This window comes from Aptenodytes patagonicus, chromosome 1 (assembly GCF_965638725.1).
Source record: "Aptenodytes patagonicus chromosome 1, bAptPat1.pri.cur, whole genome shotgun sequence".
Lineage (NCBI taxonomy): Eukaryota > Metazoa > Chordata > Aves > Sphenisciformes > Spheniscidae > Aptenodytes > Aptenodytes patagonicus.
Genome location: NC_134949.1, coordinates 99,825,725 through 99,879,914, shown reverse-complemented (window position 1 = coordinate 99,879,914; position 54,190 = coordinate 99,825,725). Strand labels below are relative to the sequence as shown.

Below are 54,190 nucleotides of genomic sequence, written 5' to 3'. Positions count from 1 at the left end.
CTAATTGACCTATATAATCAAAGTATGTATGAACTTAATGTAATACGTATATGTTAAGAATGTATTTTCACTTAATACAACCAGAATCTATCTCCTTCCATAAATCTGCATTTTCCTTTCCAAGGAAGGGAACAAAGGCATTTTGCTTTTAGAGCTTTGGTATTGAACAACCTTAAAAAAAGCGCAATTTCAGTAACAGGTTTTCACAAAGCACTCCTGACCTAGGACTCCTCACGCTCAAGGCGGAACATGGAGGGCAGCTTTGGCGTGCTTTCAACCGTCCTGCAGCTCTGCTCCCCCTTCCTGTACCGCCTAGTACACTTGCCTCTGACGTGGGAGAGACCAGGCCGTGCTATTCAAAGCCATAGGTACAGGTTCATAAACATTTTCTCTTGTAATTAAATTTATATCTTGAATTGAAAGAGGGATTGTTATGTAGGAGCTCCAACATTTTTCATTGGTGACACTACTGGTCTGTATCCCTGCAAGTCTATCTGCTTTAAATCACTACTTTACATTACTTCACCCTCTTTCTCACATTCCCACCATCGCAGCTCGGGACCGCCCAGCGAACCAGTGCATGTGAACTCCTTAAATACCGTTGGCAGCCACGGCTGTTTTACAGCTTAGCTTTCCAGGATGGGAAAGCTTTGCAGCACAGGGGTAGCCGTTTCACCGAGGTTGGTGTGTTTTCAAGGACATCTTTGTGCATTTGGGGCAGTACTTCACTGTGGTCATTGAAACAAAACACTGAAGCTGTAGTCTAGTGCCAAAACTATTAGGGCTGAGTGCTGACACGGTACTTTCAGTGTTCTTGCCAGGCCCCATCGTGCATTTCCTATCTTTCAAATGACATAAAGAAGATGGAGTGTGTACGACAGACAGCAGAGTCTGAAGGGGAGCAGGTAGGGTGTGCTCTGGTGTGGGGAAAGGAGTCTAATTGCCACTACCTTGGGCAGTAGCCTCTACCAGGAGAGTAGGTCTTAGCAGTCCTCTGCCATCAGATCAGCTAGAAAAGAGGGGGGCTAAAGCTGGGGTGGTGAGAGTCTCAAACCCGCTCCCTTCACAGCCTCCCAAAAGTCCCTGGCCCTTTGCCGTCACTTTCTAATAGTACTGGAACATGTGACAGCATCAGGGTACTCATTGCTCCCACAGGACAGCGACTTTCTCACTTGTTCACAGCTAGTTTCAGCATCCCCACGCTATGACGTGCAGCATGAGTACACCCTGGCTCTTGTGGTTAAGATGGTTTCTAGACCTGCAAGCAGCAAAGGACATTTAGACCGTGCGGGACGCCAACAGCTCGAAACCAGAACGATGAGAGAATGAGGAGATGCATCCTTTCAGCACTGCAGGGTGAGACTTCAGTTGTGAGCATCAGATGCGATGCACAGATACTTGTCGGCAGTAACTGCCGACTCCAAAAATCCTTCTCATGCTTTTCTTGAAAAGAAGAGCATTAAATTGCCTGTTCTCTTCCCCAAAACCTCAACCTCTTTCCATCTCCGCAAAACTCTGTAATTTCATTCTGTAATCAGTACCAAACCCTGCAATGATGTACATGAATTGCAACGGCCAGAGGGAACAAATGTGCATTAATAATACAATTTTATTTTCCACAGACTAAACCCACAAATTATCTAGGGTCTTGTCACTTGAGACCGTTCAAATGCTCCACTTCAAGCATGTGTTTAAGTGGCTGCAAAAATGAATGCCTAAGCAGGCAGGAAAAACATCATACTATTGACATTTTTTTAAATTCTATATCAAGGTCAGTAGGTTGTCGTATTTTTCCACGTCTCTGGAGTAGTCACATATGAATCACATTCAGCAGTGAGGATGGCCTGACTAAAACTTTACTATCCATTTTTCCCCACGGATTATATAGCCATATTTATGCCTTATGTGGATTTACTGAAAGAGCTCAGCTATTCCCTTGTGCGTCGGTGCAGAGTACAAGCCAATGTCATGTGCAGCCCAGACAATCTAGCAGCTCAAATCCCATTCCCATACCCCTAACCCTCCTATTTTCAAATACATAGTAAAAAGATTAGCTGTGCGGATCAGGCTGATGCTATTTAAACACTAAGAGGCATATGGGTTTCGCTGTTAGCCAATTCCAAACACACAAATGTGTTTTATTTCAATTTTAACACGTGGTTCTCAGGCTGCCATATACAGAATATAAAGCCAGAACAACGAACTTTTAAAAGTACTTTAAAGCAATTGAAAACAAGTTGATAACATCAAGTGCTACCGGGAGCGTAGCCTCCTTCTCCTTACCACGTTGAATGCCCTAATAACACAGGTCCCGTTATTCAACAGGGCGCATTGCTACTGTTAAAAAGCTTTCAGTTAATGTTTTCAAAATCTTCCATTTCAGTCCAAAATCTACTGTGCCATGTAAATTCCAAATCCTTACATGCAATTTATCAGCAGACAGTAGATCAAATACGTTACTGAAACGCCTTCTGTGTCATGTGCGTATTTTAAAGGTCACTTTGCTACTGATGAGAAGAAAACTGCAGGATTCACTCTCACAGAGAGAAGCTAATTGCTCAACATTTCATGCAAGTATACCCAGACTCTTCCAAGCTGTTCATTACCATTTTTACCCTGACTGTAATGGAATTATTTAACATTTAAAACCATCAGACACACTCAATCACAAAGCTCTGCAGCCATCACTGCGTTTAAAACGCCGCTCCTTCGAGTGCAGTAGACCAAATAGCGGAGTTGATTTCCCATTTTACATCGAGTCAGAAAAACACCGTGACTATCACTGCACTTTTTCCATTTCCTAAGCCCACTGCAAATACTTTGATGTCTATCATATAATATACCCTTTGTCATATTGACTTCCCCCCCTTTCTCTGTCCACTGCTCATAGCCTCGGTGTCAGTTCGTATCAACATATTATTACCTGCTTCTCTCTCTCGCCTTTGTTTGCTCATTTCTTTAAGCCAAGCCCTGGCATCTGCGAGTCGCCTGTTTGACAATAGTGAGCTATTCGATACTTCATTTACACCACATGAGGGTGTTTCAAGCTGCGTAGGATGCCAGAGTCAATTTGGAAGTCCTCCTGTTTGGAAAGGAACCAAGGGGCGAACAGATACATTTTTTTTTCCCACTGATTATAAATCTTACCGGGGCAAGCTGGTACAGGAGACTTTGAAGGGAAAGAGATGAAACATCATACACTAGAAAACAGATGGAAGAGGAGTTTTAAAGACATAATCCGATATTCTCTGAAATCAAATAATCTTTGCTGGGGACCTCCCCGAGCTTTGTCTTGTCCTTAAGGAATCATTTTAAATATAATATGATTTTTTATTATTTCCATTAAAATCTCCTTAGACAGGATTAAGTAATCATCCCCCTGCAGAGCTTTTTAGAAGCTTTCCTTGGCTTACTCCTCAAAGTTAATTGCAGAGTCAGGAAGAATTACCTACTAACATAAACAATAAATAAAACAAAATTTCTCCTTCGTATATGGCTTCTTCTGGAGTTTTAGTGTACACAGATCTTTCTAATGTTTGCCTGCTCTGATAAGTGATGGCTTTAAATCCAACAAAGACTACGTAAGGTAACTAATACCCCGTTCTGGTTAGCAAGTATAATTTCTGTACACAGCTTTTTAAAACAAAAACATACATTAAAATGAAGCCGGAGCACTTCACAAGGCTTTCAACACAGCTGCAATGAGGAAAACATCTCCCGAAAAGAGACAACTCAGTGGGTCCATAATAAGATGGGCTGTTTCCCCAGGAAACCCCAGGTGGCAAAACCTATTATCAGCAACTGTTAACGAACGTGTCCGGCTCTGGGATTGCCAGGCAGCCTGTGCTCTCCCACAGCCTGCTCCCAGGCACCGCCACGCTACCGCCTGCATCGCAGTGACTCGAGCACACCGTGCAAACTATGAGGGTGCTTCTTAAATAAACAAGCCGCACTTAATTAATTTGCAGGACCAAAAGGTGCCTTGTAAGAAAAGCCACTGCAATGCAGTTTAAAAAAAGACGCGTGATTCAGAGCGACGCAGAAGGTAATTCAGGATACAGGTACAGGCACGCCAGAACCAGGGCATCCTCTAAGCTCACAGCTGTCCCCTCTGCTGTCAGAGAGGTGGAAACCAGGCAGAGGCTGAGGACGCCCGCCTGCTCCACACACCCCACGGGCTCCGGGCTGGTGGCCTTTCTCCTGCCCCTGGTTGGGGGGGCCCAGCACCACCTGGACGCAACAGGCAGGAATACAAACTGCGGAGCGCTGGGAAAAGTCACTCGCTCCACTGAAGTCCCCAGGCCCTGCCACTGACTTCACCGGACATGTTAGTAGCTGAAAACAAATTTATTGCTTTTATCCTTTCTTCCCCCCTCCCCCCCCGGACCGTTTGCTCTCTCCTCAGAAGCAGATGAAAACCACTTATACATAAAACCACCTTGCTGCTTAGCTTTCCAGCGTGTTGCTTTTACAGCTGCGTAATGCGCGTGTTAAAGACCATATACAGCAGACCCAGATAAATTCACAGTATTACATTTGTGTTATACGTGACCTCAGATTCTGACTTGGTCTGCTTTACAGGTTTCATTGTGCCATGGTTTTGCATTTAGCAACGTAACACTCAAGCCTCTTTTAAAAGATCTTTTCTATACCCACGCAGCAAGCTTTGAACACCTTACTCTTATAGAAAAGCTTGTACCTGACACTCCCATAGCCATCTTCAAGCACCTGATAACTTAAACTTTACTCTGGGCCAAATTCTTCCAGGGTTGACAGAACCCAGTCCAAGCTGAATGATTTAAGCCCACGTACTGGGGCAGCTGGTGCCAAAACTAATGGCTCGAAAGGGTTTTTTTTCCTCTTTAAATTAAAGCAGGGGACAATTTTGAACCTAATCACAATTCTCGAGCCACTGTATGTTACATGCTTATCGTGGTGAGGAGCAGATGAAGTCAAACAGAAACATAAACTATTCCACGCTCAATTTAGCTGCAGAAAAAATGGCAAGATGGGGGCTGGCAGGTGGGGATTTTCCCTCCCCCTTCCTCCGCCCAGGTCCCACACGGCCACGCCCGGCGGCCGTCGACTGACGTTCCCCCTCTGGAGCTGGCAGGGGCGGGCAGGAACCCTCCCCGTCCCCGCCGGTCAGCCCCGTTCTGCCGGGGCGGGCAGGAGACGCCGCCACCCCCCGGTCCCCCCCCCCACCCCCGCGCCGCCTCCGGCCGGGTCCCCGCCGGGGCGGGAACGGGCCCCGCTCGCCGCCGGCTGCGGTGCTGCGGCGCCACCTGCTGGGAGGCGGCGGGAGCGGGAGCGCGGCTGCGGTGCCCGCCGGTATTCCCCCGTCGGGGGCGGGGGTCTGCGGAAGACCCCCCGGAGAGGCTGAAAGTGCTCCTCAGCCGGGCGGGAGTGGCCTGGAGAGCTTTACATTGCCGATCCAGGTTTGTGGAAGCAGCAGCATCCTTCGGGGATGGGATGGGTCGGGGACCGGGACAAAGCTCCCGGTAGCTCTCCTTGCAGTCCGGCTCCGTTAGCAGGCAGCGGTGGAAATCGCGCCAAGGCTGAACGCTTCTCAAGGCGCCCTGCAAAACCTTAGCGTTGGAGGGAACACCTCTGACATGAAGCAACCGAGGGGATTAAAATATCCGAGACGATAAAATAACCCCTCTTCGGCAGGTATGCTACGGACAGTCATCCTCATCTAATGACAAGGAAGAAAGTCCTGGCTCTCCGCATCCCTTGCAATATGGCTATCCAGCTGGTTTTCTTCTGATTTCTTTTTCTGAAGAACAAAAAGCTGCCTTCTTTTGCAGTGACTGATAGTATGACAATAGTTAAACTACTTTGCTTCTACAAACCCATGCGGACAATAAACGCTCAAATTAATATTGAGCCTTCTGTGCATGCAATGTCCATGTAGTTTTGTGGGAAGGAAAATGTTTTCTGTTGAGGACAGATATTCCCTTGGTGATGGATTTAGAACCGCTTGTGCTATAAGGTGAATAACACTACCAAATACTTTAAAAAGGTCTGTCAAATCATTCTTTCCAGTAAGTCATTCATTCACCTAAAGTCCTGGGAAACAGAGTGCTCTGAACCCTGATACTCATCGACCAGTGTTTAGCAGTAAATAAGGCAAATCCCATTCCTAAATCAGAATACCAATTTTAAGCTTGACATGACTGAATTTTAGTTGATTTGCATTAATTACAGAATACCATTGTGGTAACAATACATTTTCAAACGAGCATGGAGGGACAGTTTCTTGGCTGGCTGAAGGCAATGAAAGACCACACCGCTGCCAAAAGCAGTGCTCCTGCTGCATCTCTTGTGCCTTGCGTTAGTGATCTCGCAGCTGCTGACCTGGCTAAGAACTGTGCAGCGGGCTGAGCTGATCCCACCCTCGGCATGGTCATTTAATCACTAGTGTCACTGCAAAGAAATACGCAGCCCGGGCAGGATAGGGGTAAGTCTGGACCGTCCCTTCCGCAGGCTTAAGCCACCTGGGAAACTACCCCTGAGGTCTTGCAAAATGTGAAGAGAGCAAATGACAGAAGCTCATTAAGAACAAAGGAGAATAAAATTATTATATTCCTTTTTTTCTTCACATGTACCGTAAATATAATTTCAGAAAAGCAGACTCAAAAGTAATTATTATTATTTCAAAGGCACAGCACTTCCAAAAGGACTGGCACTTTCTGTTATCTTTGGGGTCCTTATTCACTTCAGTCCTTAAGTTTCTGGTCCACAGGTGGCTTGTAAATGAGCCCGAAGCTGACTCTTTCTTCTGACTTCACCAACAGCGACTGAGTCTCCTTCACGAACACTTTCACTGGGTTGGCACAGTGCCTTTTCATCTCACCAACCCCTCCCCACAATCCTGTGCTGCAACCCCGGTGATGACAGATGCAGACTATTTTCTTGCCACGTAAGGGGCTGATTATTTTTTGTTTAGTTTCACAGTGATAGGAAATTATATATTGGGTCATATTAGTCAATATTTGTATAGTAAAAAATAATAATTGTAAGAATGGCTCATCTAGGTATCAAAAAACTTGTGTTAAGCCGACGTTTCCCGTGTAATCGAGGTGTCCATACGGCAGAGCTGTGATCTCTATACACTTAGTAAAACAAAAAGCTTCAACACTCTTCAGGCAGGCTGGCGGAGTGATGTGTTAATCTGCTCCCATTAACAAGACAGCAAATTCCCAGTTGATCACCCCGTTCAAATTAAGCACGTGTAATCTCACGGTGACACTCACAATGGTGTTAACATAATGCATACATAGAGATAGACGGGATGAAGTAAATGTCCTCAGGAGTGCTCAGCTTCCAACATCAATGTCATTTAGGCACTCTGAATTTTAATATGGGTCATTAACACCAAACTCCTGTAATCACTGTTTTAAAGACAAAGCCTTGTAACTGTGTCAGCCTTCTGCACACTACAGAAGGGGTGTAGGCAGTTACAGGTTTTCCAGTTCGTGGCAGGATGGGGGAGTCCCATCAGACTCCACCATGGAGGTGTATTTTATCGGAGGTGGCGGTGGCTTGAAAGACGGAGGTCTGTTCATACTGAAACAGAAGAGAAAAAATGCGCTATCACACAAAAGCCGTATAAAAGGCTGTTGTAGAGTGTTCACAGGAGGAGGTAGATGGACACTAAATCATTATAAGAGCACCTGACATTTGCTCTTACATACTGCAACTTCCCTGTTTCTGTTCTACAGCCCCAATGCACCTGCTGGTATTTATTTGGCTTCCTCAGCTCCCACCTCACAATTTTACTTCATTCATGCTTCAGAAAAACAGACCATGGTCCTGGTGAACCATTCAAAACCCTCGCAGAGATCTTTTGCTCCCACGGCTCTCTGAAGGTATATTTAAAGACTCATAACATTTTTCATCACTTTATAGACCAACATGAAGAAAGGTCCCATCCCAAATCAGTGAAAAAAATCAATCCCATTTTTACTTTTGATATACAGGATTTGCAGTCATGTTTCAAAAGGGTTTTCTAGAACCGCAAATGATCACCATGATTTTTCAAACATTTTAGTAACGTTAATAAGATTAAAAATAATTGGCTCTTAGATACTGCTTTCATCAGTAGATCTCCAAGTGCTTTAGTAGGGAATTAAACTTTGGTAATAATTACAAACTCAATGCTTCTTTGACTGGGATTAAGTTTCAGGTAGCCTACTTTTAAATATATTATTCACAACTCAAACAGTCTATATTGCCCTAGAAGTACAATTTCATTAAAACATGTCCTCAAGTAACTATGAAAAATCAGAGAGCAAAAGCAGCTGGCAGGGACGCTAATAGAAGTGGGGGGCTCTGGGGAAAAAAATTGACTTGTATTCTTCCCTCACACCCTGAAGCTGCATCGAAGCTCTTTTTTTAAAGTTTATTTTATAGTTAACCCACAGAACAGATGAAAGGACTAAGAACGCTCCACATGTCATACCTCTGTATGAAAAAACAGCATTAGTGATCCATGTATTTAAAGGTCTTGTGCGCTATGGGTAGTCTCAAATGAAAATGTGTAAATCCAAACAGCTGGGTTAGAGTTTGTGCTGTCCCCTGTGCCACCCCTCCTGCCCCTGCAGTTCCCCTCCCTAGTACTTACATCTCTTTCTGGTACTGACACCATTTCCTGACGCCTAAAACTATTAGAAAACTGCAGAAGAGGAGCAGGACGGCTACCACTGTTGGCCAGGGGAAGTGACTGGCTTTCGTGTTCCTCGCGCCTCCTGGAAGGGACACACAAGACAGAGCTCAGCTCAGCATCCTCGGGGAGGAGGGAAATCCATGCTTGCTGCCTGTGGCTCGCTGCTCCCCCCAGGCACAGTACTGGTACAGTACTAAACAGTACAACAGGCCCAAATCAACAGCGGGGTGCGAGGTTCCCAGGCTGAGGATCCCAAACTCTAAGCATGCAGCTGTAATTTGTGGACTTAAACCACTTTCGTTCTGACTGGGTTTGCAGGCTGATGTCAGCCACCCATCGGTTCACACGACGAGCTTATTCAGGCACAGCCTGGCAAGCATGTCGTCCAAATGCCATTGGTTTTCTCTGTTCCCCCGTGAGCTTCTCTGAGAAGAGGAAGTGTGTCGTGGTGCAGCCTGGGCACAGCTGCCCGCCCCAGCCCTCCTTCCCACGGGCTTGTTTTTCATGCTACTGACACCAAACCCTGCCAAAATGTCTGGCCAAGGGCGCAGCCGCCTTTTGGGGTGGGCTCTCTCTGGTGGCGCAGCATCCCCACCTTTCCACAGCTGCCTCTCCCCACCGCGGTGCTGGGATCCCCCCGCTGCTCCCTCCTGCGCAGCCACCCTCGGGGACTCTGGTGGCTGAAAGAGATGCCCTCGGGGTCCTGGCTACGGGGAGGAAGGAGAGGGGGAGCACGGTCCTCCTTCAGCCGCCGTGGAGGATGCAGCAGTGAGCTGGGTGCCAGAGAGGGCTGGACCACAAATGTCACTAGGCAATACCACCCCAGTGTCACCTCCTGTTGTGCTGGCCTTACAACCCTTTGCAAGGTTGGTCCTACTGGCACGTCACCCAGCCTGGGTCTTAGCCATAGTGGCAGCCAGCACCGCGGCCGGGCACCAAGTCCACCACGCTGCATGAGCCATGAGTGGCCCCTGGGGTGCAGGAGTGTGACCGGCCAAATTTTGCTGCTGGAAGAAAACATGCGCTGGGTTGTTGCTTGCAGAGACAGGGAGAAGGCAGGGATGCCAAAAGCCTGCGACAGCCCGCGGTGTAGCAATGCAGCTGCTGTGACTCCGTCCCTTTTCCTTTTTTTGAAATTCCTTGGCCAAATTTACACGATGCTCCAGGTTTTGTGCTTCTCTGCTTTTCTTGCTTACTGCAACGGCACGCTGAAAGAAGGGGATTTTAGGATGATGTCTCACCAGTAATATTGAGCAGACTGCTGGTAGTGAAGAAATCTTTCCCCTTGGTAACTGAAATTGGCTGGTCTGTGATGCTGAAGGACAGGTTACCTAAAAGGATATGGGCACAGGACATTTTTAGTAACTTATTTGGGTTTTTTTATAATGAAGGTTGTGTTTAGAAGCCACCATTATTCACCCTGCTGAGCACTGGAAATCAAATTCCAGAATCCGGGTGTCAAACTTCACTTGGGGGTATACCTACATTTTTGGTCTACTACCCGGTGTTAGACAAAAAATGTGCTTTTATCAAATTAAAGAATATTAGAAGAAAGAAAGAGTATTAGAAAACATCTATTAAGACACTCCAGCAAGCCAGCATTGAGCTGCACAGTGGTCTGGAAGAATGACAAGCTTTTCACCTCTTTGATGGTAATGAAAAAGCTAAAGATATTAAGTGGCTTAGCAGCAACACAAAGAGTCTGCCTCTGCCGTGACTGAGTGAAACCTCAGTCTCCTCTGTCAAGCACTGTGTCTGAACCACAAAAATCATCTTTCATCTCTTGGTAGACAGATATTTTCCCTTTCCTAATATGGCTCAGCTACCTACGTTTGAGATCAGTGCTGCCTAAGGATACATTCCTGTTTTTTCTAGCCATCTCCATGTTCGCATCTTCCGAAATAATAGCTAAAATATGTAACTAGACAAGGGCACAGCTTTTCCAGAGCTGCCACAGCACTTACGATGCGCCAGGGTTGTATTCTCGGAGGAGCGTGTGGCATTCTTGAGGCTTTGCAGGGATTCAGTGGTGGAATTGTTCAAATCTGGACAAAAAGAAATAATATCCTTCAATTATCTTACAAGCCTGTACATGACTGCTTCATTAGGTTTAACTGTGGCTATTTTATACCCTTCGCTTTTCTCTGCTGCAGACAACAAATGAAATAACAGAGGTACCTGAAAGTCTCTAGTATAATTGCTGATTTATAAATCCAAGGAAAAAAATCCATTGTTCAAAAGATGTAAATGAGTAACTGGACAGAGCCAGGAAAATCTCTTTCTCATGAGATGCTGGTTCTGATTGAAATTAGGCACCCAAGCATGTGCATATATCTATCTATATCTATATCTATATATCTATATCTATATCTATATCTATACCTATATCTATACCTATACCTATATCTCTATGTATGTATTAAAAAGCCCTACCAAAGTCAGTCCAATTTTAGGGCACTCTAAAAATTCACTGAGAGTTTTGGACATTAATTCAATTCAGGTTCTTCTTTTCTCCTTGTTTATTAGGTGTTTGATTTTATGGGGGTAAGCGTGGTAGATCTGGCATTTTAAAAAGTTATATTAAAAAAAAGGACACACACTTAGAGATCCCATAACACTGTGCTCTATACAGCATGCCGACGAGCACTACTTATTATTATCTGCATAATGGCTTGTGTTAGAGCCTCAGAGGATTGACCGGATAGTGGTAATCCCTGTTGTACGAGCCCGGTGGCCCTGGGAGGGCACAGGGAAACACATCGGTATGCCTCAGCAGGCACACCGGTGCCCGTGCGCTCTGAAATTGCCCTCAATTACAGCCGCTGGACTGAGGACCCTTGAAGGCCATGGCTCAGCTGGTGGTCAGGCAGGCACAGCTGTAGGGAAGCCGATGAGTGGTGCAACACACGGTACCTCCTGCAAATCGTAGTGTAATTCAGCACGCTTTTAGCAAAAATTGCAACCAGCAAGCTGTGCAAGAGCAGAATCATGAAGCTTTAGATGTTGTCACAAGGTTTTGGTCTAAATGCGTGGTTGTGGGTTATACGCTGGTAAATAAGCACCAGAGTGCTGCCAAAAATATATCCAGAAAATGGAAAGCAGCTGCTACATTTGAGCTTCAGCCAAAAGACGATGGCCATACAAATGCAAAAGTGCGTTGACAGGTCCTGCCTGTTCCGAAAGCACAAAGACAAACCAAGATGTTGAAAAAGAAAATCACTTCTGGCTTTCTGCTGCTGAGCAGAGATTTTCTAAAGGGAAAGGTTTGTGAAAAAATGTCCACCCCCAGGTTTTTTTATTGATTAATTGATCTTTAATGAGGCTGCCTTTCGATGTTCTATTAGCCAACATTTATTGCCCTGCATTATCTCATGATTTCATTGCTGCTCTGTGATTTTATTTAGCTTCTCCAGTAATTTATTTCATCTATAAACTACCCTCAGTACTCACTACATTTGCCTAGCAACTCTCTCAATTTTAATATTATTAAATTAAATACGTCTAATAAAACCAGGATACTCAAAAGCTTTTCGTTCCTCTTTTGCTGTTGCAAATCCTTGACGGCCTGGAAGTCTCAAGTCTTTATCTTCTAACTCAGTGCCACTCAGCAGGGGAATTGCTTCTGTAGAGTACTGAAAAGCTGGTACAGATTACACCACCCGACTTTTGGCCTCTGCTCGGATGCAACTTTTCCATGTTTAGTAATAATTTTTGCATGGCAATGTGGTGACTATCAACTAGCAGCTGAAAATAAGCACCACAGAGCTAATGTTCTTGGCAAAGGCATCACAAACTGAGGACCACGTAGAGCTGAGTACCTGCTGCTGTACTTTTTGCAAGGTACTCCAGATCACTGTAGATTTGCAACCCAACACTCACTAAGTTGGTGCCACAATTGCAGCACCTGTATTTAGCTACATTTAGCTACCTAACTCCCCTGTTAACAGTCCTATGACACAAAGGAGACGCATCATCTACTCACGTGCTGTTGTCAAACTCTCACTGAATGCTGTGGCACTGGTATAGCTTTCTGTCTCTGCGGTAGAAATCAGCGCTCCTGCTGAAAAACACACAAGCTTGTAAAAATTGCTGTAGAGGACCTTATCACTTGTTTTTCATTTTTCCCTCTTTCTTCCCTGTTTCCTGACTAAAGAGGTCGACGAGTTGTAACCTACTACCTGAGATGCTGGCTTCCCTCAGACAAGCACCACAAAATTCTGTGTCTAGTCTGTCACAAGCTAGAAACTCAAGAGGAGTTTGGTGAGATGGATGAATAAACTTTGAGAAAACATATGGGGCATTTAAGCATGCATTTTTGGATTTCAGCTGAGTTTCAGCTGAAACTCAGTAGTTCCAAGTGCACTTGTTTTGACCTGAAGCCAATAGGGTGCGATGAACAAACATACATAAATCAGAATTTAGACAGGGTTTCACCAGCTCCAATGAGACAAAACTGTTTTCCCAACTAGCAAAGAGAAGTTTTGAAGAAGTTAGTGTATGGGAGTCACACCTGCAATGCCTGGTGGCAAATACCAACTTATTTAACATTTTCCTTTAATCTTTTTTTGAAGTGCTAAGTATTCTAGAGCTGAACTAGCTATTTATCTGATATTTAAACACAGACAGATGGTGGTTAGCAAGTCGACCTCTATTTTCCCAAGAGGACTATTTCACATTTACTAAAAAGAGTCCACCTTTCCTAACACCTGTCTTATTTTTGGAAAAGTACCATTAAGCCATCTGAACAAACCTGAGAAGGTAAAATGCAGCTGTAACCCAGCTCTCAAAGCCTGAGCATCTCTGGGCTCAGAGATGGAGCTATCGTGGAAGCTAAGCAAAGACCAGGCTGCAGTTTTAACAGTCTTGGTTTTGGCTCCCCTCCTCCTTCTCCTGTCTGTATCTGTGCACTCTTCCCTCTTACCAATTCCCAGCTGTCTCTTGGATTTTCATTAAAAACTTGCAAAATAACAGAAACTGAATCAAACCGCTTTTTACAATGGCAGGCTTGGACTTGGCATCCTGACTTGGCTGCAGCCCAATGGGTCTGCTCAAGAAGCTGATGGTGGCACCGGTGTGAGAACCAGCAGTGAGCCGGAGAGGAGAAGCACTAACCCATGGTTGGCACACCACGACTGCCACACGTCAGGGGCATTGGTTAAAAGGCAGATGTTTCCTGGGCTATTGACAGAAGAGAAATGGCTCAGCTCCGGCTTACACTATGACTTTGACCTCGTACCTCCTCAACCAGTGAAGATATATAATCCAGCGAGGAGAATCCACTCTGTTCACATTGTGTATTTATAGCCTTTGTCATGAAATTGTTTGTTGAGACAGAAGGGCTTTCAGTCCACTTGGACAAGCACTTTGCTGCCCTGCTGTCAGCCAAGCTGGGCAAGTGTCTCTACTTTGGGGATGGGGAAGGCAGAGTGAGAAGCAGCAAACTTTAATTTCAGTGCCACTGCAATCTGTGTTCCTGCCCTGGCATATCTCGGTCTAGCCTCTTCATGCCCCGGGGCTTTCTATTAAGTGGTTCAGCTCCCAAACAGCACTCCACTGGGGCAGGACGAAGCCTTGTGTTCAGCATCTTCCTCCAGTATTACCCCACACACTGCCCATTGCATTACTTGCGCATCTCTCGGTAAATACCGCTATAGCGTAATATAGGTTACTTTAAGTGAAGATTGCAGGATTGAATTACACAGTTTAAGGAGGACGTTCAATGACCCACAGGCTCATGAAAGTTAGTCTGTTGCAACTGATTTTTTTTTTTGTTTGGGAGAACAAGGCTGCTGCAAGTACCAAGGGCCAAATTCACTCTTGCCGGCTGCTGCCTCAATGGTGGACCATTTCCGAGCCAAAGCCTTGGTGCTGCTATGGAGGGGAAGACAGCATTTGACAACGACTTGCCACGTTGCCTCTTCCCTGTGCTGCCGCTTCACAAGGGCTGTTTTGTCTCTGAAATAGGAGCATGTGCCATGCCTGCATTTATTCAGGCCACATGGCAGCGAGTGCACACCTTGCTGCCAGTGAGGGCAGCCCCAACTCCCTTCTAACTGCTGCTCAAAACCTAGCAGTCCTACAGGGATCAACAGCTGGGCTTCAAAATGGAAAGAGACTTTAAAGAAAAAAGTGTTTGCAGACAGGCTGTGCTGTGAGAAAATGCACTCTGCTGGGACTGGTGGGCATCAACCCTTTATTTTGGGATCAGTAGGCAGGATGTTCACAGCTTCACCTGCTTTCAATTCAGGTTGCTGCCATGCTGTCAAATGCGTGCCAGCTGCTAGTGCACGTACCTCTCCCCGGGGAAGCAAGGTTAAACCCTTCCAAGTGAGTCATGCTGTCCTCCACTGGCCTCAGTGTCACCAGCTCGGAGAAGAAATCACTGAGTTGAGTCATCTGCTGTAAATATTTTGTTTATCGGTGCTTTGTATTTGTACTCTTGTGATCCAATATTTGGGTGGCACTTTTTCTAGCTCTAATGTCATTCTATTTTTGTATGATGTTTAATTAAAGAGATACAAGGAATAAGATTGTAAAAATATATACTCGATGTCTATTCACTTGCTGAAATTAATGCATATATCCTGAATGGAGCATTAAAAAAGATGAAATCAAGACAGCATTTTCTCATATATTTATTTTTGAACTGTGGACTTCCTAGTGTATAATGCACTAGGAAAAGGGCTTCAGTGGACATTAAATTGCTACAAAGAATTCAAGATGGTTATTGTGTTTATGTATCTATCTTTCTCCTATGTTCTTGAAGCAATAGAGAAGACATTTTGGCTGAATTGATTACCTTGTGTCGTGGAAGCAGGAGCCAAGCTTGCTTGACTTGTGAAATCTAGAGATGCCAAAGATGTTGACTGATGCTCTAAAGACAAACAGATTACACGGTATCACATTTAGTTGATAGGGTCTTTTTAAAATAATATTAATAAATCATAAAACAACCTGGATCAAAAAGCTTGCAGTAGCTGTTGGGTTAATGCGGACTCCGCTGCAGAAATCCCACTGTCAGAGTTAAGGTTAAATGCTCAAAACACATCCCACAAATTCAAGGGGCAATCAGAGACGGTTGACTTTATTAATGCAGACACTTTCACATGGGCTAGCTGTGTGCCTTACTTATTTACGTTTTTATACACTGGGTTCATTTTAACTGCTGTGGAGTGGATTATGCACTTGATGGTGGTGCTCCCCCGCCTAGCCAGAGCCTTACCAGAAATGGTTCTGACAACACGCAGCAGCCGTATAAGCCCAGGAGATCACCTGCTCTTGCGGGTTTTCCTCTCAATTGCGGAAGGTAGTTTTACATAGTTATCCATATGCATGCTCTGGTAAAGCAGTGGTATTTATCTTATATCATTATTGAATGTGAATGATGCGCTACTATTGGGTCAAGGAAAAGTGGTATTTTTAACTTTTCTATCATCACATGCACCTCACTGTCATAATAGGACAAATTTATTCATAGTTGTATAGGCATTTTTATTCCATTTTGTAAAAAGGCATAAGAATAATATGTGATATTCAGCACGCCATTTTACATGCTGTCCTAACATGACAGTTTTAACAGGATTTGTGTCAGATCTCTTCTTGGGTAACTTCATAGCTCGCAAATTCCCATCCAGCAGCACACAGGTACCATCGATACCAGAGCGCACTGACCTTTCCCTGGCACGCCTCTGGCTCTGTGTACGTGACATTTAAGCACAGGTCAAGCAGAGATCATACATCTATTGACTGAGTAAGAAAGAAGGCTTCCCCCCCACCCCCCTTACCTGAGGTAGTCATGACAGCTGATGGAAGTGCTGAATTTCCAAGGTCTGTAACAAATCAAAGCAAACACTTTTACTCAGGGTGAGAAAGGTGTTTATTCTGCTTTAGAAAAGTGGGTCATTCAAGGGTTCAAGAGTGAGAGAGAGTGCATCACACTTAATTTCCAAATAATCTTTCAATGCACAACCCAACCAAGTGGTCCAGCAAGAAAAAAGAAGCACCTGAGGTAACTGTGCTGTGAAATCCCTAGGGAAACAGAGGTTTGGGGTAAAAAGGTTTGGAACCCCGGGCACCTCCAGTCTGCACCTCAACTCAAAAAGCAGAAGTGAGTTACATGGTTTTATCCCATACAAACAGAGGCACCTTACTGACATGCAGGTTGAAATAACATATATGACCTGGTGGTGGCACCTGCATAGCTCCATCCATGAGGCATTTCAGAGACTGCAACCTGACAGGAAATTTCAGGGACACTTTGCACTGAAAAGTGCTCACCGAGTCCTCAAAGAAGGGGAGAGAGAGGGATTTATTCCTGCCCAAACAGTATTTACATCCTGAGTAAGAGTTGTCTCACTTTTTTTGCCCAGGAGGTGAGGCAAAGTACCCCCTGAGTAGGTTAGGAGGAAGGATTAAATCTCCCCCAGGGCTCCATGAAGGAGGTGAACCATGAAAGCTTGCACACCCCATTAGAAAAACATACCTGGGAAGGCAGCCCAAGTACCTCTGTGTGGTCAGGCACGTTGGGAGGGTGTTGGACAGGGAGTGACCCTCTGCGGACAGGATCTTAGCATAAGTAGATAATTATCAACTCTCCAGCTGCTTTCTTTTGCAAGCATTTGTACCTCCTTTGGCTGTTTTGAGTGTTGCCCTTCCATTTGCACTTCATTTTAGCCTCGCCTGTGCTAACAGGGATTTCGTAGTAGCTGGCTGACATAAGAGGATCCCTCACCAAAGATGCAGCGGGTCTAAAACTAGGGTAGTGGGGCACCTTGAGGTGTGCCCAGCTCCCAGTACTTCACTGCAGAGTGTGCAAGGAGAAGCAGGGTGGTGACCTGATGCAAGCTGCAGGGGCTGCTTTGAGAGCTCACCTTGCAGAGGCCATCGGAGAACAAAGTCTCCCTCTCAGGGACCCCTGGTACCTGGGATGGCTTTCTGGTGTCCAACAGGGTATTGGCTGAGCCCCCAGGGTCTGCCACAACCTGCACTCGCAGAAGCAAGCTTACACAGAAAACCACACCTCTTTCCATGCCGTTTGTCTACAGCGTTTATCTGACACACTCGCGTAACCCACAGCTGAAATGCAGCTGTCTCCTGGGCAGAGCAGGGCAAGCCACCCCAGGAGAGGCATCTCCAAGGCGCTTCAGCTGAGGTGTGGAGGGAATGATTTATCTGTCTGTAATAAGCTGATAATAAGACAAACTTGCAGGGGCAGAGCGCGGATTTACCAAATTTACACAAATTAAGAAACATCCCATCATTCTTTAATTAGGCAAAAGTGTTGAGGATCTTGGCTGTGTACATAAGCAGAAGGTAGAACCATTAGTAGGGCTGTTATTTTTAATTATCAGTACAGTGCTGAAAGAGCTATATTCAAATGCCAACTGAAGCATCAGAAATAACATTAAGTGCCCCTCAAGGCTGGAGTTTAATTATGCTTGGGCTTAATTATGATAGATTACATCACCAAAATATATATTTATTGTATTTTCTCTGAAGTCATAGCTGCAGAAAGGGGTGCCTTACTACCCATCCAGAAACAAGTTTGCAAAACAATTTCTGCAACAGCTTTAGGAATTTATAGACGCACCTCTAACATAACCCAAGTTATTTCGTTCTCTAATTTATCCTACCTTCTGAAGCCATGGTGGTAAAAGCTTCGGATAAGGCTTCATTAGACTTATTGTCTGTGAAGAAAAAAAAAGATGAAAGCAGTTCTTCAAAGTAGTCAGGCTTTTGTTATAAAGGCCAAAAATTTGGTTTGGTGTTTGTGTCATACTGTGCATTAATATGGCACCTTCACAGAACATAGCTGAGAATTAATTTAATTCTTTCCTTTCTGTCACATCTAAATACATTAACATTTTTATACAGAGTGGATCTATCTAAGCGTTAATATACCCTGCAGGCAAGAATGTAGACTTCTTTAATTGGCGGCTCTCCGATTTGAATACAATTCTACAAAACTGCAAATCGGGTGAAATGAGTCATTTTGGAGAAAAATGATCATTTATCTCCCTTCCCTCTGAAGCTATATTTCCAGGGGAGTAAGCTCTGGCTTTTGATGTAATCTTTCTTTGTGGAAAAACATGCCAACAAGCATATCCACAGCCACAAGTGAACACAGCTGAGCTGCGAGTAGTCACCACGGCATGTGACGTGCCTGTGGAGGTTGCTAAGGGGCAGCAGTTCAGTTGTACTATCTGTTCAGCAAGGAGTAGAAAAAAAGGTGTAACTGTGCATTTGCACCTAAAGACGGGGCATGCACAAGTGGGTGCTAAAGGAAATCAGTCTGCCCTTCTCGCCGGCCACCCTGCATCCTCAGAAACGCCATAAATCTCTGGACCGCCACACCTCCCGCTTTCACCAACTACTTGAGATAGCATTTCCCCACACTTCCCTAATCATGTACCTAATTCTTATAGTACAGGTTACAGGGAAGGTTCTCCATTGCCCAAAATGTTTCAACTGTTTTAGGGGCCTTTTGCAGGTTTCACTGAAGGTGTACATTTTATCCCTGACTCTGTGGGTTTGATTTTCCAGACAGCTTCGTTGCACACACACAGACTTTCTGCCAGGAGTGCTCAGTGAGAAACACATGATTATAGTAGCTCACTGGTGCCATGTGGCTAAGCTAGTGTATTTTTGGGTATCGGAATTGCAGCAAGATACTGCCTAAATAAACAGCAAGCATCTTATGTTTGTGCAGGAGTTTCTTAGCTCATTTAGAGTCTTGAGCAAAGACTTGAGCTAAAAAACCTGCCAGAAAGTTCAAGCTGTGTGATGAACTTGTATAAAAAAACCTTCCATACACTTGGCGTTTCTTCAGTATTTTAAGTAACAGAGAATACGTGTTCAATGTTCTTAACATTTTACGTTTCAGATGCATCCTACCTATGAAAAACCTACCGAGGGAAACAAATATTTCTTCTGATGAAATATTCCGTGTTTCATTCCCAAAAAAGGAAAACAGACATGCACACGAGAACGTCTTATGTGTCTGGTGGGTCCCTTGCAACATCAGCGTTGATCTCAGCTGATAGAAACCGTCACTGTCTTGCGAGTCTTCTTGTTCAACATAAATTTCTTGTGGAAAGAAAAAAAAGAAAAGCTGCAAGACCCTCTCATTACACTCCAAACTATAAATCAGAGCTGTGCAGAATATTGGTACTGAAAAGCAAGCTCATATGGCTGCAGGTTTCTTTGCTGAGACACTATCAAAGATTTGGCAAGAACAGCGCAGTTATGCCAGGCCATTGTTCCCATCCCTGGCAACTGCAGGGGGCGATGGTCACAGCTGTTCTCCAGCTGTTCCCTTTGAGGAGGTCTGATCCTCCCCTTCACCCCGACGGACACCTACAGGTTCCCCACAGTAGGAGCGGATGAGCAACCATCGCTTTTCTTGGGAACCACTTCTACAGCTGCGCCATTGGCCTATTGACAGGTTGCATTACCTCCAGGCTGCTCCGTCAGGCTCTCTTTGTCCATGTACCACAGGATGCTTGGCTTGGGAAATGCCTTCCTCACAATGCAGCTCACGTTAGGCTATGGGGCAGTAAAAGCCAGTTGTTAGCCTCTGGCATTTCTCACCCGGCTTCCAAAATCCCTTACAGATAGCTTATTTACTCACCATCCTGCTCGGGAAGGAAGCACTCGCTTCCTCTCTATTGCATTTCTTTCCCACCCATTTTTCTGGCTGAAGACACTGTTGAATGAGAGCCCAGGGACACTCCCATTGCCCTGGGCCAGGTGTGGGGTGATGACACTCCAACACCCTCCAGTGCTGTGCCGTGGCCGGAGAGATGTAGGGTGACCCCCCCACACTCCTGCCCCCAGCCCAGCGCCCTGGGGGCAAACACCCACATGGAGAAACACTGGCATCGGTAATGGGCACGGTGTGTGTGGGGAGAATGAGACACCTGCCGATTGCCATGTAAATCCTTCCTTCGTTAGGCAGATAAGGAGGCAAATCCCATGAAAAACACTGCCTAGCACAATGATATGTTGAATATACAAAATTAGCTGCCTTTGTAGAGGGTAGGATATGTAAGAGGTTTCCAGAAGTCACAAGGAATTGCATGCTTTAGATGCAGTAGTCCTGGCTGTATGCCAATTGCTCCAAAAGTCTGTGTTTGTGCTCAGTTTAAGTTCTCATCAAGCAATAGATAGGAAGGACTGGAGGCATCTCAAAATCAAGGCTGGATGAAGGGTTGGGCAATAGCAGGGTGGGAGATCTCATCCTCATGCTGCCTGGATGTTCCCAATTACATTTACTTAGCAGCTTATGGCATTAAGAGAAATAGTCCTTTCAAAGAAAGAAAAAAAAAGAAAAAAGCATGTACTACTCATGCAGCACAAAGCTCTCTCGCTCCCACTTTCGAAGTGGTTCACGCATTTAGTTGAAAGCAAGCTTGATGCATTGCAGCCAGCAGAATTCAATCGTTCAGTATGAAGACTGAAACTACCCAGCTGAAACTCTTTCCTTGCCATGGTAAATAACCTCTGAACTCATAGTGTAATTGCTTTCTGCTTTTTTCTCTTCATTATTCCCTTATTTTTCAGCCACTTTTAGTTCATAATATTTTTATAAATGCTTTCTATGAAGAAATACAAATCTGACATCCAAAGTAGATTTAAGCCCTGCAAGAAAGGGTGGAAAAGAGAAAGAAAGGAGTTGGTGTTTGTTTGGAGGTGAAGAATGGACAGAGGCTCTTGGAAGAGTTTCTATTGCCCGGTCCCATGATAGCAGAACCCCTTGCTCTGCTCAACAGGGCAGTGCAGACAAAAGCCTGCAATGTCCAACACCACACCTGGAAATAGGCCACCAGGAAAATTATACTGGTTTTGCAGAACCAACTGACTCATGGCTTGTCTGGTAACAGGCGGATATGGTTAATACAAGGTTCTGCCTGCCCACAACTGCTGTTTCCAAGGAAAACTTTCTTAATTTGGGATGCTCACAGATCAAAAGCTGCAACCCGGATGGATGCAACAGGAAGCAAAGTGTCATAGCTAGTAGCCAGAGTGGCTTGCTAGTCAGACATATGGGCCACAAATATGTTTTATGCCAAGTACGGCCGGTGCGGTACAGCAGACTTTCCCTTTAGGTTTTGCCATTGCTAAGCAGGTGATAAAACCAAGGCCCCAAAACACATGTGTAAGTGCTCAGCTCTAAACAGGGGCCCTCAGACTTAGATCCAGTCCCTCCGTCAGCATCTGATTGCTCCAGCTGAGTTCTGCTTGGAGCATGACACATTACGCCTGACACGTTCATCACCTTTCCATCCACACACTAGACCATGTTGGTGCCCCAAGCACTGCTCCCACAGCACCTGCTCCTCCCTGTCCCCAGGGGGGCTGTGTGGCAGGCAGGGGCTGCCGCTGCCTACCCCCTCGGAGCAGCATCCTGGGTAGTGGGTGGCCTTCTTCAGAGAGGGATTTTATGCAGTGTGGAGAGGGCAGCTCAAGGCTGCTGGGCAGTAGCCAGCAGATGGGGAGGGAAAGGGAGCATCGCAGCCCCCTGCAACACCACCGACTCCTCACAGCCTCTCGACCCTGTCCTGGAGCCTTCCCTAGGGCTAACGCAAAATCAGATTTTGCCCATACCATGGAGAAGCCCTTAGCTAGCTCCAGTTTGTGCTCACTGAAGCAGCTTGCTGCTGCAGGGATGGGAATTGCTCAGAAGAAAGGATACAAACATCTGACATTAACTCATTGACTCGCTTGTCGCCCTGTGAGCTCGGTCAGTTCGGAGGTCCCGCCTATGTCTGATTCAGCTTAGCCTGCCTGGCCCTGCTGGGGTGGCATGGTGATAGTCATGGGCATTACTCTGCTCCAAAATCGCTCACCTTCTGCGAGGTGCCAGCTGAGCCCTCCTGCAGGCTAACAGAGATCTCAGGGTAGGCTGGAAAGCAAACAGAAATGTATTAGTGAAATGGATACCGAAGGTCACAGTAACAGCTTCTAATGAGACTTAACAGCCTTGTTTCATAAAAAGAGTGAAAATTAAATCCTACATCCACCCACACACCTAGCAAGATAAAAGCTTGCACAGCTCCAATCTGAGGTCAAGGAAGTGGTTTACAAGCATATACCAGCAGCTACTACCACAAAATCCGTGATGTATTTCACTGTCTGTCTAAACTACTCTTGAGTGGCTTTGCTGGAGAAGTGAGCTCAAACCATCCTGCAGTCATGGCTCCGGCAGCAAAACCACCCTTCCCAGGCCTGCTGAAATAAAACACTCCCAAGCTGTTGGTTCCTCTGGGTGTTTGCCCATCAAAATCATCTGCAAAGGCTTTAGCCACCCCTGAAAACGTTGATTGATTTTGGGTACCAGCTATCCACGTGCTGTTGCCTGGGCAGATGTGTGACAGTGTCACACCACAGATGCTTCCTGCCTTGCCGGGAAGCCCAGAGCTCACCTTCACATCAGAGCAGTGGGCCTCTGATGACCACATCCACAAGAAATGGAAAAAGTGTTTTCTTTTGTTTTTGCAGCATTTTGGTTCTAGGCGCGCCTGACTGTATAGGTAAAAGCTATCAGGTACCGTGAGACTCTCTAAATTGGCATTTCTAAATTAGCCATTGGGATCGCTGGTTTGCAGTAATATTAACTAACTTGTTAAGTAAGGACTGTTGAAACTGTGCTAATATACATCAAATCTCAAAAGCCTTGGATAAATTGTGCTTCTGGTCCTTTCTGAACCTTAAAACTGGTCTGGAAACAAGTGCAGCCCCTGGATTACTTAGGAGGGTAATTCTTTCTCTTTCCAACCTAAACCTCACTTTAATCTCTACCATTAAGATAATTTTCTTTTCTTTTTTTTTCTAACCCTATTAATTGATATAGGGTCACCTCAGTTCATTACGCCTGACAAGATCATCACCTTTCCATCCACACACTAGACCATGTTGGTGCCCCAAGCACTGCTCCCACAGCACCTGCTCCTCCCTGTCCCCAGGGGGGCTGTGTGGCAGGCAGGGGCTGCTGCTGCCTACCTTTGAGCTGAACTGCTCAAGTTTCCCTGTTGTTTTATACAGCGAATCCACCAAGGACTCTCCTGCCTTCTTTTTTTTAATTCCCATTTTTCTGCCTAGTATTACTAATGGATTATGCCTGGCAGTGACCTATATTTAATTATTATGGCCTCATGGTTTTCTGGACTTAGGGTACTTTTTGGGTGGAATTTCCTTTTTCTTTGTGGATTCTTCCTATCAGAAAAAGAGTGTCTTAAGATTTCATCCTTGTTTCTGCCTTGCCAAAACTATACAGATGGTGGTGGGGCTGGCAGAAGACAACCATACTTCTTCAGGTGTAAGAAAAAGTCTGGGAAACTTGATCTTCTAATCTCAGCTAAAAGTTGGCTGGGAGACTAAATAACATCTAGTCCAGTGCCTGCTCTTCCTTTTGTTTTTTGATGAGAACGGGTATGCTTTTCCACATCTGTATTGGATGTTGTCCTCTGCTTTCTCAGAAGACATGTTTGCTGGGTAACTAGTCTGGCAGGCAGCTCTCAAGCACAGCTTTGAATGATCTAATAGATCTTTTCCATTTAACATCTCAGCCCCTGTTAAGAGTTTGACATTCATTTGTCTTGCTAGGATATTTACCAATGTTTTGGGTCTAGCAGAAATTCAATATTTAGTATAGTAGTTTCTGCTGCTGAGCTTTTACTCTTACAAAAAGGAGAAATCAATATTTGGCAAAGTTAGACATGAAAAGGCCATACATTTTCTCAGAAACTTGTATCTAAAATAACTCTGTTCTAGAAAAGAAATATTTTAAAGCATTTCAGTCCAAAAGTACCCTCTTAAAAAAAGCTCTCTCGACTGAATGTCCGTTTTTAATCAACGTATCAAGACTCTCAACTTCATTGAGAGACTTGTTCATGCCTTCCCCATCCTCTCCTGCCCAGCTCACAGTCATACTCAGGCCATCTAAAGCATCTGTGGGGAAGCACCACTGCTGCCCCTCAGACTTGGGCTGTCTCTGCTGTGTTTAGCCCTGAAGCATTTATCAGAGGGATCCTGACAGGGAGCTTTCCCCAGGTGACAGTACCTTCCTCTCCTCATCCTCCTCCTGCCCACTACAGCACCGTGGTGCACTAGCTGACTGCCCTCCCTGCCCTTCTTTCATTGCTACCCAGCCCGTGGGGATCAATTGCACAAGTATTTGGGTGACAGGGGGGATGCTGGCTTGCTGAGATGGGAAAATCTCCCCAGGTTTCAGTTGGCCTTGGTTCTCTAGCTGCGTCCTTTCTAATGGCCAGGATGACAGATATGACCAATATAATGTGCTGTTGACATTGTATATGCTTACTATCATGCTTTAGATCCTGCCCTGGCCATTTGAGGTTGGGTCTACCTGCTAGGACATAAATGTTCATTTTTTCATGGAACAAGGAACAAGAGAGGTGCTGTCATCTGAAGTGGCTGTTTGTCTGTCTCCAAATGTCAGCTGGAGATTGCTGGATTATTCTGGCCACTGTCTCTGCCTGTTCTCTGCCAGCTCCTGCCCTGCCAGTGCATGGGCGTGTGGGCTGGCACAGGGGCAGCTCTGGACCATCTGCTCTTGGTCTCCCCTCCCCCTGCAGCACAAGAGAGGCAAATGGAGAAAAGCTGGTATGATGCAATCATAAGCAGCATGACTTCAGCGAATGGTAACAGACAGGAGTGAGACAGCATGAAAAATAGTTATTTTACCTGCAAAATATCAGACATGAAAGGGCTAAGAGCACAAAAATGTGCTTCCTCCAAGATCTGGACTCTATCGGCCTGAGGTCTGAGAGACCTTCCTCAGCATCCACCACAAACCAGCTCTCAGGGAGCCCCTCCACCTAACCGTGCCCTCAGGACACCTGCGAGAGAGGCTGATGGCACAGGACCTGGTCCAAAGCCAGGCAGCACTTACTGGGAGCATCACAGACTGGTCACCATCAAGGGCCATAGTTGCTTTCTCTTGTCTGCCTCTCTCCCCTGTCGTACTAATATGCTGATGTGGGTGCATGCACAGACAACCACACGTGACACAGTAATTCAGAGAATAAGCTAAATAAAGCAACCTCTTAGGCTAACAGATACACAAACCAAGGCGAGAGCATCAGCAGGGACGGAGGGGAGGGAGAGTTCAAGTATATTAGTATACTTGAATGACTACCCAGGTAACACTGTAGCTATTTGACAAATGTTGATTTTTAAAAGTAAAACCCATGTCTGAATCATGCAAATGCAAAAGGAAATTTCAGATCATTAACTTCTATTTTTATTTCTCTTGTGTCAGTGACCAACAGCCCCCAGACACAGGTTTTGCTTTTTTTTTTTTTTTTTTTTTTTTTGCTGCTCTCTGTTGAATCTTTCTTTGCATTCAGAGCATGAGCCTCACATGGCCATGCCGTCCCCAAGCCATGGGCTACCTCAGGCAAGCAGCTACAGTCAAGGGACTGTTGACAGACCCACTGTTTAACACCGATTCATTTTAGGAGTGTTGGAAATGTGTTTTCCAGACCCACTGCTCTATAAGCAGTAAATACATCTCAGTTTTCTGTGGGCAGCATTGCTCCGATTCGGTTGTACCTCAGCAATTGTAGAGTAGTTCCTAAGCCACTAGAAAGAGAACAGAGCAGGTAACTAAAGATGGGGAAGGCTTCCAGCATGAAATGCCAGCCCACATGTTTGCGGTACACGGGCCCTGCCACTCCTGACCAGTTTAAGACACCCAGGCAGGACCTCATTTTCAGAACCAGAGCCTTTGGCAGCGGGTGAACATCACATGCCTTTGAGGATGTGACTTTGCAGCAACAGTAGTTCCAAACCACTTTAGCTGCTTACTAAATTTTGGCCATGATTTCCTAACCACAGGCAGCATGGTCATTTTGTAACTAACTGGGGCACGGAGATCTTGATGGCCAAGGTGCTTACCTGTAACCCGCAAAGTGCCAACATAAGCTTACACATCGGGGTGAGACAGTGGCAATGTGCATGCCAGTGGTGTTGATATATGCGCAATGGATCTACTATTTTTGATGCCAGAAATTGAAAGAATGGCCTCAAATTCTTCCTAAGAACTATGGGGTTGTTTACTAACATTTTAACCCATTGCAGCTGAAAAAAATACAATGTAAATATGTGTATATAAAAAAAACCCCGTGTATTTCAAAAGCTATTGCCTTCAGAAGCAGACAGGAGTGTTACCTTTCCAAGTACAAGTAAGTGGGCGGTTGGCATAAGCCCCTTACCAAATACTCTCACGGTGGTGCTGCTCTTCTGGACTCTCTCTGGGTGGTACACCACATGGCAGGAAAACACTCTGCCATCATCTGTGATTCTGGTGGGGAAAATCTTTAGAGCGTTATTCAAAACCAGGTAGACTCTTTGCCTGTACAGCGTGCTGCCATTCCTGTACACTGCAGGACAGGAGGGCTCCTTGGTCACAAGTTCCTCTTTCCTGCCATTTTCCCCCTGTGAAAAGAGCAACCCACACAATGTGTGAAGACCAGACACCCCCCCCCCTCCGCAAACATTTTTGTAGACCAGCTCTATTCCCACTATGAAGATCTTCCCTTGCACCCCTAGCATTGTGGAGTAGTAAGCAGACATTTGCAACATCTATTTTTTTTCCACAAATACATTCTCTCCCAGAACTTCAAAACCAATAGCAGTCATCATTTTTCCAATAAACTATGGAGTAAATAGCTGTGTCTTGTGGGTCCTGATCTCTGTAGCCCGCAGAGAGGGCAACAGAGCTGCTTTCTCACTGCAGCAATCTTTAAGTTACGTTGAGCATCCCATACATATTAAATATGACTGAAATTCCAAGAAAATCCTTGCTCTTCTAGATTTCAAATAGTGAGAAGCTGATAATAATAGCTAAAAGTCATCTCCTCTTAACGCCTGTGTGCCAGCCACCCCTAGATATAGATGCAGCTGGCACATCCTGGACATCTGTGCCTCGGTACATATTTGCAAGCTATACTCTGAATGATGCATGGTGACCCACATATGTCATTGCGCTGACCTTTGGGGTTTTTTTTCCCCTTCCTCTGCTGCTTTGTAAAGTGAACTAGCAACACTAAAAAGTAGTAAGGGCAAGGATATTACCTACAAAAATTTTAAGAATTTTAATATTAAGAATGCACTGCAAAGGGGACATCTAAATAGATAATGAGCTGGGACAAAAGACTAAAAAATCTAAAATATTTTAAAATCACCTTTAAGAAAACCCTCAACAGTTACAGCTCCTCAGTGGCAATAGATAGAAATTAACAGGCAAAGCTCCAGTACACTGCTGGCTGATACTTATCTCTACATACTGAAATTAATGCTAAAAGGTTACATTAAAACACGCATACAAATATTTATCCAGAAAGTGAGATGCAGTGCAAAAATATAACGAGCTTTATATCTCACAGCAAATAGCTTAAAAATAGTTTTTATGTGGTTTGCTAGATAACTGGGTTTGCATGTCTTCGGCGTGCATCTGTGACACAGAGGTTAACAAAAACATTAGTCAGCCCTTTTTTTTTTTATATTTCAAAGCAGCCTGATATCTCACTACCCTACACAGTAACCGTGTATTTTTCAGAGGTACTAAAGCTTCACCACAGCAAAAATCCCTGAGAAATCCAACTCAAGGAATATTTTAGTTATGTTACATTTGCTAAGTCCTTTGCCACTTTCCACGGACCTGCTCTACATGTACTCCTGAAAAAATTAAAAGCAATTAAGATGGAATTTTCCTTCTTTGTTTCTTTAACAGCTATTGTTTGTAGTGTCTATGTTGCAAAACCATGTTTGTACTTTCTCCCTTTACTATCACAGTCCAACGCGACCGATACCTTTTGTTTAGCAGATTCTGCAAGACACAGTAAAGTCTAACAAACATTTCTGTTTCAATCTGCAAAAATACCCTGTAGTTCCTTCTGAAATTTATACCTGAGATGAAAAATACTTACCACTAGCCATTTCAAAGGATAACTGGACAAATTTTCTGAGGTCATGTCCTCAAGGCATGGAATTTCTAAAGTCTGGTTTAACTGCACTTCCTTCACGTAGTGCTGCTCCTCTTTTGTTATTGCAACAACAACAGCAACAAAAAAAGCCCAAGAAGGAAAATCAGAAACATGGTGTTCATGGTGCTTTAAAAACCAATGCTGACTAGTCTTCTGTTCAAGGAGCAGGCACTTTTTTGATTAGAAGGGAACTGTAATTTTCAGCCATTACCCATAGACACATTTGTTAAGTGAAAGCCCTGCATCTGATTCTAGATGTAGTTTCATGACACTAATTCATGGCTTTACCCAAGTTTTTGGGCAATTAATAAAAACCTTTGCTTAACTGCAGGATCAAGATGTCTCCTTTTGGAGCTGAGAATAATTTGAAGCTTCAATTTTTCTCTTACAATTTGTTTCTGCAGCAATAAACCTTCATGTCAATTTTGTTCATCTGTATTTCCTTTTCTCTGAAGATAGCCACAGACCTACTTTTCACTAAGCAAGGTGTTCAGCATGTCAGGCAGGTTAAGATTAACCCTGTTTTTCAGTTTAAGTGCTCCTTTCATTATTCTCCAACCTGCCCGCTACCAGAAGCAGAGAACTTCTCACTCTTTCCTTTGTCATCTATTTAAAAAAACATTTCAGCATCTCCCACCCTACCCATTCCCAGTCCAGGGCTCCAGTCCACCCGTGGAAGGGCAGAGCGATGCACCGAACAGAGCACAGCTGTGGTCCAAACTTCGTGTCTGCATGCATGTGTGCATTTAAACAGGAAGAGCAGCGGTGATGGCCAGGGGATGCTACGAGCGCTTTGGTGAGCGCTCATCTCTCCGACCCTCAGCCTGGCGGCGGGCGGTAGTGCCGTGCAGCCTGCTGTGTCGGCCAGCCTCCCTGCTGCAGCCTGCCTGCTGCCGCTGTACCGCACAGACATGCCTTCCCTCTTCCTTGTGGGCAGGCACGAGCCCACGCTGCAGGGAAACTCTTGAACTTTGCTCCCCTGGTAACTCTGGCTTGCGTGTTGAGATAGAATAGATATATATTTTATCTGTTTTTTATCTTGAGGGGAGGGAGAATATCTAGCAGAACCAGACTGTTAGATTATTTGGCAGTGGGGACTTTCTGGTGACTGTAACTTCCTTTATGTCTGGCACCTAAGCACAGAGTGACAGTGCCAGCACGCAGCCTGTGACACAGGGACGTGAAGAAAGACAGAGCCCAGAGTGGTGCCCAGGAGATCCAGCGGCAGAAGCAGCTCATCTCCACTCTCCACCAGAGCAAAGCAGCTGAGGAGTCAGCTACCACAGTGGGACACAGACTGCACAAGCCCTCAAGGGCCTGGATAGTGCAGGAAGGATAAAGAAAGGGCAAAGGAAGCAAATCTATAGCTTCCCCAGGAAGAAAACTGCACAGGAGACTTTGCTGGGACAAGCTACCATGCAAAAGTGCCGTGCAGCATACGAGAAGTACGAAGATGAGTAGTTGCCCCAGGAGCTCAGTCTGCAAACAGCCTCTGCCTGTTCTCACAGTCACATGTTCCAGCTGTTTATTTCCCCCCCATCTTTGATTCCCATCTCCATTAACAGCCTTTTGGCTACGGTCCTCTGTGTTTGTCAGTCCTATGTAGGCCTGCTGCTCTGCGGGCTTTTTGCAGTATCTACAAGTGGAATCCATCGGGATTCATGTCACTTTGATGTAGTTGCGAGCTGTACTTCATTAATGACTATCACCCTTCTCCATCCCACTTGTAGGCAGGATTAAGGTCTTTTGCCTTTTTTGGAGTGGAAGTGGGTCATTGCGAAAGATCTGGTTACCTTAAAATACAAATCTGCAACAGCTATGTTGCAAACTGAACTTTTTAGTGCTCTCTAGCAAGCAGTCATCAGTAGCACAGCTTGCTACATCATGCAGTTGCTGAAAAAAGCCACAACGATGCTGATATGAACAAGAGCTGCCCACGTTTAACATGTAGACAGCAATAATGGCATTGAACATGCTAGTATCAATCAAGGGCACCAGCAAGAGAAAAGGAGCAATGCCTGATTAACACTATTACTATATTAGAGACAGAGAAAAATCGCATGAAGAACAGAAGCATGGGAGGGTTTCACACGGTTACCAGCACTGTTCATACCTCACTGCTCTCTGCTTGATCCAGCCCCTCTGCCCTGTGAAGTGCAGGAAAATCCCCAAAGGGGAGACTGCTGCAGCACACCCCTGTAGAGCAGGTAAAGCGGCAGCTTCATCCTTGACACAATTATCCAGCATGTACTGTTTAAACACACCCATCCTCTATGGGACATGCAGAGATGCTGGCTCTAATTTTGCCTCAACAAGTTCAACAGGGCAGGAAGGTACCACTGGGTCGCCCCTGAGCTGTGACTCTGGGATAAGATCACCGAAATGCTTGGAGCCACTGCCATGCAGGGGCCATCAGGGAGTGAGGCGGCAGCTTGGGTTAAACATCCCTGCATATGAGGCTTGCACAGGACCCAGAGTTTGATTGTCTGGAGTTGCCAGCCTGCTTCAGAGGGAGGCCACTGCTGCAGCTGCTGAGGAGCCGTGCCCTGTCCCTGACCCCATGGAGTCAAGGCTCCTTCTGCTGCAGGACCAATGTGATCCGGCATGAGGACCAATGTCTCTCCTGCCACTGGTCTGGCCTCACGACGCAGGCCAAAGAGGCACTGGGAGCTCTGTGCCCATGAATGCTGCTGCCCCAGTGCTCTGCTGCCCTCTGCTACCCCTTACATCACCTGCACCCACCCCGCTTCTAACCCTTGAACACGTGCTGCATCTACAGCCCTGGACACAATCAGGGTGAGCACGCTGGCCTTGCAGCTCTGAACTGAAACCGTGCCAGGTTTGTTGCATTTACTTTAATTCTTCTTGGCTTGTTAAGAGAAACCTGGGTCAGGAAGAGGTTTCTGGGATCATCAAATCCAGTCCCCCATGCGCACAACAACAAGCTTGCCCAGCTTGCCCAACATCCCTGCCCAGCTCCATCTTCATGGCAGTTTGGACTTTTGCCCTCACTGCTGGCATTAAACAGCTGTTCCCAAAGTTGCCGCACTAATGGTTGCCACCGTTGTTTAATTTGTAGTCAAATCCATTCACATCCTATTTAAACCCATTTGTTCCTTTGCCAGGATAATTTAAATATCCTCCCTGGAGTTCACAGTCTCCCCTGAGGCTTACTTACCAAGAGCAGTCATGCTGCTTTCCAGCTTCCTTTTGGCTGACAGAAGCAGCCAAGTCTCTGTTCCTGTGATCATCCTAAGCAATCCCTCACTTTGCTCCAGTTTGTTTTTGACGGTGGGGACACACATCCCTCTGTTGAGCTAACACCCAGCACACCCTGAAGATGCCAGCCCTCAGCCTCGACCAGACAGGGGTGTTTTCTTTTTCATGTGCCCAGTGCTGCACGCCCATAGCAGCAGCACAGTGTGGTTTGGCGATCCAGCATCCTCAGCCCCACCATATCCTGAGCCGCTCCCCAGTCTTTTCTGCATCATGTTTCTCCAAAACGAAAATGTGGAAACTGCCCACATCACCACCTTTTTTCCTTGCTATCTAATTTCCTATTCCTCCAAACAAATAAGGTTTCCTAATCTGCTGCTGGTTATCCAGCTAAAGAGTGCCTGGTAAGTAGGAAACTGTGTAGACAGAGGCGTTCAGTGGAGCCATTGCAAACCCCAAATGAGTCACCATCCCTGACCAAGAAATGGCCATCTATCCTGATATTCCACCCCCCGTCACCCCTGTTACAAAAAAGCAACATCTCATTTGTAATCACTTACCTTCTGCCTTGACAATAAGTTGAATTTTTGCAGCCTTTGCCCCATATGGGTAAGTAGCAAAACTGCACTCGTACTGCCCGCTAAGGGAGACGGTAACGTTTTTCAGATGCAGAGCCCACCGATTGCACTCAGATGTGACGTTTGGATTGGGGGAACACAAAGCCTCTGTAGCATCCCAGTTGCAGCACTTCCTTGTGCTGAAGGACACCGAAAAGTTGTAAGAAGCCTCAGGAAATGTGAAGTAATGGGTGCCAAAAATGGGGTGATAAACAGCTATTCTGGTAAGCTGGGCGTCATCAGTCTTGGACCACTGGGTCTGTATTACGTAGGTGGTGTGTGGTTTTGGGAAGCTGCACGCCAGGGTCACGTCAGTACCCGGCAAAGCGCGGACCACTTCTGTTTGTGTAATGACGTCTTCAGGCTGGCCTTAAAAACAAATGAGACCTTTTTCAGTGCAAGTAGTGTCTAAACAAAGTTTTATCCTAAGCCGTCTTTGACATGCTTTGGTGCCTTAGCCATAGACAACCACAAAGACCCTACAACTGTGACAACAGGCTTTCCAGCAAGGAGTTTTACAGCAGATCTCTACCAGTACAAACTGCGGAGAGACAACCAGGAGAGCAAATGCACACTTGTCTGGAAGAGGGTGGGGAGCTCCTGTTGTGCTCGCAGGAGAGAAATGGGAACTCAGAGGGCCTCTGTGAAAATGGAAATCTTGCAAGTGTTATAAATAAAGCAGAAGCTGGGCCCACTTATTCCCCAGCTCTTTTTGCAAGAACAAATGAGTTATCCCTGCTGGCTAATTCTGCCCCGCACTGTTTCCCCTGCCCACTGTCATTGCCTTTGCTGCTTCAACAGAGACAGCTGTTCTTTTACCTCCATATTATTAAACAGCTCCTGCATGGCCTAAACAAGTGTCTGTTTCAGTGTCAGAGCGAGCTGCCCCAGTAGGTATGGTTTCTTCCTCAATTAATTTCATAAAGCATGTTGGCAGTCCTTAGTGTGCCATATAAAGGAGTAATGGATCGGTGAAATGAAGGGGCTTTCAGTGTGAGCCTGTACTACTTGGTTTTGCTGCTGCTGTAGTAAAATTGATTTATCTCCCTTTCTCCCTCCTATGAACAGGAGGCTCACAGTCCCCATGCCCGGTATGCAGGGCACTGACAAACTCAAGGAGATGAAGAATTTATGGGTGGGGGAGTCGTAGTGAGACAAGTAATCAGTCACACCCACAGAGCCATGCACAAAAAGGCCCTGTTTCAAAAGGGCATGCGGGTCCCCAGAAAAAAATGAGTTTGTGCAGATGTTCTTAGGTACGGACTTGTCGCCCCCATCTCCATTGGATTTTATCCTCCCTGTGTATCAAAACATCACTGTAAATTTGCTTTGGGAGCTTGCCCCACAGTTCCACCAGCCACACTGCTGACTCCCTACAGCAGCAAGTGCACACTGCTCACGTTCTTTACTTGAAAAAAATTGGTATCAATTTCTTTGCTTTGACATCTGCTCTGCTGTGTGGTACAGGGGTCTGGGGCGCCTGAGCCAGGGGATGCCCTGCCAAGGGCCAGGCAGCCTTGATGGTACCCGCAGGGGGGATGGCGTGCCCTGGGCTCTGCCAGCTCAGCCGGGAGTGAGACAGGGACCTGGTGCACCCGCAGCTCCGGTTTGACAGGGAAGAAGAACAAGGGCAGAGTCCCACATTGCCGCAGAGCTGGCTGAGATTTGGTACCTAACCACTGAAGTGTGACATGAACACATAGAGATTAGGTGCATGGAGAACAAAGCTACTGAATGGCCATGGCCAACACTAATCTTTGGTTTTTTATTGCTGTGCATGCTCTGTTCATCTTTTAATTGACTTCCAAGAGACAGAATGATGTAAAAGGGTAAATAAAAATAAGCCTGAGTGACAAGTGCTGTGAGAAAAATTACTGAAAACTATTTTTGTCAGTCCAAGGAGCTTATTATAGCAAATGCTTGCTGGTTTCACTGCAAGTTTTGCATCAGTAAAAGTTAAGTAAAAAGTGATTAACAATCTTGTGATCAGACTAGCAGGCAAGGGACACCCAGCAAGTTCTCTCTTATATTCATACTGATGCTGTATTAGGTTAAAAGACCATGTAAAGAATGCCTACCAAGAATTACTTGAATATTTTATATTAAGATGAAAAAGTTACATATGTAGAAATGACATTTTAGTTTGTGTTGTTTGTTAGTAGCTTAACACTTTAGGTTATTTTAACTGAAACCCTTTCATGCAAAAGTGTTCTTTTTGTTAGCATCTCAATATAATTAGTCTCATTTTATGCCAACTTTATTTTTCCAAATCAAATGCTGTCCATTAGCCCATACTTGTGCTCCATTTGAAACTTCATAGAGTAACTCCCAGACATTTAGATGTCTGACCTCCACAAATGGCATGATGGTGTCCACTTTCACCTTTGAGTGACTTCAGTGAGGATTTCATCCTCAGGGGAAAAAAAACCAACAGTCCTATTTTTCCCAAAATAGTATTGCTTTCCTGCATGTGCATGTCTTGAGGCTTCTAGTTCTTTCTTTGCATTTGAGAACTTTTCTTTTCTATGAATACACGTATGAAATAATTTCCTTTCTTTTAAAATCCAGTTTGCCACAGTGATGTAGAAAATAGGAACAGCCTATGCCAGATTTTGAGATGCATCTTACCATGCCAGTCAAATACATGAACTTTTTCCTTTCTTAACTGGAAAAAGGTGTATCCTACAAAATTCTTCTTCCTAGCTGTAATAAATACTCCTGCATTCAGCACAGTCAGTCTGTTGGGGGGGTGGGGGTGGAGGGAGTTGTGAGCATCAGGCTTTTTCTTGGTTTTCATTGGATCGTTTTTGGTTTAAACTCCCTTTGATGGGGATGGAGTTCTCCTTACTCAACTTTTCTGAAAGTTTTACTCCCAATGACAAACTTGTTTCTCAAGCCTTTAACACAGCACGTAGGGCTGGGTGGGGAAGAGGAAGGAAAGAATCTATTTAAGGGATTGCAGCTGTACAATTTATCCTTGCCTTTAAGTGTTTCAACTCTTCCTCTCTCTGCATGCATAGGTATGTGTGCATGCGAGAGAGAGATAGGTATTTTTTATTTGCTATTTGGAAGCAGTTTTCCTTTTTGCCCATTGGAGACAAGCACATGTTGCCCTAAATAGAAGTGAGCTCATCTCAGTGATTATTCTGGTGAAAACAGGTTAGGCATTTTGAATAAACTAATCTGCTAGACAGCACAAGACATTTACTCCTTACTAGCTGCACATTATAACTAGGGTTATTAGAAAGTTGTCAGGAAACCGAAAATCATTACCAGTAGCTACAGCTTGCCCTAATGAGACACACCAACCTCCCTCTGCACATGCCACCCTGCCCCTCGCCACCCTCCATCATAAGCTGAGTCAAGGCGTCCTGCTGACACGCTTACCTGCAACGCTGGGCACCAAGAGCAAACAAAAGAGGGAGAAGAGCCACCTTTTTTCCATCTTTGCTTGATGAAGTTTTGGTAAATACGTAACTCTCTTGGCCTGCTCCCGGCAGTGTCTCGGAAAAGGAAGTCGAAATGGTCTGCCCTGTGCAGACAGGCAGATGTGCAACACAGTCACACTCATCATTTTAGCGTGACTTCAAAGAAATGCTTCATTAAATTCAAAAGCCTCAGTTTCCTGCCAGAGCGGTAAAATTAGTACATCTTGTGAAACCTTTATGTTGAAAACACTACCTATGCTGCAAGCTGATGTTCAAGATTATTCTTTTTTTTTTCCTTTGCCCTTTCAGATAAGCTCAGAGTAAGCAGTTTACTGGGTTAAACGCTCTTAAAAACTTGTCAGGTGTTTAAAGTTGAATATCTGGTACATAGCATGCAAAAAAGCTGACTTTTTTTTCCCCTGCTTCATTTCCTTCACATGTTATTCCAAAATAGCTCAAATATACTATTTCCAGACTCTCTACACTCACTACCTTTTAAGAAAACAGCAGCATAACAGAACCAATCCCCCTAAATTAAAATAGAGTTAATTGAGAGTTTTCCAGATTCACTTTTGAAATTTTTTTTCTGAGAAGGAAACGATTCATTATTTTCTGCAGGATGAAGAATTACAGCATCGTACGTGACAACATCACTTGGTGTGGTTAACCCCCGTACCTCACTGTTCAGCTGGCAGCTTTGGTGTTGGTGTGTGGCTCCAGCCAGTCCCGTGACCTGTCTTTATTGCAGTTCACCTGTAAATCCTTCTGAACTGTCCTCGAAGCATGCTGCATTTCCATAAACCAGGCATACACCTGTCAGTGAAGCATCACATTGCAGACAGGTCTTATGCAAATTGGACCTGCTGCTGGCGGCTTTTCAGAAAGACAACAGATCTGAGTTCTTGCTTATCACACTCCTTTCCCCAAAACTAAAGGGGCAGGGCAGGACACCTCACGTACACAACATGAGCGTACGTTATCTGCTGGCTCTTCATGAGATGGGATGGGTGTTTGGAAGCACATCTGGGCAGGAGTCTGGTTGCCCCTGATAGGTCCCTCCCTGGGGGCCCGAGGACAACCCACCCTTTGACTCCGGGGAGAGCCGATTACAGCCCATCCACCAGAGCAGAGAAAGCGAGTGGCCTGGATGACACAGTCCCTTAAATGGACACCTCTCTCCACCAGCAGTGGTCTCCCTCGGGTGGCTGGTCTATCTTTGGGTGATCCAGGTCCTGACATTTCTCTCCTGAAAACATTTCTAGGGGGCCTGGGTGCCTTTGTCGGCCCCTTTCTTTTATGGCACCCCTCTCTGCTGCTCAGGCAAAGCCTACGGAAACTGCCAGCCACTGCCTGCAATTTTCTTCCCAACTGTTTTCCATTTCCTCCGTAACTATTGACTTTTGCCGACTGTGGAGCTCCCCATGGCTCTAGCTAAGGCACAGAGTTCAAGGTAAAAAAGAAAGACCTCACTGGTCATTTCCATATTTTATGCACTACCAGATGCAAACAACATCTATACCACTTCCCTAATTCGTGCATGTGCAGTCTTTTGGTAGCACGTTTAAGCAGGTGAACGTCTCCAGCTGGAACAGCTGGTAGTGCTGGCCAGGCCAGGCCTGGCCAAGCCAGGAGGTCAGGCCTCCAGACACATCTTGGAGGATAAATGCTGCTGCATGGTTCCTTTTTTGCTTGCCTTGCTCCCCTACCTGAGAAAATGCACTAAAAGCAGTCGTGGTAAATGCACTGGATGCTAAGGGAATACTCTCTGGGGATGAAATATCCGCTTGTCACTCAGAAGCCTGACAGAGAAATATCTGTCTTGGAGGATCAAGAAGTCCTGAAGTTGAGGTTTCACAGAATATTCAAGCCATTGTAATTGACAGCCACAGAAGGGAGTAAAAATATTAAAGGTATATGTTCTGGTTTCCAGTTCAGAGCAGAGACCACAAAGAACCCGGAGATTATCTGCAGACTAAAGTCCAAGAAAATCGGACTTCAGTCTAGAATTTGGGCTTTCATTCATGGGTGCAGTTACATTAGCTTCTTCTGCTGATCAGTTCATGCAAGTACCATGAGAGAATGTATTTTGTGTAACATGGGAAAAAAAATATTTCAAATGAGCCTTTTTATTGATCTGAAACACACATCACAATTCAACAAGACAGCCCAAGTGCCGTGTGGTATGTTCAATAGCCACAGAAATCCATGAGCAGCTTGTTTGAGTTACTAGATCGCTATGTCTTGCCCTTAGAATTTGTTTCCCCCCCCCAAATAACATCCTAAAAATATATTGCTGCCATATCGCATTGTGTTGGCTGAATGCAGCCACCCAGCATTGTTGCTGAGCTTAGTGATGAAAGACAGACAAGAAAGAAACCTCCCAGCTCGATGGATTTTTGTTCACTTCAGAGCTGTGTTTTGCCCCAATTCCTATCTTAAGCCCAAAGTCTGAAATAGCCATTCACCCTGCTGCTGACATTGATGTGCATGAACAGCTAAGGCCTGCCTATGCATATGACATCAAAAAATACTTCTGAGACACACCACTTATCTCAGCCTACCGGCAGGGAGCCGTCTCTTCCCTGGAGCAGGCCATGAGGTCCCGCTCACAGCAATGCAAATTATTATGAGAGGTTCCTCCCCCCCACCCCTTTCCTGAAGAGTTACTCACAGGAAGCTTGGCAGGCACCACGGTGGGATGTTACACACCAGATTATGGATGGCGGGGATGAGAGAAGGTACTGACACATGCCCAGGGGCAGTGGACCTCATTGGTAGCTGGAGGGAGGACATATCTGTAACGGGCTTTTCCTTGGTGGGGCAGTTGCAGGGATGTTTTTCTCAGAGTCGGGATGCACAGGTTTTTCTATCGTGCTACACGTGCCTTTCCGTAGAGACCCAGAAAGCACTGCAAGGCTGGGGGGTTTTAAAGGAAAAGAAGCTCTGCCCAGGCAAGAGACACACGTTGTCAGGGGATACGTGAACTGCAACATTCTCTTTTGGGCTCAACAAGCAGTTGGCCTGACTGGTCCTCGTGGGTCCCTGTGTCCCAGGCGGTGGCAGAGCTGGCGGGAACGGATGGGCTCTGATCATCCCCCGGGAGGGGGCCCTGGCAGTACAGTGTAGCGCGGGGCTCTGCCCGCTGCTCAAGGATGCCTCTGCTGCCTCATGTGACATTAATTTTTTTCACCTTGGGTGGGAGTGGGGGGTGGCAGCGGGGGGTCCTCTAATTATTTTCTGCAGGTCCGTTCACCACTGGAAGAGGCATTTTGAGCACTACAAATGACTCTTTCCGTGGCAATCACCACTATTATGCATCATGCTCACAAAACCCTCAACTGCAATACAATTCTTCTACCTCAGTTACAGTAAGCTGCACCTAAGGAATAAGCAGAGCTGCAGTCAGACCCACAGAAGAAAGAAATCTTGAACTCCAGAGACAAATTCAATTATTCACAAAGAGACCCTTTTCAGAAATGCTAGTGCATGAGCTCCTCCTGCCAGAGGCGAGGATGATTACCCTTGCAGACTGGTGTCCTCTAAACATTGCTTAAAGAAAGAGCTGCTCCTCAGTGAAAAAAAGATGGAGGCTTTGAAGCAGGAATTTCATTAAAGAGTAAACTAACCTTTCAGGTTTGCTTGGCGCTTGGCACAGGAACTGCTACTTTGTCATTGTGTTTTGGTTTTGAACTTCTTTGAAAACTGTACTAATGACTGTAGCTGGCAAGCAACTTTGACCATGGCACCTCACGGAGGGCGGACAAGTGGGTGGCACAGGCTAGGGGGGCGGTGTGGCAGGGGACAGGGCACTGAGGTGGCGGTGGGATCCCCCACCAGGCTTTTCCAGTGACCCCCTGTTCTCTCCATCTCCCCATCCTTAGCTCTTGTGCCTTTCTCCTGCTTGCAGGACTGTCTCTTCTGCGTGGGGAGGGGAAGGGGGTTTCTCACTCTGCTTCCTTCTCCTCCTCTCTCATGGCTACACGCGCATGTCTGCATGCTGCGTTTGACATAACACAGCCCCAGTTTCAGCCAGGGTGTTTAAGCAGCATGGCAAGGCGTACATGCTTCCTTCTCAACAGCAATTTTTCCAGCTGAAAGATGTTTAAAGATCTGAATGGTCTTTTCATCCCTTCTCCCTCACTGACAGATTGGAGTATGCTCAGCCCTGGCCGACTCCCTGCTTCAGCCCAGCCTGCCCTGGCGCCGGGGCTGCTCCATTGCCTTCCCCAGCTCTGCCGCCACTCCCAGTGCCGACACCAGCAAAATTCAAGATGGTCCTTTATACAAACGTTTCATTTGCCATTAAATCCTGCAGACATTTTGGGACCAAATCCAAGACAGCTCTTTATGCCTTCTGCTCATCCCACTGGTAAATATTGCTTTCTTCACTTCGTAAACAGGGAACTTGCTTTTAAGCAGCCTCGCCCAAGACTACAAATCAAAATGAATGGGTAGGCAAGGACTACAGCCCTTAAATCCTCTCTTCTTGCTGTCTGTGGGAAAAATCTCTTTGTGACCACTCTGTGTTTACAAAGCTTTTCAGATAAGGCAACAGGGTGCCTTTTGGGAAAGCAGGATGATCACAGGGAGTGATCTAGGGCTGGGTTCCTCTGCGTGCACATCTCTGACTCTCCATTTCTGTGATATAAGAAAGGGACTGCAAAAGCTGGCAATAGTTTTTCTAATTAGAAAGCCTAACTTACAGGTCATGTTTCAGAGAAAGAGAGCATATGTTTGGGGATAAATTGAAGAGAATCAGTTCCCTCACCTTCTCTACCATTCCAACCACAGGTCCCTGTGGTCCTCTGCTTCCACTTAATGCCATTTCTGATCAGCGATGGTTCATCAGTGTAAGCTGTTGAAAATTACATTGTGCTAAGTGCAAGTTACTGAAAAAGCAGAGTATAAAAAGCGCAACCAACTAACAAAACAAATATAAAGCACATTGACCGAACAACTATACACCAATGAAAAACCACTGTGTGAAAGCCAGCCAGACATTTCCAAAAAAAATTAAAGACTTTACAGAGTCATTATTTTCAAAATGAAATGGAAGGCACATGTGAGACCAGCCCTGCTTTCTTTGGTTGCTCTCTTTTCCAGCTACAGCACAAACCATGCTTTCCCCATTTTGCACAACATCAGATAAGGCTTTTCCCTTGTACATCTCATCCTCCACATTTTGTAAGAAAATGTTTCTAACTAGGTTAATAACTGTGTAACAAAATGTAATGGCACCCATAGCTTTAAAAAGGCATTTGTTAGGAAAGGGTAACCCACCACCAGTGCTGGGAAACATCTGCTCATGTTAGACTACAAGGTTGAGGTTTCCAATGAAGCCTCCCAGAAAGGCCATGTCATCCCCTGGTCACTTTGGCAGGAGCTTCAGAGACGATGCTTGGAGCAGCTTTCATGAATCACGCCAGGAAGAGAGAACAGGACTCTGCTTATAGAATCATAGAATCACTGAGGTTGGAAAAGACCTCTAAGATCATCGAGTCCAACCATCGACCCAACACCACCATGCCCACTAAACCATGTCCCTAAGCGCCTCATCTACTCGTCTTTTAAATACCTCCAGGGATGGGGACCCCACCACTTCCCTGGGCAGCCTGTTCCAATGTTTCACCACTCTTTCAGTAAAGACATTTTTCCTTACCTCCAATCTAAACCTCCCCTGCCGCAACTTGAGGCCATTTCCTCTCGTCCTATCACTTGTTACTTGGGAGAAGGGCTTGAGAAAGGGCTTTTCATAAACACAGCTTGTGGGGCTTTATCTTGGGGTCTGCGTGAAAGAGGGAGTTATCAAGACAAGCAACAGGCCACTTGATCAGAAATGAAAAGCTTAGGTTCACATCCAGAGTGCTGTAAACCTAGATGGGTTGTACAGCTCATTTTACTGTGCAGACCGTCTCTAATGGATTTTGTTCCCTTTAAATTCCTTCATACTATTGTATGCAAATACCATCTCACAGACACACAGCCGCCTGGCCAGAGCTCAGCACAGCAGTCTGGTTAGAATTCACCACTGAAGAAATACTTCAAACAGAAAAGATTAAAGATGTGAAAGTTAACCAGATACAGTAGCGGTGACAATCTGAGGGCAGCAGCTGCCTTTTCATTATTAAAAAAATCAAATCATTTACAGCAATAAAAGGCCAAGTTACAGTGACATTGAGAATCATAACTTGTTTTTTGCTTTTTTGACAGAATACTTTGGAAGCATCAGACATTAATGATTTTGTTTGCACTCAGTATCTTTGTAGCCCTATAAATAGCTCTCATGCTATCACCCTGTCAGAAGCAACCACAGGGAAGCGAGATATCTCTCCCATCACATCCATCATCTATAAAATTGTCCACTACATCCTAACTCCATGTCTCTTTAGGAAAGGTGGTGAAGTACAAATGAGAAAAGCAAAGCAGAGGTTGTTTTTCATGTTGAGCCTGACTCTGCAGAGAAGAAACTGTATGTTGGTGGAGCCCACGTTTGGGCTCCCGAGGTGCTTTAGCCTGGAGCCTTGCAGAGCAGGACACCTCACCCACGTCCCGGAAAGAGGGGGGTCACCTCCAGAAGGCAACTCAGAGCTGAGTGCACCTTATACAAGGGCAGTGTAGGGCAAGTGCATTCCTAAATCTAGGTATCTCGACAGAGTTAACAGCCTGCAGTTAGATGGGATGAATACAGCACAGGAGTAGCTGGAAGATAAAACAGAGAATAGGAAACTTCTCAGATATTTCTGCATAATGATATTTTCCAGACCACAAGCAGAGTAACATTTAGCTACTTCAGATGTGAATCCTTTTGGTTCATTCCATGCTCCAAGGCATAATGTGAACCTGCTTAAAGAGCCTGCAAGGACTTGTTAGCACAGCAATATGCGCTGCACACCCATCTCCTTCCAGGGCACTCTTGGCCAAGTAGCTGAAGAAAAGGCTAGGGAATTAAAATAGTTTTCAACAGATAACACTTCTCTCAGCATTCAATGTGAGTTCCTAAAGCTTCAACCACCACTAAAATTAAGAAAGATTTCTAGCTTTTGGTTGGTTTGTAAGGGTCACTGCCCCTGTAAAATAGATGTTCAGTTTCTAGCTGAGTCTGTCACCTCCTGAAACAACACTAGGAAGGGCCTGCACTGCTTCTCCTTGTTTCAGTGAAACACAGTATCCCAACTAGTGGGGATTTAAGAGAGTCACTGATCATGTTTATTGTCCAAAGTATAGGGAGGGACAATCATGTCATGAAAATCATTCCCAAGTGTCATGTGGCCTGGAGTTTTGGTTGTGAACCAAGAGTAGGCTGGTTGTCACCTCCTCCCAGTTTGACCCCTTGTCCTAGATAGTATTTCTATCCCAGTCACTGATGCGTGACCTACCTGCTCCCAGGAGCCTGCTCCTGACCTACCAACCCACCGGCACCACTCAACTGAACACCACTTTCCCTCCCACCTGAAATGAGGTTATGCTTTAACTTCTCCACAGCTGATTAAGCTTAGCACTGCTGCTAATGGCAATGAAATAATTTGAGACCTCTACCAGAGCAGTTAACTTCTATTTTGCATGATTGCCTCCATTTTCAAAATGAATATGCAGCAGCTAAGTGGGTTTAAGGGCCTGGCTAGCTCAGTCAGTAGAGCATGGGACTCTCAATCCCAGGGTCATGGGTTCGAGCCCCACGTTGGGCGCCAAAAAGGACTGTCATGGTTTTACCTCAGTTGGCAACTAAGCACCATGCAGCCACTCGCTCACTCCTCCCCCCCACCCCCTGGTGGGATGGGGGAGAGAATTGGAAGAGCACAAGTGAGAAAAACTCGTGGGTTGGGATAAAAACAGTTTAATAACTGAAATAAAATAATAATAATAATAATAATATAATAATAATAATAATACACAAAGTAAGTGATGCACAGTGCAATTGCTCACCACCCGCCGACTGATGCCCAGCCAGTCCCCGAGCAGCGGCCCCCCCGGCCAGCTTTCCCCCAGTTTATGTACTGAGCATGATGTCACATGGTATGGAATGTCCCTGTGGCCAGTTTGGCTGTGCCCCCTCCCAGCTTCTTGTGCACCTCCAGCCTTCTCAGTCGGTAGAGCATGGGAAACTAAGAAGTCCTTGGCTAGTGTAAGCATTACCTAGCAACAACTAAAACATCGGTGCGTTATCAACTTTGTTCTCATCCGAAATCCAAAACACTGTACCAGCTACTAGGAAGGAAATTAACTCTATCCCTGCCGAAACCAGGACAATATCCACCCCTTATTCTATACCATCTACGTCATGCTCGTCTCATATTTTCCAGTACATTTTCATTAATCATCACCCCCCTTTTTTTTAATATATATATGTATACACATACACGGAGATATCATTCCCTTAGTCTGTGGGCCATCACTCTAAAATGTTCAGTGAGTTCATTTAGTCCATGACTTCGGGCTCCATCTGTCATAATAATCTTCCAGGGCAGGAAAAATGGAGATGGTATGTGGTGTTGGATTGTTTCATGTTGAAGTCAGTTCTGGTACCATCATCACTGTGCTTTGCTTGGTTTCATTGAAGTTATTCTTCATTAATCTGGGTGATTCTTATTGTAATAACATTAGTATGGCATATAATATTATTAGTATGATTAGTAAATCTGTGTATTATTAGTATAACTATTATAACTATAATTAGTACTTAACATCACATAATTCAGATCATTGGCTATTCTCACCCAAAATCAAATCCCCTTGAGGTACACATCGGACTTCCCCATCCTTCCGCATTATCCACCAAGTGCACCCAGGTCCTTGAGCAAAAGCAATCCCACGGATGGGTCTGCCTTTGCCCGAAGCAGGAATAACCCAAACTGTTTTCCCCAACATATTTTTTATGTGCACTACAGGGACCAGAGCACTGCCCAAGTCAATGGGTGGCACCTGGGCACTTCCAGACTGTGTGTCCCAAAAAGAGCACCACTGTGTCTTCCACCCGAGAGTGCTGAGGGAGCTGGCAGAGGAGCTTGCCAAGCCACTCTCCATCATTTATCAGCAGTCCTGGTTAATGGGGGAGGTCCCGGACGACTGGAGGCTTGCCAATGTGATGCCCATCTACAAGAAGGGCCGGAAGGAGGATCCGGGGAACTACAGGCCTGTCAGCCTGACCTCGGTGCCGGGGAAGATTATGGAGCGGTTCATCTTGAGGGCGCTCACAAGGCATGTGCGGGACAACCAGGGGTTCAGGCCCAGCCAGCACGGATTCGTGAGAGGCAGGTCCTGCTTGACCAACCTGATCTCCTTCTATGACCAGGGGACCCGCCTAGTGGATGAGGGAAAGGCTGTGGATGTGGTCTACCTGGACTTCAGTAAGGCCTTTGACACCGTCTCCCACAGCATTCTCCTAGAGAAGCTGGCGGCTCACGGCTTAGACAGGTGTACTCTGCGCTGGGTCAAAAACTGGCTGGACGGCCGGGCCCAGAGAGTTGTGGTGAATGGAGTTCAATCCAGTTGGCAGCCGGTCACGAGCGGTGTTCCCCAGGGCTCAGTTTTGGGGCTGGTCTTGTTTAATATCTTTATCGATGATCTGGATGAGGGCATTGAGTGCACCCTCAGTAAGTTTGCAGACGACACCAAGTTGGGCGGGAGTGTTGATCTGCTCGAGGGTAGGAAGGCTCTGCAGAGGGACCTGGACAGGCTGGATGGATGGGCCCAGGCCAACTGCATGAGGTTCAACAAGGCCAAGTGCCGGGTCCTGCACTTCGGCTACAACAACCCCACGCAGCGCTACAGGCTTGGGGAAGAGTGGCTGGAAAGCTGCCCAGCAGAGAAGGACCTGGGGGTGTTGGTCGACAGCCGGCTGAACATGAGCCGGCAGTGTGCCCAGGCGGCCAAGAAGGCCAACGGCATCCTGGCCTGGATCAGAAATAAATCGTGTGGCCAGCAGGAGTAGGGAAGTGATCGTGCCCCTGTACTCGGCACTGGTGAGGCCGCACCTCGAATACTGTGTTCAGTTTTGGGCCCCTCACTACAAGAAGGACGTTGAGGTGCTGGAGCGTGTCCAGAGAAGGGCAACGAGGCTGGTGAGGGGTCTGGAGAACAAGTCTTATGAGGAGCGGCTGAGGGAACTGGGGTTGTTTAGCCCTGGAGAAAAGGAGGCTGAGGGGAGACCTCATCGCGCTCTACAACTACCTGAAAGGAGGTTGTAGCGAGGTGGGTGTTGGTCTTTTCTCCGAAGTAACAAGTGATAGGACGAGAGGAAATGGCCTCAAGTTGCGGCAGGGGAGGTTTAGATTGGACGTGAGGAAAAATGTCTTTACTGAAAGAGTGGTTAAACATTGGAACAGGCTGCCCAGGGAAGTGGTGGAGTCCCCATCCCTGGAGGTATTTAAAAGACGAGTAGATGAGGCACTTAGGGACATGGTTTAGTGGGCATGGTGGTGTTGGGTCGACGGTTGGACTCGATGATCTTAGAGGTCTTTTCCAACCTCAGTGATTCTATGATTCTATGATTCTACACAAGGGAAGCCACTTGTGTTCCCCAAGTCTTGTTTCCCAAAAGGCTGAAGCCACCTTCTGCCCCTTGGAAAATCAATGATTCAGTAAATTAATTTCAGTCTGTTACTGTAATTAGATTAAAAAAAAGAAGCATCTTACAAGACTTTCCTTAAAGTCAGTAAGCTGGAGAATTGCACTGTGACTGAGCACAAATCAAATACTTCTAATGTTATTTGACATTTTAATTGCAAATAAGGAAAAAATCTCTCATTTCAGAACTGAACCAAGTTGGCTTGTTGGGAATCAGACTCTCCAGAGGACACTTCCCTCCCCTACCCCCTGCTCAGCTGCACAGCAGCTGAAGCAGCAAACATCATGCAAACTAAGGCAGCCGCAGCCATTACCAGTTGTCCTTTCTCCCTTTAAAATTACACTGACTCACATGGTGTATTTCTCTAACAGATGCTACCGTACAGCACAGAGCTTGTCAAGAAGGAAAAAAAGCCCACTGCAGAGTTGCACAAAAAAACAAGTTTAGAAGCACCATATATCTGTGTGCAGGAGGCTGGATCAAAATCATTTCAGGCTCATTTCAGTGATTTACCTGAATACGCCAGAGATGCATTTGGCTTGCAGTGCTTCTGGAAAGTCTTGGCCGTGGTCTTTCAGGATGCAAGAGAAAGTACCAGGGCTGGGGATCAGTACAGCTGACCAGCTGCTCAGAGTACAGGTACAATTTTAGAAGTCTGATTTAATATCTTGTTCTGTCAGCAATGCTCGTGGCTAGATGGGAAATAAAACTAATCTATCCTTATTAGATTTGGGCTGCAATCTCATATCACCCTCAGATATTGGACTTCCCTGGCAGGCTTCCTGCTTTGCACTGGCTTTGGTTCCCAGGAAGCTGAAGAGGGCAAGGTGGATAATGAAAGAAATGTAAATTCAAAGAAAATTCATATATAGTTCAGTGGTTTGAACAGTAGAAACGTTTAAGAACCCATATATGAAACAAAAAGCAGTCTATGGATGTGGCCTGTTTACCCAGAGGAAATGTTTTATTATACCAATGTGGACGCTGCCTGTGTCTGAAAACACTGGGTGCAATAAATGTATTTCTTTGAATCCTAGGGAGGATTGCCCACTTTTCCTGAACAGAAAAATTACATGCCCAGTTTTATGGGATTGGCTCCTACATCGTACACTAGTTGCCCACAGGGAATAACTAGGATTTTTTCAGGGAAGTGATCTGCTTTTTCAAAATGGACAAAATATTGACCAGAGCAAGTGTATTAGCTATTTTATGCTTAGAATTATTATCTATTAAAAATATTAACCAAAAAATAGCTTAGGTGCAGTTAATCTTGCTTTGGTACAAAATGAAGAATTAGATCTCCTGACAGGCTCTCCAGCATGTTTTCCTGCAATCTTCCATTTTTCAGTTGCAGTGACAGTTTCCAGCAGTCTTTCTCTATGGGTGACTTTTCCTTCTCTCACCAGAATCATGTTTTGCCAACCCCTGACCTGCTCCTCACGCAGTAGCTCAAGTAGTTGGGCGGTTCCTCTGGCGAGGAGGTCCCCAGACCTAGGAGAGAGTTACCTCTGTAAGACCTCTCCCGCCACCTCTCAAAAGGCAGGGATGACCTCCTGTTTTATTTTGTTATTTAAACCCCTCACACCAATTCTCAGAGAAAGCTTCGCCAGCCGTCGTCTATACAAAAGGACACAAGTTCCCTGCTAACAACAACAGCTTTTTCAAAGGACCTGGAGCGTACCTAAGAGCTCAACATTTACTGGTTCACATTTTCTAGGAAGCAGGATTTAGCAGCCTGCATTCAAGGACCATGAAGGAGCCTATATTTTTTTCCTGGTTCTCCATGCCGTGTACTTTCTCTTTGGGAAACTGCCAAGGTCTCTCTCAGGAGGTTGTTATTTTGCTCCAAGAGACTAAAATCAATCAATCAATCCGTGGCTTGGCAGTGCCAGAACAGAAGATTAGGACTCTCAAGGCAGATTATAAACACAATCCCCTCAATTAACTTCTCTGGGATGGGCTAGAGGCAGTTAGATCCTCGTTAAGTCAATTATTAACACAGATGGTCAATGTGCATATTTTTTATGACAAATCTTATTAATTTCATGTGCAAAGCAGTAAACCCAGAGAAAGGCTAAGAAGCAGGGCTGCTGCCCTGCGTGCTGGGGCACTGAGGACAAGCTGCTGCTGCAGGAGCAGTTTGGCACAGGTCCTGCTGCCACATGCAAACAGCCATCACCTCAGGCCAGCAGCGCCAGGGTTTTTCCCAGCCCGCTTGGTTTTCAGGAGTTTGAGACCCCGTGCCCTGCCAGTCCTTCCTGAGATACATTATAGAGGCATCAGTAATGGAGAGGGTTCTGAATTATGCAGCTGATGGGGTTTTTTGTTTGTTTGTTTGTTTTAAAGCTACTAGTTTGCATTGCCAAGGCTAACGCTCTCGCTTTGGAGCAGGGAGAAAGGCTGGGTAGGGCACCTCTAGCATCACCTTTCACAGACAAAGTATCCTGTGGCTCTCAAGAAAGAAAGCTCAACAGGCACCCAGGGTCCCTACTCTTTGCGTGAAGAATCAGTTGAAGGAAACATTTTGTGCCTGTATAGTTTAACCATAACTATGTAACTCAGCCAATTTTAAGTGCTCAGTTTTCTGGGCCTGAAAAAGCTTGTTAGCGCACGTGCATTTTTTGCAGCTGGAAAGCAGGCACCAAGAACTTGTGCTGCAATTGCTCTGACAACTTAGCCCTGATGCAGTTTTGCTGCCAATAAGCTCATCATCCTCAGAAAGCCCTTCCATAATACCCCATTGCATTTTTAACAACTGAACTTCATCTGCCTTCTTCCAGACTTTTTCAAGATTTAGCCTTAAGATGGTATCGGCTAGAGTTCATTTTACTACAGAAACCAGTTACTTGTCAAGAGGATGGAGGCTAAGTACGCAAGTCACGCTTTTTGGGTCTCAGACCCTGCGCATAAAGGTGAGTTTCCCCTGCTGATCCATGTCATGCCTATGAGGCAGCTTCCTCATGTGAGTTAGGGGATCAGCCTCTCTATTTGAAAAATGGAGGCATTCAAGGCTCTGCCAAAGGGGGGAAAAACAAAACCCCTTAACACTGAGCATAGATTGAATTCCCCTACAGGAGTTCAAAGGAAAGAAGCTGAACTGTGACCCAGAAAGACTGAAATTAGTTTAAAAACATCCTGTTCTATGACACAGCACTATACCCATGCTCCTTGCTCGGCAATAATTTATTAAAATTCCTTCCTGACTGAACAATATTTAAGGGCGGCTAAATGAGCAGCAGCACTGGCAGGCAGTACCCTGCACTGTCCTACTGAATAATTAAGAAGGTGCCAGGCAAGTGTCTGATTTAACATTTTGTCAGGCTCCTGTAGCGCCCGTAGTGCATCACGTTGTACAAGATCCTGGCAGTACCGCTGACCTCCAGAAAAAGAGCCCAGAATTGTTCCCCTGTGAAAGGCTAGCAGATGGACCAGCGCCGGTGGCCGAAGTACTTGGCACAGTCTGACGAGTGACTAGGAGCAACCTAGTGAAGAGAGGGAGGGGCTGGCAAGCAGCTGGAGACACCCCGATGCTCTCAGCAAGGAAGACGGCACGTCAGTAAGACCCACCAGTGAAATACGTGACTGGCTAGGAGCGGTGACAGCTTAAGGCCGAAACTAATTCTTGCGTTCATCCATCTGGATAAATATTTGTTGCTGTTATGTGTGCTCACCAGTGGGAATACACGATTAAAACGTTTCTAATTTGCAGCGCCTTCAAATGCATTCAAGTCAGGCTCCCTTCTCCAGGCGATAAACGGCATTTATAAATCCTCAATCTTTTTCTAACTTCAAGTATTATTGCAGGTAAAAAATCAGAATATTTGTACTTTAGCAGCCTGTTAGGTGCATGTTGCCATTTGATGAAGATTCAGATGTACCTCTGCAACCCCAAGTCAAGCATATCTTCCCAGTGAATATGTAATTGGTACAGGTTGACAATGGAAAAAAGCAATAAGCAGTTTTTGTGAAAAGGTAATCTATTTTATCTTATTCATCTTTCTGGTCTCTGGCTCTGTGTTGGCATCTTTTTGGTCTGCTCAACACCCCAGCTTTACAGGATTCAGCATCCAATGTGTATGACCAGGGTTCTTACCTTATAGTGTTGACTGCTACCAGTGGTAACGTTTTCTTTCTTACACCTCTTTCTTCTGCTCTCTTTATATAGGCTAAGGTAGCACCAGCCAGACCAGAAAAGCAGGAAGCCCAACTACTGGAGCTGTGCAACTGAAATGATGGAGTTTCTTAAGACTACAACCGAGATAAGAAGCTGCCTAATAAACAAACAAGCAGGATGCCTGTAGTCCGTCAGAGGAGTAATCGAAGCCTGGATAAGACACTTGGGGTACTTTAAGACAAGGCTGTGCAGACTGGGAAAAGTCCAATTACAGCATCTCAATTTATACGGAATAAATTGAAGACAGGGCTGATGGTGAACAGATCCGGAATCAAAGCTGAGCACTTGGCAGAAGGCAGTGATTGACAAGGAAATGCACAGTTCCCTCTGTAAAGAACTTAATTTATACAAAAGGAGAGCCCAACTTCAACCTTCAGAAAGGGATTTCTACAGTGCTGGACCCCACCAGGTGCAGTTTGCGTTTGTTAATATTCAGCCATTCTACTTGAATAAAGAAAGTTGGGGATGACAAATAAAATACTGAATCAGACCTGTGCTTAAAGACAGCTGAGTAAATTAGGATTCCTGACTGGGGAATAGGAGGAGGCAGAAAGGGCAAGGACAGCCTGCTGAGCACTCGTTATCACTAGCTGGTGATTTAAAGTGGCCAGCCTTGGCAGAGCTCATCAAACCGCCACTGTGCTAGTAGTGACTGGTGGGAGAGGTGGCTCCTGGGGAGAAAGCAGCAGCCGTGGCTGTATATCAGTGCTTGGAAAGTCCAGCACAGCTTTCTGACAAACAAGGTTTGAAGCATTCATAATTAGAGAAGCTGCATAGTCGTGAAGATTTTATCCGTGTTAATTTCTATCATGGCTTTCCAAAAAAGGTAGACAGGGCCACCCAACTTTTTCCTAATATAAAAAGTAATCTGGGAAAATGGAATTTTTTTTAAAAAACTTTTTTTCAGGTATATACCTTTTAGCACAAGAGCTCTAGTGGTACAGAAAAACAGAGTACAGCTCTTGAGCTGCTCAGGCTGAAACCAAAATACCTCCCCCCTCTCCCCATGCACTCTGTTATACTTAGAGGGCTGCTCTTGGGACACCAGCACCAGATGCATCAAACTCCTGGATGCCTAGGACAAAGATGGGGGAAACAACATGACCCCCATCATTGTGCCCTATGAAGGGACATGGCCAGCCTCCATCCCAGCCCTCAATGTCCCCACAGTTGCTCCCCAGTGTTATCAGGTTTGTGACTACCCTTGAACTTTCCCCGCTCTCAACTAAGGTACAGAGAGCTGCTGCCCGTAACATCATGTTACCACACTGCAGACCTTTAGTTACGCAAAAAAAAAAAACTCTTTGGAGGCCCCATAGCCCTTCAGGCTCAGCTGAACCCACATGGCTCTGCTTGCCCCCCAGCCAAGGCAGCAATGCTACAGACAACTCTCCAGCCCTCGTCTTTGTAATCAGCGCCTCAACAAGATGAGTAAGACAAGCATTTCGGAGGGTTAAACTTTTTTACAGCTGGTGATGCCATTCCTCCACAATTAAAGGCAAATGTCTCGAAGGTACTTAAATCCTTGTTTGCTGCCAAGACAACTACACTTCTTGGAATGATAGGCTTAAATCTTTCAACAGAACTCACATTGCTGTGCCTCTGTCATTTATGGGCTTGTCCAGAGATACAGCAATTGTTATGCTTCGGGTGAAATAGTGTAAAACAAAAAAACTCCCATAAATCAGAAATATTTTACTTCAGGAAAGGTAGAGTCATTAATAACAGCAACACTGTAATACATGCTAATTAGATTTTTAGCAAACGTTCTCAGGGAAAGAGACACAAGGCTGTGCCACAGCCCAAGCCATTAACATTCAAGGCTTTGTCTTTAAAACAGAGGCTTGGCTTAGAGACATTTTGCCTGGCGGTAGCTTGTCTCACCACCTCAGCAGGGCCATCAGCTGGCTGCCCTCACATTTTTGTTCACACTAGTGGCACTCTCCAAGCTTTGCCCTCTGCAGGGCCAGGCTGAGACAGGCTCCCTCAACTTCCTTTCAATTCTCCAGTTAATTTCTTTGGGCTCTCCTTGTCCCATACTGCTTTGAAAGCCAGTGGGTATCTCACTGCTGGTTACCTTATAGCAACCTCCTACCATTTTCAAAACTTTCCATTTTCCATCCTTGGTGTTTGCTAGTGAGGCCTGGGAAATAATTAATGGAAATTGGATTTTTAATTATTATTATTGGTTCTCTACAAAGATGGTTTTGCTCTTCTGTTCCTCCAAGCTATGACTTTTAGTATGGGAAGCTTGTTTGCCGGTTCAGTCTTTGCAGAGGACTTACAGAAAAATCAGCTTAGCTGAACTTAGGCTCAGCTCTGTCTATGCCCATCTCAGGGAGAACGGATGCTCCTGAATGACACGTACTGACCTGGGTTATTTTATTACCATTTGCTCTGTTTCCAAGCACTGTTCTCAAACTAAAAATCTACAGAAGATAAATCTAGCAAACCCTCCATCCTCTCAGTGCTTCTCAGAGAATTATCTCCAGACCCTCAACTCAGCAAGCGGTAGCAATGCAGTCAGGTAACCCCAGCAGTGCCTGCTGCCCTATCCACAGAGGCGCCCACATTGTGCCTGGTGCCAGGTCACTGGGGAAAGAGCATCCACCTGAGAGCCAAAGGCAGCAGGATCGAGAGCGGACGCAGGCTGGCAGCACGGCAGAGCGCCCGCAGCCTTGTGCCGCCGTGAGCCACGCACCTGTCTTGAAACAAGAGGCAGCAGCAGAGCGCTGCTCCTCACCGCCTGCGTTGCTGCATGTATGGTCAGTAAGGTGTGCCAAAGGGGAGAAAAAAGGGTTGAACTGAGCACCCTCTCCCATCCTACTAAATCCCATCAGCACCCTCTTGCTGACTCTGCTTGGCAGTAGCAGGGACTACACATTAAAAAACAAAACAACAAGAAAAAATCCCAGACTGCCTTTCAAGCTGGGGCGTTCCCCTGGCCCAGCTAGCACTAGTGCAGTGGGGTCGGTTATGTGGGGGCAGCAATGGGGACGGGGCAGGAGCAGGGACACACTGAGCCCCTGCCATCACCAGGGGAGGCACGGCTGCTGAAGCAGGCTGCTGGTACCGCGAGGTGGGGACATGGAGTAAAAAAACCGAACCACGCATGAATAACCTCTTTGAAAATGTGCCAGCAATTTCTTTGCACAGAACAATCAAAACATGCCTTACAGGAAAGCCTTCCCCATCCCTCCCTCAATGCTGCCCTGCCCGCCGAGCACAGGCTGTCTCTAAGCCTGTGGTTAGAGACTTTTTCAAACCACAAGGTTTTAGCCTTATTAGCCCTTGTTTGGGGCTTTGTCCAAAAGAGATATCTGTGACCCGTGGCAGAAGTTGTTTTTCCCCTTTCCAGTTTATCTGGTTATTGGGAGGCTCCATCTCTAAGCCCATCAGTTAATTATTTTCTTCCTGCCTGTCATTTAGCAGTCACCTCTGCTGGTTCAATAGACCTAGTGACAGTGCATTTTCAAACAGGTTTAAAATTCAAATTGACTCAAATTACCCC

The 54,190-nt window shown here is 45.7% G+C and overlaps 1 protein-coding gene and 1 non-coding gene across 2 annotated transcripts; one reads left to right on the top strand and one right to left on the bottom strand.

Moving 5' to 3' along the window:
* Positions 1–7,157: 7,157 nt before the first annotated feature.
* On the bottom strand, positions 7,158–35,960 carry CD96 (CD96 molecule). Its single transcript, XM_076328850.1, has 13 exons — positions 35,901–35,960; positions 32,457–32,882; positions 28,624–28,733; positions 26,908–27,130; positions 22,519–22,574; positions 20,125–20,215; positions 19,580–19,756; positions 18,304–18,357; positions 15,471–15,545; positions 12,654–12,731; positions 9,913–10,002; positions 8,630–8,753; positions 7,158–7,572 (listed from the first exon to the last, which is right to left on the bottom strand). Exons 1-13 carry the CDS (start codon positions 35,956–35,958, stop codon positions 7,464–7,466), a joined length of 1,671 nt encoding a protein of 556 aa, XP_076184965.1. The 5' UTR covers positions 35,959–35,960; the 3' UTR covers positions 7,158–7,463.
* Positions 35,961–43,553: 7,593 nt separating this feature from the next.
* On the top strand, positions 43,554–43,626 carry TRNAE-CUC (transfer RNA glutamic acid (anticodon CUC)). The gene has a single exon. It is a non-coding gene; the product is annotated as a tRNA-Glu (tRNA).
* Positions 43,627–54,190: the final 10,564 nt, after the last annotated feature.

What these genes read in the sequence shown, in the direction of transcription:
- CD96 (XM_076328850.1), bottom strand. Translation starts at nt 35,958, where the DNA reads ATGGAAAAAAGGTGGCTCTTCTCCCTCTTTTGTTTGCTCTTGGTGCCC. An exon ending in CTTGGTGCCCAGCGTTGCAG is followed by an intron (nt 32,883 to 35,900) that starts GTAAGCGTGTCA and finishes TTTGTTTTTAAG; the next exon opens with GCCAGCCTGAAGACGTCATT. An exon ending in CACCACCGTGAGAGTATTTG is followed by an intron (nt 22,575 to 26,907) that starts GTAAGGGGCTTA and finishes TTTGCTTTCCAG; the next exon opens with CCTACCCTGAGATCTCTGTT.